This window comes from Eretmochelys imbricata, chromosome 20 (genome assembly GCF_965152235.1).
Source record: "Eretmochelys imbricata isolate rEreImb1 chromosome 20, rEreImb1.hap1, whole genome shotgun sequence".
Classification (NCBI taxonomy): domain Eukaryota; kingdom Metazoa; phylum Chordata; order Testudines; family Cheloniidae; genus Eretmochelys; species Eretmochelys imbricata.
Genome location: NC_135591.1, coordinates 8658827 through 8719256, shown reverse-complemented (window position 1 = coordinate 8719256; position 60430 = coordinate 8658827). Strand labels below are relative to the sequence as shown.

General features: G+C 45.0%; 1 protein-coding gene across 4 annotated transcripts; it reads right to left on the bottom strand.

The window, feature by feature from the left end:
* Positions 1-22299: 22299 nt before the first annotated feature.
* On the bottom strand, positions 22300-52105 carry AKAP8 (A-kinase anchoring protein 8). 4 transcript variants are annotated; one of them, XM_077838826.1, is made up of 14 exons: positions 52004-52105; positions 44428-44466; positions 43314-43346; positions 39475-39778; positions 37648-38242; positions 36295-36436; positions 35798-35842; positions 32288-32384; positions 31455-31596; positions 30556-30649; positions 28779-28909; positions 26538-26633; positions 22633-23182; positions 22300-22420 (listed from the first exon to the last, which is right to left on the bottom strand). In XM_077838826.1, exons 1-13 carry the CDS (start codon positions 52020-52022, stop codon positions 22655-22657), a joined length of 2265 nt encoding a protein of 754 aa, XP_077694952.1. In that variant the 5' UTR covers positions 52023-52105; the 3' UTR covers positions 22300-22420; positions 22633-22654. The 4 variants fall into 4 exon arrangements, 3 of the variants coding, with proteins under 3 accessions (XP_077694952.1, XP_077694951.1, XP_077694953.1); XR_013348485.1 differs by lacking the exon at positions 22300-22420 and adding an exon at positions 24849-25043 and having other exon boundaries at positions 23052-23182; XM_077838825.1 differs by having other exon boundaries at positions 22300-23182.
* Positions 52106-60430: the final 8325 nt, after the last annotated feature.

Below are 60430 nucleotides of genomic sequence, written 5' to 3'. Positions count from 1 at the left end.
TAGGAACTCCTGAAGAGGTGAGGACACCCCAGAGACCACCGCCTCATCAGGCGATAAGGAGTAGGAATGCAAAGGAGGTTGAACTGGAATCTCCTGTGCCTCCCGAGCTGGAGGCTGTGCTTCTGCAAGGCTGGTAGTGGAGGTTGAGACACTGCACCCCATGTTCTCGATAGTGATATTCGTGTGATATAATTATGATGTATTTTATGCAAGATAAGGTATGTGAGGTGTCACTGGAAAGGTTATTGCTTGCTGAATGTGATTACCCTATTTGTATGCATGTATTACTGGTGTGGACTTTATTCTGTATGCACATGTCACAGTGCATAAAATGGGTCACAGCTGAGTGCCATTCTCAGGTCAGACTGTCAGAAAATGGCAGACGGGGGGGGGGGCGGTGGGGTGGGGGCTGATGTCGGGTTTCCCCCTGCTGCTGTCTGAACTTACAAGACAGCATGCTGGCACATTGCCCCCCAAAACACACTGTCTCTCCCCACACATACACACAACACGCTCCCCACCCCCTCATTTCAAAAACAGCTGGCAATCTAGTAGGATGCCCCTGGAACAATGGGATTGGGAAACCTGCATCATGTGATGCTGTGCCTGCCCCATTAGGCATTGCAAACCCTTTCCAAAGCATGCTGCAGCCACTTCCACACTGGGATAGCTACCACAATGCACTGCTCTCTCTGGCATTGCAAGAGCTGCTAATGTGGACATGCTCCACAGTCACAAGGGGTAAGTGTGAACACACAGCAGCGCTTTCCCTGCTGCTGTCTCTGAGGGCTGGTTTAACTCCTGGCGCGCTACATCTGCAAGTGTAGCCTTCAGTGGCGGATTAATGATTTTGCTGCCCCTAGGCCCTGAAATAATTGCAGCCCCCCCCCAGCACCCCTCCTGCCCTAGCTCATCTCCGCTCTGACTCAGCCTCCTCTCCTGAGCACGCTACCGGGTGCTGCTTCTCCCCACTCCCTGCCAGCGCTTGTGCACGAAACAGCTTCATGCGGCTGGGAGGGAGAGGGGAAGAGGGGGGAACGTGGCACACTCAGGGGAGGAGACGGGGCCAGGGCGGGGATTTGGGGAAGGGGACCAATAAGAGCAGGGAGGGGGTGGAGTTGGGGTGGGGACTTTGGGGAAGGGGTGGAGTTGGGGCAGGGCCTGGGGGGGCGCGAGCACCCACTGGTGCTGGGGGAAATTGGTGCCTCTGGCTGCTCTTACAAATATGCTACCCCTGCATATTTGCTGGCCTAGGCATTAATACGCCGCTGGTAGCGATCACCTTAATGATAAAAGGTTATTAAAACCAAAAATCATCACACATTAGGTTCCTCCAGACTCAAAAGGCCAGTCACTTACTCTAGGTCAAGTATACTCCGGATCTCACCAAAGACAACACTGAAGCCAGTTTCTCTAGTAAACTAACTAAAGATTTATTAGCTAAGGAAAGGAAATTAGAGTTATTGACAGGTTTCAGAGTAGCAGCCGTGTTAGTCTGTATCCGCAAAAAGAAAAGGAGTAATTGTGGCACCTTAGAGACTAAAATAAATAAATTTGTTAGTCTCTAAGGTGCCACAAGTACTCCTTTTCTTTCTTTTAGAGTTATTGAGTAGGTAAAGCAGGCAAATCACATCACAGGTGAATCAACGTTTGTAAGGCCAATGTGACAGCAGGGGTGTAGTAATTTGCTGATTTCCATTAGTCTCTCAGAATGGCCAGAATGGCTCTAGGGATCTCGATCCAATTGCTCAGAATTCCACCCTGTCAGAATTCATCAGGCCAGAGATGCAGGATCATTCCCTTGAATCAGTATTTATAGATTCTGCTCACTTAAGGCAAGCTAACAAGCATCTTGACCCACATGGGTTTTGAGAGTAGCAGCTGTCAATTGAGCTGTGAATGTCCATTGTTGAACAAAAAACAACCTTTGCTTTGAAGTTAACATTCTACTTCCTATGCATCCACAAGTAATCCAGTTACAGTGATATACATAATGTAATTCCTGGCCATTCATTACAATAGGGATGGATGAGTGGGAACAATACAAGTATCCTTCATTAGTATTCATGAAGTTCTGCCCACTAAGTAAATTCTTATCCTTATACTAACATACCTTTTGATCTAGGATTATTTATTACAGGGCATGCATAATAGCAAATAACAGCATATAGTCCATCTTAACAATACAGTTACATTTTACAAGTGAATTAGTTTGAACACACCATGATCTTTTAACATTCCTTTGATTTCTGTTAGCATGCGAGTGGATTAACCTGCTGGCAACCTGTGAGATAGCATCACAGCACATTATAAATATGGTCAAGTTATGATCGCTTGAACCTAAGGTACCATTAATTTTTAGTTCTGTGATCATTTCCTCTTTTATCTGTTAAGACAAGAATATTGTATCATTTAACATTTATTAGCTGTATCTTTTATAATAACATAATTAGATCCTGAAATCAGAATAAGAAAAATCATACATTAAAAAACCCCCCCAACAACTCATGGATCAGAATGAAGGAGAATGTTGTACTGGGCTGAAATCTGCCTTATTTAGAGTTAATAAGAATAACATGTTTCTGTTTATGTGCACAGTCTAAGATCTATGATGTTCTCATTTCTTTAAGTCCTTAGTTTTACAGTGTTGCCAACTCTCACAATTTCATGATGAGTTTTGTGCTATTTGGTGTTTTTCTTCAAGCCCCCGCTCCAGGAGTCAATTGACTTAATGAGAATCTCTTTTATTTTTAAAGTAATTTTCTAAGCTATTGTGGCTGCAGAGAATAGCCTGAAAACATGACCCACGTGCACCTTAAAGGCTCAAAATTCAGAAGACAAAATACCCCACGTTTATTATTTTTTAAGAGATCTCATTATTCTGAATAATTATATTATCTGAATAATAATAATTATTATTATTATTCAGTCTCAGGATTTTTTTGAGGAGGGGGGTCTGACTTAGGATTTTTTTAACTCTTGGGGTTAGTAGTGGTGATGGGATAGGTGACACCATTGCTGTCACGTTAACAACCCTCACTGTTGTGGTTCTGTAGACACAGTTTATTGTGTGGGACCATAATGTATAAACTGCATAGGTATGGAGCAGATTTTCATAGGATAATGATCAAATATGTGCCATTGACATTGCAGAGCTGCCCAGTCCAGAGCTGTCTCAGACCTATTAAACCCCACTCAAGGGAACATTCCCAGCTCCGAGGCACCCTTTGTCCTGAATGTCTGCTCCAGAAGTCATGGTGAAACAACCCTTCCTCAAAGGAAAGCTGTTATATAACAGTGTATAAAAGTACTGGGACCTGCAAGTGCATGGGCAAAAAACTACAGAGACGCATTCCTAGGTCAACTGACACTAATAATAACGGGGCCAGTAGGCCCCCGCCTTCCTGATGTGAGCAGCTACCAGTTACCACCCCAAGGACCTGCTAATGGATTTTACCAGCTGTCCAGGGACTTGTGCCCAAACCACATAGTGCAGCCCCAAAGGCCTCAGAGAGCAGGGCTGACTGGGACCCAGGAATATGGAGGGTGAAATTCTTACCTCTCTGTAGAGGGGCTAGCACCAGACCTAGGCACCACTTAAGTCCTGCTTCAGACCAGAGAAGTGCCTAGGCCTAGAGGGAGAGAACTGAGGCCTCAGCCTTGTGCTGCCTCCTTTGCACAGAGATGAGTTTCACTGTGTGGGTCTGATCCTAAAAACTCTTCTGTAAGAGAGTAATTGTGGGATTAGAATCATAGAATATCAGGGTTGGAAGGGACCTCAGGAGGTCATCTAGTCCAACCCCCTGCTCAAAAGCAGGACCCATACCCAATTAAATCATCCCAGCCAGGGCTTTGTCAAGCCTGACCTTAAAAACTTCTAAGGAAGGAGATTTCACCACCACCCTAGGCAACGCATTCCAGTGTTTCACCACCCTCCTAGTGAAAAAGTTTTTCCTAATATCCAATCTAAACCTCCCCTACTGCAACTTGAGACCATTACTCCTTGTCCTGTCCTCTTCCACCACTGAGAATAGTCTTGAACCATCCTCTCTGGAACTACCTCTCAGGTAGTTGAAAGCAGCTATCAAATCCCCCCTCATTCTTCTCTTCTGCAGACTAAACAATCCCAGTTCCCTCAGCCTCTCCTCATAAGTCATGTGTTCCAGACCCCTAGTCATTTTTGTTGCCATTCGCTGGACTCTCTCCAATTTATCCACATCCTTCTTGTTCCAGGTAACTCAGTTGCTTTACTCGCATGAGCAAAGTTAATCCTTGCTTTAAGTATTTGCAGAATTGGGGCCCTAAAGACTAATTTAATAAGGAAATTAGCATAAATAGCAGTGTTGCCAATTCTTTGTATTTTATCATAAGTCTTGGGAGAGTTGATGTTTTTACTTAAAGCCCATGTGATGTGGGTAATCTGAAACCTCAGGGATTTCCCTGAACTCCCCCATCTCCCCACCCGTGGTTAACCACCACTGACCGGGCCATTAAAAGTCCAGTCAGTGATGCAGCAGGGCTGGCAGTTTCCCTGCCTGGCACTGCACGGCTTCCTGATGTGGCCAGTATGTTCCTGCAGCCCCTAGGTGCACCGGCGGCCAGGGAGGCTCCACATGCTGCCCCCGCCCCGAGCGCCAGCTCCGCAGCTCCCATTGGCCAGGAACTGCATCCAATGGGAGCTGCGGTGGTAATGCCCGTGGATGGGGGCAGTGTGCAGAGCTGCCTGGCCCCGTCTCCACCTAGGAATCACAGGGATATACAGGCTGCTTGCAGGGAGCTGCCTGACATAAGCGCCACCCAGAGCCTGCACCCCACAACCCCCTGTACCAGCCCTGAGCCCTCTCCTGCACCCAAACTCCCTCCCAGAGCCTGCACTCCCTCCCACACTCTAACGCCCTGCCTCAGCCTGGAGCCCCCTCCCGCACCCCAGAGCCCACACCCCCAGCTGGAGCATGCACCCCCTCCCGGCCCCCAACCCCCTCCCCTGGAAAATGAGCGAATGAGCCAGGGGAGGGGGGAATGGAGTGAGCAGGGGGCAGGGCCCCTGAGAAGGGGTAGGGCAGAGGGTGTTGGATTTTCTGCAATCGGAAAGTTGGCAACCCTAATTATGGGGCACTGACAGCTTGGAGCCCTGCCACCCGGGGTTGACAGCCAGCGCTGCACTGCCTGGGGCTCCCCAGGTGGAGGGGCTCTGGCTGTCTGCCCTGAATGGCAGGACTCGGTCTGTCGGTTGCCAGGGGTAACAGCTGGAACAGTCATTACAATGTCAACACTGCATCAACCCAACTACTTTGACCTAAGCGCTGGGCCTCTTGTGGAGGTCGAGTTGTTAGGTCAGTGTAGTGGGTGACTTACATCAGCAGGAGAAACATTATAGTGTAGATGCTTACAGAGTTAGGTCGACGTAAGGCAGCGACATTACTCTGTCGTGTAGTCCAGGCCTAAGTCTTGCAGATTCTTTCTGCAGAACATATCAAAGATACGGCCTTTCCTATCCATCCCCACCCCTAAAACCCATGCAGGCTCCTATCATCTTACATCTTGATTACCGCAACACCCCTCTCTCAAGCCTTGACAAATGCAGTCTTTCCCTGCTCATATTCCATTCTCAATGCTGTAAAGATCATTTTCCTGACCTGTCACTTTGACCATGTCACCCCCCCTCTCTGCATCCCTCCATGGGCTCTCCCTTCTCTATTGCATCAAACATAATGTGACAAAGTTCTTCCTCTACTTTGGTGGGTCTTGCGCTTATTGGCGGATTTGCTCGCCTTAGAGCTTCACAGCAGCCCTCAGTTTGGAATCTCCTTCCTTAGAGGTTTTTAAGGTCAGGCTTGACAAAGCCCTAGCTGGGATGATTTAGTTGGGGATTGGTCCTGCTTTGAGCAGGGGGTTGGACTAGATGACCTCCTGAAGTCCCTTCCAACCCTGATATTCTATGATTCATAGGATCTTGAATTCTATCATGGTCAGCTGGTTTCCACCACAACCTCTAGGTCTGTTTCAGAGTCACAGCTTTCCACGATACAGTTCCCCATCCCATAAGAATGACCTATAGTTTTTGTTCCTAGATGTATGACCTTGCATGTAGGTGTATTTAAATGTATACTGTTTGTACTTAAGCTTACTCACTCTATACTAATGACTTGTTCTTATTTGCCTAATTCACCAGTTTGGCACATGCAAATTTTACCAGCAATTACTTTATGCTTTCTTTCAGTTCACTGATGATTGATCAAGAGAGTGACTTTGATGAAGATTAACAACAGCTACAGTTTGAGATTCATTTTGACACAATGAAAGTAGTCCTCTTCATTTCCTCTCTTGAACTTGTGATGATGTACAATAGCTGCTCTGCTCTACTCCGGGGGTGGTTGCATTGGTCCCTGTGTATATACCAGCTTCTTAGATTTGTAAAACCCCCAGGACGATGATCGATTGTTGTACATGTCCAAATAAGTCAAGAAGTAATCGGCTTAGTTTGCAACAAGGGAGGTTTAGGTTAGATATTAGGAAAAACTTCTAACGGTGAGCATAGTTAAGTATTGGAACGGGTTACCTTGGGACACTGGGGGATCCCATCTTTGGTTTTTAAAAAACATGTTAGACAAACATCTGTCTGGGATGGATAAGGGACACTTAATCCTTTCTTAGGTCGGGGGTGGGGGAAATGGACTAGATAAGTTTTTGAATTCCCTTCCAACCCTACATTTCTATGATTTTATGCCACATTTAAAATACAAGTATACTTCAGTTACATGCAGTAGCCAATAATTTATTCTTATTGGGGGCAAGGATATGGAGAGAGAAGTGGACATGAAGAAGATGCTACTGCATTAGATATGCACAATGACATTTTCCACTGTGACTAACTTTGCTCCATGTGATCTTGTGCAGCCATCAGTGTTAAAGAAGGTGGCCAAATGAGAGATCTAGACACTGCATTGCAAAAAGCCAAAGCTCCTGAAACCAAGCAACTACTAATCTGTTCTACAAATATACATGTTCAAGGACACAGCACCCTCATCAACCCAACTAAGCAGGCCCCCCCTTTTAGAGATAACAGCAAGAAACAACATCTGAAGATAAATAAAATATTGCCCTGCAATATTCAAAGCCTAGTGTTTCTTCTTGCTATGTTTAGTGTGGAAGAAAGAGCAGAGTTGAAAAAGCATTCACCTACTCATATCATCAGGCTGGCCGGTTGTGACAATCCAAATCCAGACACTGCAAAGGGAGAACAGGGCTCTAAATCTGAAGGAATAAGTAATTGAAGCAACTGGTTGTATACAATATTATTGTGTATAAAAATACATCACATAAGGTCTTTTATGAAAGCTTGTCATGTTCTGAACTTGGTCATTATGAGCTGTGTAAAAGAAGTTACTCACCTTGTGCAATAACAATGGTTCTTTTAGTAGTGCACCCATAGGGGAACACATCTCAAGGTGTGTGCGCACACTCGTGCTGCTGAGTGGAGAATTTCAATAGCAGTCCATCCTGCCGGCACATGCATGATTCCCGCCTGCCATGAGGCAAGCTGGTGTGTATGGGGACTTCCTTCTCTGTTCCTTCTCTATCGTAGAGTCAACCAATGAAGCTCCGAAGTAGAGGGAAGGAGGGTGGATCGTGGAGCACCCATAGGGAGACATCTCGAAGAACCATCATTACTGCACAAGGTGAGTAACTTCGAGTAATGTCCCTATGGGTGCTCCACTGTAGGTGACTCCTGAGCGGTACCCACTGCTGGAGGCTGGGACTTCGGAGTCAAGGTCTGATAGAGATGACAGTACTGTGGCACCAAATTGAGCGCTTGTAGTCAAATTCCCCAGGATGGCATAATATTCTGCAAAGGTATGCACAGATGCCCAGGTAGCACTCTGCAGATCTCTGATATAGGGATACCCTTGGGAAAGATGAGGAGATTGACCTTGTGGAATGTGTGCGTATTGAAGATGGGGGTACTACCCCATGCAATTGGTAGCAGATTTAATACAGCCAGCAACTCATGTGGAAAGCCACTGAGCTGAGCTGGCTGCACCTTTTGATCTATCCAGAATGAAGACGAAGAGTCTCGGAGATTTTCTATAGGTCTTTGTTCTGTCCAAATAGAAGGCCAAGGCTCTTCTCACATCGAGCATATGAAGGATGGCTTACCTGTTGTCCTCATGTGGTTTGGGATAAAATGTTGAAGCTGAATAAGTTGATTCATGTGAAATGCAGAAGTCACTTTAGGGCTGAACTTTGGATGTGGTCTGCATGTGACCTTGTCAGGGAAGAACACAGTAAAAGGGGGATGCACCATCGAAGCTGCTCTCTCCCCTATCCTTCTGGCCAAAGTGATGACGGAAAAGGTGAGTTAGTGAACAAGAGGCCATGGGTTCAAATGGTGGTCTAGTCTGTCCTTTTATCACTAGATTGAGATCCCATTGGAGAGTGAGGGGCCTGGGTTGTGGTTTGCTGTGCCTTTAAGAAACCTCTTTGTAATTGGGTGGTTGAAGATTGGGTAGCCTTCTACCTGCTGGTGGGAGGTTGCAACTGCTGCTAAATGAACCTTCAGCGAGCTAATAGAGCGACTCAATTTCTTTAAGGTAGTTTAGGACCACCTGTGGCTGAATTAGAGTGACATCCTTGGTTTGGCACCAGATCTGGAACCTCTTCTATTTTTGAAGGTAGATATGATGAGTAGTGCCCTTTCTATTGTGTAATAGCACCTCCTCAGAACAAGATGTTTCTATGTGCTGGAACCATGAAGGAGCCATGCTTTGAGTTGAAGGACTTGCAGATTGGTGTGGAGGGTGACACCCTTGTTCTGCGACAGGAGGTAAGGAGTGATTGGTAGAGTTATCGGTGGACATGCCAATTGTGACAGGTAAGGGTACCACATCTGCCTGGGCCAGGTGGAGGTGATCAGAATGATGTTTGCTTTTTCCCTTTTCATCTTCAACAGGACTTTCAGCAATAGAGGGAAGGGGGAGGAGGCATAAAGAAGGCCCTTATCCCAAGGAAGGGGAAGAGCAGCTCCCATGGAACATCATCCAATATCCGCCCTGGAGCAGTACTGTGGACACTTCTTGTTCTAATGAATAGCAAACAAGTCAATTGCCAGCGTACCACATTGTCAGAATATGTCGTGTAGAATCGCAGACTATTTCCCATTCATGGTCTTGCAGGAATTTGTGGCTGAGACTATCAGCTGTCGGGTTGTGTATTCCCGGTAAGTGGGCTGCTAATATTAGGATATTGTGGGAGAGGCACCAGTTCCATAGCTTCAGTGCTTAGATGCACAGAGAATGAGATCTGGTGCCTCCCTGTCAGTTTATGTAGTACGTGCAGGCCATGTTGTCCGTCGTGACCTTCGGATGCATGATCAGGGGGAGGAAGTGAGCGCACACGTTTCCACTGCTCTGAGCTTAAGCAAGTGTATGTGGAGGTACGTCTCTCCTGGATACCATTTGCCCTGTATCGTGTGACCCTTGAGACGCACTCCCCATCCTATGAGGGATGCAGTGGTGGTCAGAAGGGATGGGGAAGACTGAGCAAACAGGATTCCCATACAGATGTTTACTGGATCCTTCCACAAATTCTTCTGCTTTCTTTATTAACGTTACACAAGCGCTTAAAGGCTGCAATTGGGATTGGGGCCCTGTTGCTTGACGCTGGTGGGCATTGATAAAAGCTTGCCCATATTGTCTTTATTCGGCCTGTAAACTGAACCAAACCGTGCTTGGAGGCATCTCATGTGTAATCTGGCATGAGCAATAACCGATGTGCCCACGGCCATGTGCCCCAGAAGCTGAAGGCAATGTCTGGGCGAGATTTGGGAACTGGATTGTATTGTCTCCATCAACGAGGAGAAACTGAAAAATCTGTGATATAGGAGGAGTGCCCTCGCCTGAATGGAGTCGAGGTCAGCTCCAATGAATTCTAGTCTTTGAGCCTGCGTTAAGGTCAATTTTTGTTCATTGATCTGTGGGCCCAAATTCAGAAACATGTCCTGTATGGTCTGAGTGACTTGTTGGGCCTCTGTGCAGGACTATGCCCTGAGAAGGCAATCATCTAGGTAGTGATAAATCATTATGACCTGAGAGTATAAGTGGGCCGCTACTACGAGAGGACCTTGGAGAACACTCTGGGAGCCAAAGAGAGGCCGAAAGAGAACACTCTGTACTGGTAGTGGTCCTGGCCCAGCATGAATCTGAGCTTACGCCTGTGATCTGGTATGATAGAAAATGTGGAGGTAGGAGTCTTGAAGGTCAAGAGCCGAAAACAAATTGGGATGATCACTGATGGGGTGACCATCTTGAATTTCTGTCCTCCCTTTTTCTTTGGTATCAGGAAGTAACAAGAGTCAAAGCCTTTGGCTCTGAGATGTACGGGCACAGGTTCTATATCCCCTACGCTGAGGAGACTGTTTACCTCTTGACATAGTAGACTCATGAGGTGGATCCCTGAAGAGGGACAGAGAAGGGTGATTGGGAGAGGGAAGGGAGGAGGTGAATAGCATATCCATTCTGGATGATTTCCAACACCTACTTGTCGGAGGTTCTCTCTTCCTAGGTGCTGCGGAATGGTGTAAGGCGGTCTCCAAAAGGAGGGGCGGGGTTTCCCACCATAAGGTGGCAAGGACAGTGTACTACAAGCACCTCAACAAACCCATAAAAACTTCTGCTTCAAGGTTGAGGGCTGAGATGAAGTCAGTTGTGTTCCTGATTGCTTTTGCTTGGGGAACCTTGATTTCTTACTCTGTGGCTCCCAAGAGCTCTGCGACAAGTACTGAGGCATGTACTGTGATGACTGGGGCGTAAACGGCAGCCAAAGACTGCATTTTCTCTTATAGGCCAGCATCCCAATGAGTCGAAAGAATAGTAAATATGGCAGGCGACCAGCTTGGCTTAATGGTGAAATCCTAGCGGATCTTAAACATAAAAAAGAAGCTTACAAGAAGTGTAAGGTTGGACATATGACCAGGGAAGAGTATAAAAATATTGCTCGGGCATGTAGGAATCATATCAGGAGGGCCAAATCGCACCTGGAGCTGCAGCTAGCAAGAGATGTCAAAAGTAACAAGAAGGGTTTCTTCAGGTATGTTGGCAACAAGAAGAAAGCCAAGAAAAGTGTGGGCCCCTTACTGAATGAGGGAGGCAACCTAGTGACAAAGGATGTGGAAAAAGCTAATGTACTCAATGCTTTTTTTGCCTCTGTCTTCACTAACAAGGTCAGCTCCCAGACTGCTGCGCTGGGCATCACAAAATGGGGAAGAGATGGCCAGCCCTCTGTGGAGATAGAGGTGGTTAGGGACTATTTAGAAAAGCTGGACGTGCACAAGTCCATGGGGCCGGACGAGTTGCATCCGAGAGTGCTGAAGGAATTGGCGGCTGTGATTGCAGAGCCATTGGCCATTATCTTTGAAAACTCGTGGCGAACCGGGGAAGTCCCGGATGACTGGAAAAAGGCTAATGTAGTGCCAATCTTTAAAAAAGGGAAGAAGGAGGATCCTGGGAACTACAGGCCAGTCAGCCTCACCTCAGTCCCTGGAAAAATCATGGAGCAGGTCCTCAAAGAATCAATCCTGATGCACTTGCATGAGAGGAAAGTGATCAGGAACAGCCAGCATGGATTCACCAAGGGAAGGTCATGCCTGACTAATCTAATCGCCTTTTATGATGAGATTACTGGTTCTGTGGATGAAGGGAAAGCAGTGGATGTATTGTATCTTGACTTTAGCAAAGCTTTTGACACGGTCTCCCACAGTATTCTTGTCAGCAAGTTAAGGAAGTATGGGCTGGATGAATGCACTATAAGGTGGGTAGAAAGCTGGCTAGATTGTCGGGCTCAACGGGTAGTGATCAATGGCTCCATGTCTAGTTGGCAGCCGGTATCAAGTGGAGTGCCCCAAGGGTCGGTCCTGGGGCCGGTTTTGTTCAATATCTTCATAAACGATCTGGAGGATGGTGTGGATTGCATTCTCAGCAAATTTGCGGATGATACTAAACTGGGAGGAGTGGTAGATACGCTGGAGGGGGGGGATAGGATACAGAAGGACCTAGAGAAATTGGAGGATTGGGCCAAAAGAAATCTGATGAGGTTCAATAAGGATAAGTGCAGGGTCCTGCACTTAGGATGGAAGAATCCAATGCACCGCTACAGACTAGGGACCGAATGGCTAGGCAGCAGTTCTGCGGAAAAGGACCTAGGGGTGACAGTGGACGAGAAGCTGGATATGAGTCAGCAGTGTGCCCTTGTTGCCAAGAAGGCCAATGGCATTTTGGGATGTATAAGTAGGGGCATAGCGAGCAGATCGAGGGACGTGATCGTTCCCCTCTATTCGACATTGGTGAGGCCTCATCTGGAGTACTGTGTCCAGTTTTGGGCCCCACACTACAAGACGGATGTGGATAAATTGGAGAGAGTCCAACGAAGAGCAACAAAAATGATTAGGGGTCTAGAACACATGACTTATGAGGAGAGGCTGAGGGAGCTGGGATTGTTTAGCCTGCAGAAGAGAAGAATGAGGGGGGATTTGATAGTTGCTTTCAACTACCTGAAAGGGGGTTCCAAAGAGGATGGCTCTAGACTGTTCTCAATGGTAGCAGATGACAGAACGAGGAGTAATGGTCTCAAGTTGCAGTGGGGGAGGTTTAGATTGGATATTAGGAAAAACTTTTTCACTAAGAGGGTGGTGAACACTGGAATGCGTTACCTAGGGAGGTGGTAGAATCTCCTTCCTTAGAGGTTTTTAAGGTCAGGCTTGACAAAGCCCTGGCTGGGATGATTTAACTGGGAATTGGTCCTGCTTCGAGCAGGGGGTTGGACTAGATGACCTTCAGGGGTCCCTTCCAACCCTGATATTCTATGATTCTATGTATATCCCTAGGGAACAAAGGGTCACCCGAGAATCCTTCAACATGTGAAGAGACACATCTGTCTTTTCGGCAAACAGATTAGTTCCCTCAAAGGGAAGGTCCTCCACCATGGTTTGGAACTCTTTAGGGAGCAGAACAACTAGCCACAAAGCCCTTCTCATAACCGTGGCCATAGAAATAGACATGGCAGACACGGTGACACGTTCAAATGCAGACTGGACAGATTTTTTGCCACCGGCTGGCCCTTGTTAATTATTGCCATAAATTGGTCTTTGTGGGAGTTCAGGAGCTGATCAATAAAGGAACCTAGTTCCACATAGTTCTGGTAGTCATATTTGGCCAACACGACCTTGTAATTAGACACCTGGAACTGAAGAGTGGCTGATGAATATGCTTTTCTGCCAAACAGGTCCAAGTGGTTCCTGTCTTGGTCATACAGGGTGGATTTAAACTGGTAAACTAGAATTGAGCACATCCACAGTGATGGAATTTGGAGGTGGGGTAGGAAAATAAAAATTCCATGCATAATACTTTTTGCTCGCCCGCTTACATGTTGGTGGATGGATGCAGGGATCTGCCATATAACTCTGGCAGGATCCAGGAGCACCTCATTAACTGGAAGGGCCACTCTGGCAGAGGTGGAAGAGTGCAGAATGTCCACCAGTTTGTGGTGAGGCTCAGTAACTTGGTGCAACTGTATTTGCGGGGCTTCTGCCACCTTCTGAGCTAAGTCCTATAATAATTTCATAGAATATCAGGGTTGGAAGGGACCCTAGAAGGTCATCTAGTCCAACCCCCTGCTCGAAGCAGGACCAATTCCCAGTTAAATCATCCCAGCCAGGGCTTTGTCAAGCCTGACCTTAAAAACCTCTAAGGAAGGAGATTCTACCACCTCCCTAGGTAACGCATTCCAGTGTTTCACCACCCTCATAGTGAAAAAGTTTTTCCTAATATCCAATCTAAACCTCCCCCACTGCAACTTGAGACCATTACTCCTCGTTCTGTCATCTGCTACCATTGAGAACAGTCTAGAGCCATCCTCTTTGGAACCCCCTTTCAGGTAGTTGAAAGCAACTATCAAATCCCCCCTCATTCTTCTCTTCTGCAGGCTAAACAATCCCAGCTCCCTCAGCCTCTCCTCATAAGTCATGTGTTCTAGACCCCTAATCATTTTTGTTGCTCTTCGCTGGACTCTTTCCAATTTATCCACATCCTTCTTGTAGTGTGGGGCCCAAAACTGGACACAGTACTCCAGATGAGGCCTCACCAATGTCGAATAGAGGGGAACGATCACGTCCCTCGATCTGCTCGCTATGCCCCTACTTATACATCCCAAAATGCCATTGGCCTTCTTGGCAACAAGGGCACACTGCTGACTCATATCCAGCTTCTCATCCACTGTCACCCCTAGGTCCTTTTCCGCAGAACTGCTGCCTAGCCATTCGGCCCCTAGTCTGTAGCTGTGCATTGGATTCTTCCGTCCTAAGTGCAGGACCCTGCACTTATCCTTATTGAACCTCATCAGATTTCTTTTGGCCCAATCCTCCAATTTCTCTAGGTCCTTCTGTATCCTATCCCTCCCCTCCAGCGTATCTACCACTCCTCCCAGTTTAGTATCATCCGCAAATTTGCTGAGAGTGCAATCTACACCATCCTCCAGATCATTTATGAAGATATTGAACAAAACCGGCCCCAGGACCGACCCCTGGGGCACTCCACTTGACACCGGCTGCCAACTAGACATGGAGCCATTGATCACTACCCGTTGAGCCCGACAATCTAGCCAGCTTTCTACCCACCTTATAGTGCATTCATCCAGCCCATTCTTCCTTAACTTGCTGACAAGAATACTGTGGGAGACCGTGTCAAAAGCTTTGCTAAAGTCAAGAAACAATACATCCACTGCTTTCCCTTCATCCACAAAACCAGTAATCTCATCATAAAAGGCGATTAGATTAGTCAGGCATGACCTTCCCTTGGTGAATCCATGCTGGCTGTTCCTGATCACTTTCCTCTCATGCAAGTGCATCAGGATTGATTCTTTGAGGACCTGCTCCATGATTTTTCCAGGGACTGAGGTGAGGCTGACTGGCCTGTAGTTCCCAGGATCCTCCTTCTTCCCTTTTTTAAAGATTGGCACTACATTAGCCTTTTTCCAGTCATCCGGGACTTCCCCGGTTCGCCACGAGTTTTCAAAGATAATGGCCAATGGCTCTGCAATCACAGCCGCCAATTCCTTCAGCACTCTCGGATGCAACTCGTCCGGCCCCCTGGACTTGTGCACGTCCAGCTTTTCTAAATAGTCCCTAACCACCTCTATCTCCACAGAGGGCTGGCCATCTCTTCCCCATTTTGTGATGCCCAGCGCAGCAGTCTGGGAGCTGACCTTGTTAGTGAAGACAGAGGCAAAAAAAGCATTGAGTACATTAGCTTTTTCCACATCCTCTGTCACTAGGTTGCCTCCCTCATTCATTAAGGGGCCCACACTTTCCTTGGCTTTCTTCTTGTTGCCAACATACCTGAAGAAACCCTTCTTGTTACTCTTGACATCTCTTGCTAGCTGCAGCTCCAGGTGCGATTTGGCCCTCCTGATATCATTCCTACATCCCCGAGCAATATTTTTATACTCTTCCCTGGTCATATGTCCAACCTTACACTTCTTGTAAGCTTCTTTTTTATGTTTAAGATGCGCTAGGATTTTTTAAAATCATCTACCATGGATGGCAGGGGGGCATCACTGCCTCATCAGGTGAGGACAAGAAACGAGCTTGAAGAGTGTCTTCCCTTTCTGCCTCAGCTTCAGCTTCCTCCCCCAGTTGCTCACGAGGTTCTGACCCCTCTGACGCCACATCTGAAGGAGGTACCTCCTTGCCTGTTGGTATATCGCACTAAGGGCCTGGAAAGCTTGTTGCCTCAGCCTGCCAAGGGTCCCAGTATGGCTATTGAGGGCAGGGGGCTGGTACCATGGCAGCTGAGGTTGGGTGGGCAGTACGCCACGTGTTCATGAAAAAATTGAGACCCGTATGGTGGGTAGGATGAGCGGTAGGAACCCAAGTCCTCTTGCTCACTATCTAATTCTGATGAGGAGAAAAACTATGTGCAGCCTGGAGAGGTCATTGAGTCCAATGCTCTGGGAGAGCCTGGCACTGGAGCCCCAGTACTGAATAGGGGCGAGTCCGGTGCATCAGACACCAAGAGATCTGTTGCACACCAGAAATCTGCCAGTGTGGATGTCGGTGCGAGTGGTTGTCAGTGCAGAGAAGCTTGTACCAACAGAAGTGAAGATGCAGCCCTAGTCATATGGTCAGTTGGTGCCACGCGCACTGGGGTCAGTGCTGATGACCATGCCAATGTAGCCTTCCCTGGGGCAGATCTTTCATGCTTTTCATGCCCCTGTGGTGCTGGTACTATTTTTCCATTGGGTCTTTGGGCAGACAGACTTGCTCTGTTTGGTACCAACATGCCCTTGTACCAGCTCTAGATGGCTTCACTGCCCTCGGTATCAGTGGAGCCGGAGACAGTTTCTGGCTTGATCAGGGCTTGCTATGGGGACTCAGATCTTTTCTTAGTGGTCTTGAGGCTCGTCTCCTTGGGATCACCTGCCTTCGACGTAGAAGGTTGCAGAGATAACTCTCGCTGGGACTCCGCCAGTTGAAGGGCTGACACAATGGGCAAGAGTTTAAGCCATAACTCTGTCCTTCCTGGACCTGGATTTAACTGCTGGCACCAACCACACTTTTGTGGATTGTGCTTTTCCCTGAGGCAGCGAATGCACTGTGAATGTCTATCCATCACTGGGATGGATTCTTTGCAGAGAAGGTACTTTTTGAAGCATGGCGAGCCAAGCATACCCTTGCCGAGGGGTGTCATCTCCCCCTTACCCCCATCCGTGGTTGGCAGAAAGCAAACCCTTTCTTCCTTTTTCTTTGGCACAGTGAACTAAAAACAAACAAGGTACTAAAAGAAAAACACTTCAAAGGAAGCTAAAATTTGCAAAACTATAGGGGGTGAACTGTCAGGCTGGAGGGAGGTTACCAGTTGAGTTCCTCAAGGATCGGTTTTGGGACCAATCTTATTTAATCTTTTTATTACTGACCTCGGCACAAAAAGTGGGAGTGTGCTAATAAAGTTTGCGGATGATACAAAGCTGGGAGGTATTGCCAATTTGGAGAGGGACCGGGATATTATACAGGAGGATCTGGATGACCTTGTAAACTGGAGTAATCGTAATAGAATGAAATTTAATAGTGAGAAGTGTAAGGTTATGCATTTAGGGATTAATAACAAGAATTCTAGTTATAAGCTGGGGACGCATCAATTAGAAGTAACGGAGGAGGAAAAGGACCTTGGAGTATTGGTTGATCATAGGATGACTATGAGCTGCCCATGTGATATGGCCGTGAAAAAAGCTAATGCGGTCTTGGGATGCATCAGGCAAGGTATTTCCAGTAGAGATAAGGAGGTTTTAGTACCATTATACAAGGCACTGGTGAGACCTCACCTGGAATACTGTGTGCAGTTCTGGTCTCCCATGTTTAAGAGGGATGAATTCAAATTGGAACAGGTACAGAGAAGGGCTACTAGGATGATCCGAGGAATGGAAAACCTGTCTTATGAAAGGAGACTTAAGGAGCTTGGCTTGTTTAGCCTACCCAAAAGAAGGTTGAGGGGAGATATAATTGTTCTCTATAAATATATCAGAGGGATAAATACCAGAGAGGGAGAAGAATTATTTAAGCTCAATACCAACATGGACACAAGAACAAATGGATATAAACTGGTCATTGGGAAGTTTAGACTTGAAATTAGACGAAGGTTTCTAACCATCAGAGGAGTGAAGTTTTGGAATAGCCTTCCAAGGGAAGCAGTGGGGGCAAAAGATCTATCTGGCTTTAAGATTAAACTCGATAAGTTTATGGAGGAGATAGTATGATGGGATAACATGATTTTGGTAATTGATCTTTAAATATTCATGGTAAATAGGCCTAATGGCCTGTGATGGGATGTTAGATGGGGTGGGATCTGAGTTACCCAGGAAAGAATTTTCTGTAGTATCTGGCTGGTGAATCTTGCCCATATGCTCAGGGTTTAGCTGATGGCCATATTTGGGGTCGGGAAGGAATTTTCCTCCAGGGCAGATTGGAAGAGGCCCTGGAGGTTTTTCGCCTTCCTCTGTAGCATGGGGCATGGGTCACCTACTGGAGGATTCTCTGCACTTGAAGTCTTTAAACCACGATTTGAGGACTTGAATAGCTCAGACATAGGTGAGAGGTTTTTCGCAGGAGTGGGTGGGTGAGATTCTGTGGCCTGCGTTGTGCAGGAGGTCGGACTAGATGATTATAATGGTCCCTTCTGACCTTAGTATCTATGACTCTATGAACAGAAAGCTCTTACCTCCATCTCTAGCCGGGGTCAGATGTGCGTGCACTGGCGGGATGGACTGCTATTGAAATTCTCCAATCTGCAGCACAGTGGAGCACCCATAGGGACTGTACTCGAAGAAACTATGGTTATGAATATACATATTTATGTATATACAAAAAAGTGCTCATAACCTGTATTACAATTTCAACTACACCTCACAGCAGGGAGGGGGCACCTCCCATCCCAGGTGTTTATACAAAACCAGATACAAGTAACAATCCATTGTACAACCCTGGAAAAGGCAACAATGAACCATTAAAGGTAATGGAACAACATTGAGACAACTGGTTTCAGAGTAGCAGCCATGTTAGTCTGTATTTGCAAAAAGAAAAGGAGTACTTGTGGCACCTTAGAGACTAACCAATTTATTTGAGCATAAGCTACAGCTCACTTTGAATATCTGTAGTGACTGAAGAAAAAAACTCTTTTAAAATGGAAGGAGTTTGAAATGAAAGCATGTAGAAATTGAGGGACAGTCTACAAGCAGGAAGCGGTCTCTGAAACACTGAAACCCCCTACAGTCAGGGGATACACTGGGAAATTGTTCAAAGACCACAGGTAACTTGTATTAGAAAAGGGATTTTATCACCTACAAAAGCATAAAGCCTGAGGCTGCAACTTTGTTTGATTCCCTTACTACTTCATCTTTGAATCTGTGGTTTTTCTATTAAATAAACCTTTGTTTTTTTTACCCCAAGCAAATCTCCAGAGTGCAAACTGCATGAAGTGTATATGCCAAACTAAGCTCGGGGGGAGGACTGGTTTCATGCCTTCAGCAGTGACAAACCAGAGGGGAATGGTCCAACAGCTGGGCAATTATGAACTCAGGAACAATAGATTTGAGGAGACCGAGTCCTGGAAGGGCTGTTGGTGTCACCCTGAAAGGAGTAACTAGGCTTGTAAAAGCCAGGGTGAGACATTGACAGGCTACCAGCATCAGATTCTGAGCCATAGCAACACAGCATAAATGCACCCCAAGATTACAGAGCAGGTGGTTTCAGAATCCCTTATTGGTCTGCATGATCCCCAAGACATCACACCAGTACTGGAAGAGATGTCTATACCACACTCCCACAGATGTGTACAGAAAATTTGCACTCACTTGAAGCACTACTTGTATGTACATTATTATACACTCATTTGATACTCAAAAATGGCTTCCCAAATAAAATTCTCTATCAGAAATAAGAGCAATCGACGTATTAGCATCTACTAGCCAGCAAGTAAATGAAATTCAACCAATCCCCATTCCTCTAAAGCACGGGTGGGCAAACTTTTTGGCCCAAGGGCCACATCTGGGTATAGAAATTGTATGGCAGGCCATTAATGCTCACGAAATTGGGGTTGGGGAGTGGGAGGGGGCTCCGGAGTGGGGCTAGAAAGGAGAAGTTGAGGGTGCAAGAGGGGGCTTGAGGCTGGGGCAGGGAGTGTGGAGTGGGTGAGGGCTCCAGCTGGGGGTGCGGGCTCTGGGGTGGGGCGGGGGAGTTTGGTGTGTAGAAGGGGGCTCTGGGCTAGGACTGAGGGGTTCAGAGGGTGGAAGGGGGATCAGGGCTGGGGCAGGAGTAGGGGTGTGTGGCTCAGGGGTGCAGGCTCTGGGTGGCACTTACATCAAGTGGCTCCTGGAAGCAGCAGCATGTCCCGTCCCCACCCCCCGTCCGCAGGCACCACCCCTGCAGCTCCCATTGGCCACAGTTCACAGTCACTGGGAGCTGTGCTTGGGGCAGGGGCAGCATGCAGAGCCCCCCGGCTGCCCCTATGTGTCGGAGCCGGAAGGGGGATATGTTGCTGCTTCCAGAAGTAGTGCGAAGCAGCCCCTGACCCTGCTCCCTGGCTGGAGCAGGGCAAGCTCCAGACACCACTCCCCAACAGGAGCTCAAGGGCCGGATTAAAATGGCTGTTGGGCTGGATCTGGCCCATGGGCAGTAGTTTGCCCACCCCTGCTCTAAAGTCTCTCATCTAATCCAGTGTTTTGTGCCCTTCTCTTCCCCAGGAGCTCTCTTGCATTCAGCACACTGTCGGTAAATGAAATTTACTGACTATGCATGGGCACTGTTCAGTTATTAGGAAAGCAGAGGGAGAGGCCCAGGCTGCAGCTTTATAGGACCCACAAGGCAATCTCCTTGCTGCTCCCAGTTCTACAGGGGCCTTAGCATTCCTGGAAATGTAGTGATTACTGAAGATCAGATCTTAGCAACAAAGAAATCAACACTTCCTGAGATAATATCATGCAGTTTATGGAAGCCTCCCATATTTACAGCTATTACACCAGAAGCATTACTGGCTTTGAAAATAATTCAAAGTTACATTTTAATTTAGCTTAGCAACTAAAATGCTTCCCTTCCTGCGTTGCAAGAACAAAGAGAAAGCAAACCTTCTCACCCAGCCACAACACAGAGCTAAGAGAGAGGAGGTGGTGCAAAAATTATTGCATCTGGGGAGATCAGGCTACCTTGCTACTTATGCCTACCTGACTTGGATTTCCCTGAAAAGCCTCTTTAGTTTAGGTGTACCAACCAATTGCACTAGTGTTCAAGCTCTTATGTTCCTTTCTCTCCGTAATGTAGTCTCACTGCCTCCCTCCCACCTCCATAGCATCCTGATACAATCACACACAGCCGGCAGAAGTTTATGGACAAGTAGAAAGGGAATCTGCAAGCAAGGATGTTCACACTTCCCCATTTCAACCTCCAAGTTCTCCTTTGTTCACATTGGAGTTGTTCCATAAGAAATCAGGTGGGTTTGGGTGTGCACATGATCAGCACTAACCTACTGAATTTCAACTGGAAGACCTGCACCATTTGCTACTTTGAACTATAAATGTAGGGCTCAGCCAACCCAACAAGAGATTGGAAAACCCAAGTGCTATGTGGACATGTAGACAGTGGCAATGACTATCAGGAAAAGGCTTGCCAATGATCTGTGTATGCAACATCTTTAACCTCTTGATGCCCTGAGAATCAGACCAATGTATTGTTACCAAGATCTTTGGTGCCAGGGATTTTAGCAGTTACGAAGTGCTATTTATAGCAAAACTTAGCTGCCGCTCCAGGCAAATGTCTCAGCTACTCTCAGCCAGCCAGCCAGGCAGACAATCAATCATGTTTGATACCTCGGTTTTCCCTTTGCATGTACAAATGTATCAAAGTATATTGGTACAAGGGATCGGAGGCAAAAATGGATGTGATTCTTACTGCAGTCTCCCAACCCTCCACTCGCTGTGGAAGAGAGAATCTTTAAAAAAGCACCACCCGCATTTGGTGGTGAGAATTTGGTAAGAAGCGTGTGATATCTTCCCAGAACCTGAGACCCAGAGATGGAGCTGGTGGTTCTCATTTTACAAATCTTTAACGATTGCTCAATATGCAGACATTTCATGGACAGCTCAATTACAATTAGAGGTGATTGTTGTTTTTTTTCCAGATTCAGAAGTTTATTTAGACTTTAAGACCAAGAACTCTGGGTTTATTCAAAATGATAGCGGGTCTATATCAGACTTAAACATTTTATATCACAAGCATAGATAATAACACTTAAGTCAGCAGTTCCTATCATTTGCTGATCTTGGTATTGTTCGAATAACCCTGTGACAGCATTTGGCAATCAGTTTTATACTGTGAATGAGACTATTGTGACCTTATTAAAATTTAAGAGGAAGGAAAAATGGTTTTCAATGGAGGTGTAATTTCCCCCCCTCAAAGTAGGTCTCTAAATCAGTGCACTATACAAAGAGTGGCCTGATTTCTAGACAAACTGACTTGGTGCTTAAAAACTGTAAAACTACGTACCCTAATTCTCATGCAGTACTGGAGTTTTGACAGATGAAGCCAGTGGATTTCACAACAAAAAATCCTCTCCTTTCTAGGGAGTATTTAAAATGGTAAGTACTCCCTACAGGTAGGGATAAAAAATGTTGAAGATATTTATTGGCTCCCAATTAGTAAAAGGACCAAGTCTCTGTTGCAAAAGAAACCACACTGCTTTAGTGCTGCACTTAAAAACCAAACAGCTGTCAGAATCTAATCATCATGTTTTTATTTTGCAAATCCTGCTTTTCATTCTAAAAATTCAAAAAGATGATGATGCACCTCAAGTGTTTCTTGGGGAATGTACAGCTTTCTGCAGTCTTCAACCTAAAAAATTATGTAGAAAGCAGAACTAAGCAAATCTACAGAACAAGACAGTTAAGCACAAGACTGCTCCCATAACAGAACAGTTGGGTCCCTCCCCTTGAACAAAAACAAAGCCAGCTGAATTTCTGGCAATGCGCATTCAGGTACTGCATTCGAATAAGACAGGAAAAAAATCAAAATCATGGATTATACAATTGTGCAGGACAAGTCACCTTCACACAAACATTCACAGAGTTATTCTTGCTGCAGCTCCACTTCTACAGGGGGTGCCTCCTCTTCCACCTTTGCATCACTGGTTCCAGCCTCTGTTACCCCACTCGGTTTCTCCTCTTCCTTTTCAACCTGCTGTACCTCAGCTTCACCTCCTGCAGAAGCCACTGTCTCAGCTGTATTTTCTTGAGGAGGGGATGGTTCCTCTGTTACAACCACTGCTGCCTCCGCTGCTTCTTCCATTCCAGCCTCTGCCCCAACCTCAGCTTCTTCCTGTGGTGGCTGCTGCTGCTCTGCCTCATTTTTAGGCAACTCCTCACTTTCAGGCAATTCCTCAGAGGCTTTTTCTATTTCTTCTCCTTCTGCTTTAGTGGTTTCAGGGGCTTCTGTAGCTTCCGTGGCTTCACCTGCATCCCCAGTACCTTCCTCTTTTGTCTCTGCAGTAGCACTTTCATTCGCCCCTTCACCACCACCACCACCACCACCTCCTTCCAAGGCTTCAGTTTCATCAACATCCTGGTCAACAATTTCATCTGTAAATGGATCATCGCCCTGACAAAGAGATGGGGAAAGAACAGCAGTCATTTGCCTGTAATATGGTTTACGTTTCTCCTAGAGGAAACCTCAGACATGAAATTCAGAGGTTTGCAACAGAGATCAATTGGAAACGACAGATGCTCAGTTTCAGGAAAGAACTGTGAAAATTGATCAGGTCCAGCCCCAAAGCTCCTATAAAAATTGTGCACTCTAAACTTTTATCATGAAAAGCACCCCAGGAAAGTGTTTGTCAAAGCCCCACATCAATAGGCAATGTTACTTATTGCTGGGAAAGCCTCTACCTTGCAGGAATGGAAATTGTATGCGACTCTCCTGTACTGCAACCTGCTCAGGGTGCAGTCACCCACGGGCTGGGGGAGGGAGGGTATACTCTTACAAACTGTGTGTGCTGCAACAGCTAGGCAAACCAGGGGTGTCCAATCTCAAGTGGGAGGAACTCCTCTTCTAGAAAGCAGTTATATCAATTTTTTCACCTTCTGTCCAGTCCCACTTGAGCATACAACCCAGTGGTAGAGAAATCTCTCCCACTGGGAGAGGTCCAGGCAGATCAACAACTGAAGTAACAGTTTTCATACTACCCTATCTTTGGGAGCCAAGAAATCCAGGTATTTTTTGAAGTGTTCGTATAACTAATGGTTTCAAGTGAAAACCGTCTTGGTAGTCTCAGGAATTGGTTCCTGCTCTCTCCATCCCACACTAAGTGATAACTAATTAGGTTTTGTTATTTCAGTAGGAGTTATTCACTTTTTTCATAGGAGGTCAAGGCCCTAAGGGTTTTGGCCTCTTTCAGCCTGAATAAGGCTGAGATATCAGAGCTCACTTCTACTCCTGTTGGGACAGGGAACCTATTTTTTATTATTTGGCTTAGATTGGGTTTCAGAGTTATCTGAAGGAGAATATTGTACAGCCAGCAGATGGACCCCCTGCATGGTTTGTTCTGGATTATGGAATGGTGGCTCCTAAACTTTCCTTCCCTTCCTCACAGATCACCTTGGTATGCAGGCAGCCTGCAACAGATGAAGTGTGAATGAGGAAGATAACATGCCAGTGGCTGAAATCTTGCCCGGAATCTAATCAAGAGCTTTTGAACTCTTATGTCATGGTTGTGATGGAGGTGAGGAGAGAGTTCTCCTGCTCCACCAGTATCTGTAAAATCCTGCCCAGTGGAACTGTGCTGGGTGACAGACAGCCTAGTAAAATTGGGCCATCTTTGCCTAGCAACAGCCAAGTGTTTCTTTTGAGGAGTTTTCTACTTCACGGACCAGAATGATCAGATTCAGACCAGTCTGGCTGCCTCCACAAGAGCAGATCCATGCAGGTGGAGGACAAACATAATGTCGTCTTCTCTGGCTGGATTTCAGCCAGCCAAACTTATCTATTGAGATTCTGGAGGAACTCCAGGCTATACCCTGCGATCTGGACCCATGTCCACAATCGCCAGTAAAATCTACAGGGAAATATGGAGTCCACTATTGGTGGAGACTGCCTCGGCCTCTCTTTGTAAGGGCAAGGTGCCAGCATCCCTCAGAGGAGGAATCATTAGGCCCACGTTCAAGAAACCATCTCTTGACGCTGACAGTCTTGGCAATTATCACCCTGTCTCCAGCCTTCCTTGGGGAAGGTTGCTGAGAAGGTTTTGGCGAGGCAGCTCTGGCATTACCTGGAATCCTCAGATTTCCTTCACCCCTTTCAGTCTGGTTTTGCACCTGGGTATGGTACGGAGACCGTGCTGGGATCGGTCGAAGATCTCCTCCTGCTGATGGACAAAGGTCAGGTGCCCATGCTGATTCTTTTAGATCTGCCGGCAGCCTTTGATACCGTTGATCATGAGGTGTTGTTGATGTGCCTGCGGACCCTGGCAGGGGTAGACGGAGTTGCACTTGAGTGGTTCCGTTCTTTCCTCTGAGAGATCCCAGAGGGTAGCACTGGGCAATTGCTCATCTGCCCCGAGGGCTCTCTCGTGTGGGGTACCGCAGGGTTTATTGTCACCCCTCCTGTTCAACGTGTATGAGAGGCCGCTAGGGGAGACAGCCTCGCTATCTGGGCTGCAGTGCCATCAATGTGCTGATAACTCTCAGCTCAAAGTCTCTTTCACTGGACCCAGAGGGTGGAGTCTCAGTTTTGCTAGTGTCTAGCAGAGACTGGGGCTTGGATGAGAGCTAGTTGGCAGAGGCTCAATCCAGATAAGACCAAAGTGATGCCGGTGGAACAGGGGAAACAGTTGCTCCCCCCATTTGAGGGGGTTTGCCTGCCCTGTTAGCCAAGTTTGCAAATCAGGGGTCCTGTTGGATCCTTGGCTGCTCCTGGATTCCCAGGTAGCAGCAGTAGCCAAAAGTGCTTCTTTTCATCTTCGCATGGCAAGGAGGTTGCGACCTTTCCTCTCAGATGTGGACCTCGCCAGTTACCCATGCCCATGTCACCGCCAGATTGCATTACTGCAATGTGCTCTAAATGGGCATACCCTTGAAGGCAACTTGGAAATGTCAGCGCAGGACGCAACTGCCTGCTTACTCAGCGGTGCTTCCGCATGGAGCATATTACACCCATACTCTGAAGACTGCACTGGCTTCCAGCTTCTTTCTGGATGCAATTCAAAGTGCTGATTTGACCTAAGAATTCTACCTGTTGTGGCCCTGACTTTGTCCTCACACTCCATCCTGACAGCGAGGATCGGCTAGGGTGCTCTCACTGATACTCCCCTGCTTTGACCTCGAGGGACATGGATAGGGCCTAGAGGGAATGTGTTTCGACTCTGGCATTTGGTGCCCCTGTTGGTCTGTCAGAGTTTGTTGACCTGCTGGGAAAGTTTCAGAGCCTAACTGTTCATGCAGGGTGAAATTCACCCCAGGCAGGTAGCCAGGATGAGGCCTAAGCACCACTTCAGTCCAATTTACGCCCTATGGGACTTAGATGGTGCCTATGCCTTGTGCCTCCTTTTGGCACCAGGGTGAATGCCGGAGGGCTGACTTCAGGGCACTGAAGTGTCTTTTGATATTTTGTTCCTTTAATATGTTTTGGTTTGGGTGATGTCATAACTAATCTACATGTGCCTGGGGGTTGCAATAGGTACAATATGTAAGTTTTTAAAAAATACATGAAAAGTGATAAACTGCCTAAAAAGAAAATAAAGACACCAGACCCAAGGCTCAGCCTATGCATAAGAAAGCGGAGTGGTATCTATGCTTCTCCCCATTGTATATAGAAGCGAGTTTTGTGACCAACATGCAGCACACACAGTGATACTCAACTCTGTGCTCTGTACCAGTTCACTGTTCAGGACCAAGTCGGCGTGTATCCCCACTGCTCTGTGGAAAAGCAAGACTAGCTGGCAACTTTCTTACTCACTCACCTTGAGATACTTTTCCAGCATTTTTACAATGTGCTTGTTATTTAGGACACTCTTGGCAACATGGAGACTAGTCTTCTTGAACTGCTCGGCTGCCATCTGAAAAGGAAACCGGACACTGGGGTTACTCTGTGGGTCAAGTCAAGGAAGAGCTTAACAGAGACCAGTCACAAGATCTTAGTTTCCTGCTCAGCTATGCTGTCAAGGGGAAATTCCAGATTCCAGCCATGTTCTGCAGTGGCTGCTCTGCATAGGGTGCATGTTTTGGCCTTGGGGAAGGGCATGCCCAATCGGGCAATACAAGCCCTGAAGGAAACTCCATTTAAGGACCCTAACTGCAGTTTTCAGAGTAGCAGCCGTGTTAGTCTGTATTCGCAAAAAGAAAAGAAAAATTTGTTAGTCTCTAAGGTGCCACAAGTACTCCTTTTCTTTTTCCTAACTTTGCAGTGGTCACCAAAATGCAAGACTGCTGGGCGAGGAAGGAGAAATGTAGCAATCCCTGCTTAAAGAAGCAGATTCTTAGGTCTTTTCACTACCAAAGTAAGTTTATTTCGGGAAACAAGACAGCTAAACAATTTCTGCTATGCTGTGCATGCATTTACATCCGAATACCATCAAGTAGTGGGTGACTTTATGCCTTGACTTTTAAATTCTGATTGAAACTGCTCCCAAATTGAGGTGATCCCAAATCAGACATGAGCATATCCCTCAAATGCCTTAAAGTAAAATCAGATGCAATGAAGTTTTAGGACTTCAAAATGAATACTATTCGGCAACAGATAAAGCTGTCTGCACAAATATCAGTGTGCGATCTCTAGCAGACTGGCTAGCACCAAATGAGCAGGTGCACCATACTTAGGCTTGGTAGGATTTGATTTTAAACTGACAGATGTCAGTAAACACTGATTTCAGCTGACACAAGGAAACTGATGAAAACAACAGTCAGTGGGACTGCATCCACCCCGCCCCTTGCCCTGTAGAGACTGTCACCAGCCCTGCAGCAGCGCATAGTCCCCTCTGCAGCCCTGTTCCTTCACGCCTGTAGCAGCAGGGCTGCAGAGGGCTCCCTGCATGGCCGCAGGGACAGTGACCCCTCGTCCCTGCAGGCGCAACATACAGGGAAAGCTGTGATCCTGGTGGAATGAGTGGAGACCTCCCCACAGCTAGGGCTGCGAGAACAACAACAACAAACCCCGACACAGGGAAGGCCACCCGCTGCTGAATGGCTCCTGCCAGGAATGGAAAGTCACAGAATACATGATTGCCATGACTATATTGTAGTTTTACTCATCATGTATTGCTCCATTTTGAACTGAGATGAAGGCCTGTGGGAAGATATAGTGTAAAGCTCCACTGTGGCTAAAGCTGGTTTAGATGCTCAATATTATGACTTATGTTAAAATTATTATTGTGCCTGCCTCAAGTGTTCTGACAAGGGAGGTTTTTGAATTTTTAATTAAGCAGCACTATAAAATAGTGCAACCTCAAAGAGAACACTTGGTGTGTAATTTATACAGCACTCCTGAGTCAGAGCAGTTTAAATCCCAAGAGAACAGCCAGAGCCACACAGAAATTACAGGGTGGGGGGGGAAATGATGTCCTCTAAACTGTGTTATGCAGGTCAGACTAGATGATCACAGTCCTGCCTTCTGGCCTTAAAATGTAGGAATCCCATCCAAAATCTAATTCTTGGCCCAATAAAAGATCTGCCCTTAAGGGTCTGTCTCCCTATGTATCCCAGTCAGCATATGGAAACTTCAGCTCCTAACAATGATTACATGGTTCTCGAATTCATTGACATACTGTGGGATGGCAGATTACAAAAGGCAAGACCAGATCTCACTTTCTTTGTAACCACTTCTATTCATCTCTCTCTCACTCCCAACATGTACTACAACCCCTTGCAGCTCAGCTGCTAATACCTACCTACCAGCCAATACCTGCAGGAGAACAAAATCCACATGGCCAGTTCCTTCGTCTTCCCACAACCACTAGTGACCACAAAGTTACTGGTTGGTTTTGCATTCCATCAGGTTGGGAACAATAAGCCAGAAGATAAGAAGGGTTTCTAGCAGGTGGAAAGCAAGTTAGCATTCCTCCATGCAAGAGCCCTCAGCAGTCAGGAGCCTTCAGCAGTCAGAAACCCTCAGCCCCTTGTCCATTCAGCCAGTTCTCAGAGTTAAAGATGAAGTTACTTTAAATTATCTAATGAGTAGTTGGCCAGAAATGAGTATGCTTGCTTACCCTGCGGTTCCTGTTGTGGTCTGCTGACCTCAGGTGTCTTTGGAGGAGGTGGTTCTGTGCAGGAATTAACATGTCACAAGCCATACAGTGAGCTGCCTCGATCTTCTTGAAAAAGTGTTCCTGGCCGATACCTGGGGTGATACAGACAGGTTAGCCAACATTCAGAGTACCTGTTACCTCGAAAAACGTTCTGCGAGTCCCATCAACACCCTCTCACCACTCCCATAAATAAAGATCACAAAACTCCCTCTGGGATGTAACTGGCAGTAATTTGACACCGGTATCTCATCTCCTTTCAATTCTGCCTTGCTTTCTGAGAACCATCCATGTGTGTCATTCTAAGGATTCGAGACGCCACTTGTCTCACCAGTCTAGATTCTTACACATGCCCCACTCCTGTTGTGTCAGAGCACATCACAAATATCACCACTTATCCTAATGCCAGACAAGCACAAAAATCATTGACTTTCACTAAGCAGAGCAGGGAATGGAACCTAGATTTCCTGAGTCCCAGGTAAGTGCCTTCGCCACAAGGCCAGCCTACCTCAAAGTGGCTTCAATGAGACTCTTGCAAAGTCTCAAAGGCAGGACAGCACAAATGATTTCCTACATTTTGGAATATTTCACTCCTCCTTTACCCATTTTCAGAGGCCAACAGCAAAAACCTGTTAGCTGGTTTACTGTCGGCCAAAGCACAACTTAATTCAAGTGTAACCACCTATCACAGGACCCAAGCTCACAACATTAGTACAAATGCCTTTTCACTAACTGGCTGCGTCTGAGGAGACCCTGCACTGCAGGAAAACATGCTGGGAATTGTGTGCTAAGCAAGACCTTGTAGGTGCTGTGGCAATGTGCTATTGTAGAAATGGGGGCAAGAACAAATCAGGAAAAAAACAGCCCTACAGTTTTTAATGAAGTTAAATAGTAAAATGAACACGGGATCTGCTGTGTTCAACTGAATATTTACAAAGCCAATAAAACCCTTTGCTTTTGAACATTTTCCCATCTCCCACTGCCACACATCTTCACTGGCCACAGAATTCAGCATCAGTAATACTGCAGTGGATTCTCATTAAACCATGCAGAGAATCTGCAGTCTCTCCCCACCTGATAGTGTGGCCTCTTATTTTTGTAAAATCTGCCGTGGCACCCATGTGTTCTGTGACATAGCATCTAGAAGCAAGGCTAAGCCACAACTGCCTACAAAAATGAACAGAGCACAGAGTGACTCAGCCGTTTAAAAATGGCACTTGTTCACTTTCTTTCTAACGTTCAAGGTGCAGCCATCTTTAGCAGGCCTCCCAGTCACTGGGGTAAAATGGTAAGATTAAACTGGATACTGAAGCTGAGGGTGGGTGGCAAGTTTAAATTTCTGCCTTATCCCAGCCCTCTCAGATAAGAAGTTTGGCCCGAGAAAGGAAAAGCAAATGTGGCTCCTTTTTCCATCCCTCATCCAGCAGCATCCACACTGTTGGCCTTTTCCTTCAGCACTTGCCATTCCAGGGCTACTGGATTTCCAGTGACCATCTAAGCCACACCATTTCAGAGTAATACAACTGTTTTCTGCTTAGGGAGTCGGATAGTTTGTGGCATCTTGGGCCTAATTAAGAGCTGACTGAGCAGGCAATACTTAATTGTAAAATCCGTAGAGCAGGGACTGTCTTTTTGTTCTGTGTTTGTACAGCACCTAGCACAAAGTGGTCCTGGTCCATTCCTGGTGCTCCTACGTGCCACAGCAAAACGAAGCCTCCACGCATACACAGACATCACTTACCCTTGAAAGGGTCTGGTTTCTGCTTTGTACCCTCCTTCTCAGTCAGCTCCTGACGACGCTTTTCAATTTTCTTATTCCTGTTCACAATATACTCCTGGGGGGGGGGGGGGGGGGGCAGGGAGGGAGAAAGAGAGAATGAAACTCTCCACCACTTGTACAAGCCAATGGCATCAATAAGCAGCACAATCTATAGCATGCCACTCAGAAGGGACATGAGAGCTCTCTAAGAAAACCCATGGGGAGGGGAAGAGAGCACAACTAAATAAGTAAGAGACTTGCCAAGCACTTCCCCCGCCCCCACCCTGCCTATACCTTCAGGAGCTCAGACAGATCTACTCAGTCAGAGCCACACTCCATACATCTCAGCATGCTACAGTAGTCAATAGTGCCATGACAGTGGCAACTGTCTCTTTAAACCATTCACGTGACATTTGTGTTCCTGAAAGATGCCTACTGACAGCCTGGAGACTTAAACACCCAGCTGCAGAAGCACAAGCTGCCTGACACCTCACCCGAAAGACATGCTTTTAGAGCTGAGGGGAGGGGAAGGTCAGTCTCTATGGCTTAATTCGTTTCTTGGCTTCTCTGCTGAGCCAGCCAACTTAAGGCTTAAACAGTGCCAACTGAGAGTTATTTGTGTGACACGCACTAGGAACTAGACAACCCTAACCCCACATTTCACATGAAGAGTTATCAATTGATGGCTCTTTACTGATTCATGAATGCTGGCATGAGCCGGAAGGGAGCCAGTGGGCTCTGTACCCCGTTACCAAGCTCTGGGCAATGCAATCAGCAGGTGTGACAGACAGTAACAGAATTCCTCAATTACCCTGTGCCTTCTCCTACGCCATTCTAGGAATTTTAAGTAAGGGTTAAAAAAGGCTGAGCCGTCCACATACCTGCAGGAATTCAACGGTTTTATCAGGGAGTTTGGTGCCAATGTATCGCAGGGTATCTTTGTGAAACTTGCTTTGCAGATGTTTCTGGATTTCTTCATCTTCAAAGCTGCGGAACTTACACACAGAGCAGGCGAACTGGATTCTGAAGAAAGTAACGTGTGGTACAATAATCTATGTCTACAGTGAAACTTTTCACAAGAGTAAGCTCCAGCATCCTGACAAAATTCCAATTTGAGGAATTTTCTGCTTACCAAACTTTCCTCTCCAGTTTCAGTTGATGCAGTACTACTACATTCCTGTCAGAAATTGTGTAATTTTGCTTTGTAGCATGTATGTGCATGTTGAAAGAATACAGGTGTATTTTATGGGTCAGAGTTAAGCCTAATGTTGGGAATAAACAAAATGAATTTTCATTTGACAATACTATTGTTAATTTGTACATAGGTACTGAACGGGTAAGTTATCTTAATTGGTCATTTAGTCTTTAGAATGCTTACTTTTTAAAATGGCAATGCTCTGTATTTAGCATAACAGTTATAAAGAATTACTTCTACAACTGTAACTATTAGACAATACCTCCATTCCCCTTTCTTTAATGTGAGTTACAAAGCACAAAGAGAAGAGTATTATAGATTGACTGGAATTGAAATGCTGATTCCACTGTACTGACTTCAAACGGGAACTTATATCTGTGTTGTGTGAACAGGAGGGAGTTCAGATCTCCTGCAGGGATCCAAAGAGAATTCTTTTGTGCCAGGTGGATTAGGGATGATGAGTCACAGCACTGCCCTTGGGAGATTGATTTATTGATTGCTTCCTCTATAGTCACTTACCTGTCCATAGCACGATCGCGCATTCTATCTCTTCTCCTCTGTTTCTCCCTCTTCTTTTTCACCTCATCATCATCATCATCACCGCCATCTCCAGACGCTACAGACAATCACATTTAAAGTTTCTATATCACACCTAATGTACACATTTTTTGTTGGCAGAAATCTAATTCTTTGGGTTTTATTAGGATGTAAGCTACTGTGCTTCCCTCCCATGCTAGGCTTCAAGAAATCCCTATCCTTCCTGATCTCTGACAGCTCCTCTGTCTGATCTGTTTTCTCAGGCCACTTTTCTATCATGTGTTTGTTTCTGGAAAGCCACTCAGCTTCCAGCCTAAATATTCTTAGAATTAAGAGTTCTCAGTCTGAGTAGTACCAATTGTAACAGACCCCATTCCTGACTCTTGGTGCCCATCACTTAACTTCAGAAGTTGCTGGGTTCAGTGAAGACACAGCAACCACCAATGGAACCAGCTCTTACTGCTGACAGTGAAGGCCCTCCCTTGGGGTAGCCGCATTGGGTGACACACATTTACCCAACTTCCCCTGCATGACTAGTGTCTGTCCCTCCCTCATAGCCTTGGTTTCCTTGGGTGGTCGAGTGCCGGTAATGCACATTCTCAGTGACTCATTTACCTGAGAACTGAAGCACAGACTCCATTTTGTATCACACTATTATATTTGGTATTTTCCTTTCACTTTTTTCACCTTCTATTTTTCAGGATGCTAGAAAAGCACCCCAGAGGGTTCAAAACACCTCGCATGCCATTCCAGAATGTCTGCCACAGATAAACATGACTGCTGTCTGGTTTCTCAGAGGGCTTTGAAGCCACTGCAGTGCTATTTCTCCAAAATCCTTAGTGAGAAAAGGAATAATATTTATAGCTAAATTTACATCATTGGGGCTTTAAGGCCTCTGGAACCACGACAACTAAGTGTAAGCCAGGGAGGGAGAAATGAACAGAACCTCAGTCCCAGTCTTCAACTGAACTAGATATCCAGGTATTTTTATCTTCACTGTACAGCCTGCTGTCTTCAAACTGCACAGTTCTAGGGCTTTTCCAATGCACAGCCATGTATTCTGCGAGGTCTCCACATGCGTGGGAGAACACAGGATTTGAAGAGAGCAACTAGCCAGAACCCAATAGAGAGAGCAACCCTACCCCACTGCCTGTACTGTGGTAACACCTAAGATAGGGGACCCTCTGTGGGTCAGGATCTGGTTATCAAAGAGGAAGGTTGGATAAACATCCGAACATCAAACTATATCCCAATGTCAGCCATGAGAATGTCCTATGTGTGGCTAGAGCAGAGCACTAATTCCCCATACAGAAAACGTGTGGTTCCCCCCTAATAATCATGTGCTGCATAGCAGCTAACATGCAAAACCATCTTGTTCCAAGTTTCTGCTTTGCTTCAGCATTTAATAAGCCACAAATACGGCTTTCTACATTCCCACAACTATGCAGATCACAATTTCAAACAAGCAGTGGCTTGTGAATCTCTAAAAGACTCATATATGTCTTGAAAGCGTAAGAGAAGGGGAGTCTAGAATTGACTAACTTAGGTCTCCAAATGTAGAATTAAGATAACAGGCCATAAGTGAAAATTGTGACAAGTATGCTATTAGCTAAAATTCTTTCCACAAATACAGACAAGGGGTGTAATTTTCAGAATTGCTCAGCACTGGCATAACTGCTTTCACTGAATTCAATGGTAAAACTCCTACTGAGTTAAGCCAACGCTGAGCACTTTTGAAAATCCCAGCCAAGAGCAATAAATGGGGCAGTCTCAATGTTTAGTCTCTGCCTTCCTATTTTTGTGGTTTTGCTATCTAAGGGTTTACCCCTCAAACTGATCGCACAGATTAGCCAGCTCTGTGTTATAAGTCCCTTCAGTGACATTACCCTCAATCTGGAATTAATAAATATGCTTTATGACTTGATGTCAGACTCAAGTCCCTCTTCGCAATCAGCAAGTGAAAAAGAGATATCTTCCCCTTAGGGTGTAGGCCCAACAGCCTGCCAGACATGCATAGCACAAATACAAGAAACACATGGATGCAAGGGGAGACGGTTCTGGCTACAAGAGACCCAATATGACACCTCCATCTATAAATTCTAAGATAAAACTCTTTACATAACAGGCCCCTTCCCCCATGATAGCAGATAGCCCAGATGTGGCTGCGCCCTTTCTGTTCTCTATTCAACTCAAAGGAATTCAGTTAAAAAGGAATGACAAGAGTGGTTGTCACACGAGATAATAAGGCTTTCAAACTAACCCTTGATCTAATATGCTTCCACCTGCTCTGGACAGAGACATATTTAATTTAGAGAGTGTCACTATTAAACCACCACCCAAGAAGTGTGTCATTATTAGAGAAAATCCTGCTTTATCCATTTACTGGACCACTGGTGTTTTGTTTTTCCATCTTAGTTTGTAAGCGTGGACAGGCACTGTGACTGGCTTTTCAGTACAGCCGTGAGCACAGTGTCAGAGCTCTGATATGTCACAGGCAAGGGGCATTATTCCACCAGGCTGCAAAAGACTACACTAAAGCAGCAGCTCAGGCACCTGGACCTGTGTGTGTTGTACTTGACATTACATAACACACTCCTAAGTTTTATAAGCCTTTGACTGAATGCTGAACTCAAGATAGCTCCAAGTGTAAAGAGGGAAAACACGCCAATTGGGTACGTTAAGTCCACAGGAATCATGTGAAGTAGAGAAATCACCCTACCTTTCTTCTCCCAATCTTCACTACAACCCTCATTCTCCTTTAAAACAAAAACAAAGAAAGCCATCAACATCAGCTACTACTTTAAAAATCCACATAAACCGTATCTGCAGTAATCTGTCAGTGACTGACAGAGTATACAGTGTACAGTCATTTTTACATCAAACCATCATATTTAACTAAAATTTGCAAAATTGTTTTGCTAAGGCTATTTCAAAATATGACAATGAGATCCTATTTTGCCAGTCTTAACATTTTATATGTTGCTAAAAAAATGAGTCATAGCCATGGACAAAATTTGGTGTTTGTACAGTGCCTAGCACAATCGGGCTCCATCCTTAGTCAGCCCTTATGCACTACTGTAATAAACGTAATTAATAAGGAGTTTAACCCCACTATCCCAATTACTAGATCATACTCCCTCCAAAATCATGGAACAATAATGGAGCATTGTGCAGGTCTAGAAAGCAGAGTTCAGAGCACCCCAACATTAGGGGCAGTCATACGTATCCCATATTGCAGTAGGAGGGAACTTTTGGGTACTCAGCATTTTTGAGAAAAAGATGTCTAAGTAAATTTAGAAGCCAACCTTTAGGCTATTTTTGAAAATTCTGGCCCTGGTGTATGGGAGCGAAGTAAAGGACACTAGCTACAATAGTCTCAAATCTTCACTCCCAGGTGAGGCTAATCTAATAAAGGTAGCTCAGAAAGAATCTAGCAGACACGTTCAGAAAATTCACATTCATTCTATAGAGGCTCTAGAAAGTTACTTACACCTTTGTCTCCTTCATCTCCAGATTTGTCCTCTCCTTCACCATCATCTGCCAGATACACAAGACAGGTCATTTAACTAGGGTGGGGAAAGCCTGTCCTCCCGCTCTTACTGCAAGTTACAAGACACCAGCGCTATATAGTTGCCTATTTACTCACAGAGCACTGGTTCATAACCACCAATACAAAACTCAACTTGCTGACTATTCTCTCTCCTATCTGGTAGTCCCTGCTACAAGTTCTGTCCCTACTTTAATGATGAATTTAGAGCACCAACTTCTCTGATGAGTCCGCAGATCACTGAGGAAAGCCTGAATGCTAGGAGGCACCTAACAGTGTACCACAGTAACAGTGACAGACTATAGCCTCAGATTAAGGACCACTGAGTTTTAAGATCTAACAGACAATATCTATAGTGCTGGTTGCCAGCCAGTGAAGAGAGGAAGCACTTAATCAGTGATGTTAGCTGCGAGCCTTTCTAGTCAAAAAAACAGGACTGTACCATTCTCGGTGTCGTCTCCTTCGCTGTCAGTCTTTGCCTGTTTGCTGTCTGGTTCATCTCCGCTTTGGGACTGTTTCCGCTTGCGCCCTCCTTCACTATCTGATCGACCCCCTGAGCGGTTGCGGAAACTCCTCCTCTTGGGCTAGAAACACAAACTAGGTGAAGTATCTTATGGACCATCTTTTCAGCATTAACCAAGAAGCTCCAGCTCTTCTAACCCTTCTGCAGCTTAAATGAAATGAGCTCCTAAAAGCAGGTGTGACCCTGTAACCTTCTGTCCAGATCAGCGGTTCTCAAACTTTACCAACCCGTGGACCCCCATTTTGACTTAAAAATTTTCAGGGACCTCCAAGCCCCACCCCCCAACTCAGCCCTTGCCCCGCCCCCACTCTCACTCACTCCATTCCCCCTCCCTCTGTCACTTGCTCTCCCTCACCCTCACTCACTTTCACCAGGCTGGGGCAGGGGGTTGGGTTGTAAGAGAAGGTGAGGGCTCTGTGAGGGAGTTTGGGTGCAGAGCCCAACCCTCTGCCCCAGCCCAGAGCCTGTAAAGTGGGAGGGGGTGACCAGTGTGGGTTCTGGCCGGGCAGTGCTTACCTCAGTCGGCTCCAGAAAGCAACTGTCACATCCTTCTGGCAGCAGCTCCTATGCCGGGGGTGGGATGGGTGTGTGTGTCAAGGGGTTTCCACGCACTGCCCCTGCCCACAGGCACCACCCCCTCAACTCCCATTGGCCACAGTTCCCAGCCAGTGGGAGCAGCAAAGTCAGCGCTCAGTGCGGAGGCAGCACACGGAGACCCCCTGCTTCCCAGGGGCCACTGGGACGTGCCAGCCGCTTCCGGGAGTGGCGTGGAGCCAAGGAAGGTAGGTAGGAAGCCTGCCTTAGCTCCGCTGCACCACCGGACTTTTAGCGCGCAGGAGGCACTGGGAGGGAGGGGGAGGAGTTGATCAGCGGGGCCTGTGGACCCCCATTTGAGAAACGCTGATTTAGATTAGCTGTACTTAATGCAGTAAATCCTTTTATAAACTGAGCAGATGAGCTGTGCCAAGGTTATCCAAAATACTGTACATGGTTCCCGGCCTCCCAAATAGTTAAATTTTTCTAAAGAAAAACTCTGCTCAGAACTATATTTTTTGTACAGAGAAACAGCACACCAGCCTGTTGACTCTTTGAAAAGTGACTGTGAAATCTGGCAATTATCAAAGGAAAACATATCCTTTTAACAGGAAGAGCGTACTTCACAGCTAATCCCATTGCCCCTGAATTAACAATGCACTGCCTGTCTTTTAAGGGTAACTACATGAGTAAAAGCAAAGGGTTTATATCAAGAACAAGTGGTTTGACGGCTCTTACCATAAAAACGTTCAGATGCCACGGCACTGTACTCACTCTGTTTCGTTGCCTGCCGACTCCATATGGCATGTTACCATACCTTCCCATTCCTGGCATTCCCATCATGCCATAGTCATAGTCACCATAGTCTCCGTAGTCACCATAGTCACCATAGTCGCCATAATCTCCATAATCTCCATAATCCCCGTAATCACCATAATCCCCGTAATCGCAATAGTCAGGGACAAGGGCTTGAGAGAAGAGGGAAGGAAGCCTGTTGGGGCAGGGACCACCCATGCTCCGCCCACCCATATAGTTCAACTCATTCCAGCGTGCAGACAGTCGCTCAGTACTTGAAGATGGCATGAAGCGGTCGCTGCGGTTGAAAGCATTTAGACGCCCCCGATTTTGAATCCGATTCTGGCCCCTCCCTCTAATGAGACCATAGCTGTTTCCTCTGTTGCTGGACTGATTCCTGCGGCTGTCAAATTGGCTTCCAAAGGAATCATTCCGATCAGTTCCAACTTCGCCATAATCGTAGCCAGCTCTGTACAGATCACGGTCGTTCATTGAAGACCTTGAGTCATAAGACTCAAAAGACTCAAACCTGAAAGAACTGCAGAGCAAGCAAGGAATCAAATAAGTAGCTAATAAAGCACAGAGCCATGCTCTGCCAAACATAAAAGCCACCGAGAAATTTACATCCAGATTTAATTTGGGTTAAAACTAGAATCAGGACACAAAGAATTAAGGTGTAAAGAATGAAAATAATACTGTGGTCCCTGCTGAGTGACATCTTTGCACAGGAACTCACTCACCTTGTCCTTAGTCTTAGGGTGACTTGAGAATTGAACCAAAAATTGTAAGTCTGCTGCACAAATATGTCTAATCAGAAATATGACTGAAAAAAGAGTCTCACTTTTAATTTTTATCCTCTCTGAGTGGGTACCTGCTGATCTGTCAATCAAAAAAGCTGATGGGTTTATCCACCTTAATCCCACACTGATGTACAGCCAAGAGATCCCCTTCCCCACTGCCAGCTAGCTCCCTGGCTGGCACATTAGGAGAACTACAAGCATACATGAAGCGTGGCACAGTACACAGCTGCAGAAATAGGAAATAACTGGAGAATTAATTAGATACAGAGGGACAAAAGAGCAAAAATCCCTGCCTGAAGTAGAAGCCCTGAGGAGAAATGAGAAATACCTCTGCTTTGCAGGGTAGAGGGAGTACACAGGGGTTCCAACGTACTTGCAATATTCCTAACATAGCAGCAGGGGCAATAATAAGGAATCCAAGAGAGAAAACTTTTGGTTTTACCTCTGGGTGTGGAATTAAAGCAGATAAATCCATCAGCATGTTGGCTGACAAAGTAGCAGGTACCAATGCCACAGAAAGGTTATGTATTTCATTTCTGCCTTCCTACAGCTGATGTCAGGATGCATATTACTGTCTGAATAACAGAGCAAGCATCTGGTACTTTTCTTCATACTGACTGGTCTAGCAATACAAACTATTTAGATTACAAGGCATTATTAGAAAAGGTAAGAAAAATACAGTTGCAGATTAAACATCTCACTTCAGCATCTCATCATTAATAAAAGTAAGTTTTGGTACAACTAAGGATGAACAGAGAAACCAGCTTTGAAAATACATTGTTATGCTGAATAGGGGTTGATAACATAATTTGGGACTCAGAGATCAAGGCTGCATTTTGTACTAATGTGTCTGTTTAAGAGGAATTAATATTGGACCATTCCCTCTGCTGTAAAATGTTTCAAATTTAATTTGAAGTTACAGTGATTTAAGATTTAAAATCTCTGTGAAAAGAAAGAAGTGATAAGTCACCTTTCCTGGTCTTCCATTCCTTCCCCGCCTCCACCACTGCCTTCCTTTGACAGCATATCCAGACGCTGGTTTATTTTGGCTATGATGGAGTCAGAGTTCTCATTTGCCACAGTTTCCGTACTATAAGTTGCAACTGGCATACTGGTGTTGACATCAGCAGTCATGGTCATGTCTGTAGTTTTGGGAGTCTCCCAGGTATTAGTGGTTGCAGCTGCAGCTGCAGCTGCTGCTGCAGCATAATTGTACGAGGCAGCTGTAGTAGAGCCGGTGGTTTGGGTGCCATAATAGTCATAGCCTTCGTAGCCTTGCAGAAAAGGAAAGTAAAATTGAATACACTGTCAAAGAAATGTAGGCTCATCGAAGGAGTTTAGATTCTAATGAACTCACTCTACTAGTCAAGGTTGCATCTGATCTTTACTATTTGATGAAAACTTTTAAACTAGAACAACTATGGTCAGGTTTTCCATGAAGGAAAATTCAGATTTCCTAAAGCTACAGAAATCAGAGATAGAAAAATATCTGTTGCAACCAGCCAATTATCATGAACCAGTGTAGGATTATTCCAGTGCTTGGTCCAGCTTGGTTTTAACTGATATGAGAGAGATCCTGTACTACCATAAAGATGTGTTGTTATAATAATGTTCACTATCTACAGCACAATACATTGTCAGCATGCACTACCCATGTAGTATGGCTCCATGAAGCTATGCTAAAATTTGAGAGACCTGTGTTGCTGGGCTTGTAACCATGTATGCAAGAATAAATACGATATTAACATACATTTAATAGACTAACCAGAAAATCTGAAGTGATGAGTCATATTCTAGCTCTGACAACAACATAAGCTGCCTTATGGCAAGATCATATAATGGTGAGGGGGAAAAGCACTGCACTACATCTATGTTCATGCCACTATTGGATACTGCTTATGCAAATCCAGAGATTTGGAAAGTGCATGACAGTACAGTAACTCCTCGCTTAACGTTGTAGTTACATTCCTGACAAAAATGCAACTTTAAGCTGAATGTTAAGCGAATCCAATTTCCCCGTAAGAATTAATGTAAATAGGGGGGATTAGGTTCCAGTGAAATTTTTTTCACCAGACAAAAAAACCTATAGTGACAAAGTTCCTCCTCTGCCTTGGTGGGTCCTGCACTTATAGACAGATTTGCTTGCCTCAGAGATTCATGGAAACCCTCAGTTTGGCCACTTTTGCTAGTGGCTCAGACCTGCCATCCACTCAGCTAACCTCATCACTGACCAGCATGGGAGAAACAGAACAATCCCCACAGTCTCTGTGTCCCACCTAGTGGGTCAGGGACAGGCCAGATCCCTTTCCAATTTAGACCTTCCCTTCTGGTGTTTCTCACAGACCAGGTCAACTCCTCCCGTGTCCGATCAGGAGTTGGGGGGATAGGTGGAACCTGGGCCCACTCTCTACACCGGGTTCCAGCCCAGGGCCCTGTGGATAGCAGCTGTCTACAGTGTCCCCTGTATCAGCTGCATGACAGCTAAAACCCCCTGGGCTACTTCCCCATGGCCTTCCCCTAGCACCTTCTTTATCCTCACAGCAGGATCTTCCTCCCAAAGCCTGATCACGCTTGAACTCTTCACTCCTCCAGCAGCACACCTTCTCACTCCCTGCTCCTGACACGCCCCGTTACTATCTGTTTGGAGGTCCTTTTTAAACCAGGTCTCCTGATTAGCTTGCCTGCCATAATTGAGTCTAGAAAGTTCTTAATTGGCTCCAGGTGTCTTGATTAGCTTGCCTGTTTTAATTGGTTCTAGCAGGTTCCTGATTGCTCTAGGGCAGCCCCTGCTCTGGTCACCCAGGGAACAGAAAACTGTTCATCCAGTAGCCAGTATATTTGTCTTCTACCAGACTCCTGTACCCCACTGGTCTGGGTCTGTCACAATATCACATATATATATATATATATATATATATATATATACATACATACACACACACACACACACACACATATACACACACGCACTATAAGTTTTAAACAAACAATTTAATACTGTACACAGCAATGATGATTATGAAGCTTGGTTGAGGTGGTGTATTCAGAGGGTGGGATATTTCTTAGGGAATGCCTTACTGTTAAATGATGAAGTAGCATTCGGCTGAGCCCTCAAGGGTTAACACATTGTTGTTAATGTAGCCTCACACTCTAGAAGGCAGCACAAATGGAGGGAGGGGAGACAGCACGGCAGACAGAGACAGACACACACACACCCTGTCTGTGTGAGAGAAAGATGTGCATTGCCCCTTTAAGTACGCTGACCCCACTCTAAGTACACTGCCTTTTTAAGTATATCAGCAAGTTGAGTCAGCAGCTGCAGCCAGCAAGCTCTCTCGGTTCTGAGCCCTGTCGTGTCCCCACCCTGCTCTATATGGAGAAGTGGTAAGCAGAGGGCAGGAGCAGGGGGGAGGGAGACACCCTGACATTAGCCCCCTTCTTCCCCCGTCCCCAGCAAGCAGGAGGCTCCCAGGAGCAGCTCCAAGGCAGAGGGCAGAAGCAGCACATGACAGTGGGGGGAGGGACAGCCGAACTGCCTGGCAATTGATAGCCTGCTGGGTGGCTGCCGCACAGGGAACTTAGGGGGGCGGGGAGCTGATAGGGGAGTTGCTGGTCCACCCTGGTTCCAAGCCCCCACCAGCTAGCTGCAATGGGCTGCTCTTCCTGAAAGCAGTGGACAAAGCAGGTGGCTGCCAAACAACGTTAGCATTGCGCAACTTTAAACAAGCATGTTCCCTAATTGATCAGCAATGTAACAACATTAACCAGGACGACTTTAAGTGAGGAGTTACTGTACAGAGAATTCTTGTAACAGCACTACACATACACAACCTGCCAGTGTGCTACAAGCAGTGCACTGACTCATCAAGCCAGGGCTGTACTGGTTCTGAAGAGAAAATGCATTTCTGAGCCATGTACTAAAAGGCAAGCTTCCTCTCAGAGCTCTTCCACTGCTACTTCTAACCTCCAATACCCTCTGCTATGCCAATCCTAGGGCTCTAGTTAAGTGGCTGCCAAATCATGGTCAAGAACCCTCCTCAAAACTCTCTCCATTCTATTAAGCCTACAATAAACTTGACAACTTTAGGCCACTGGTGCACTGACGCTATTGCCTATCCTGAGGACCAATACTGTCTCATTTCCTTGTACTTCCCCACCTGTCTTATCCATCTGTTGTCTTATCTTAGACTGTAAACTCTTTGGGGCAGACACCATCTTTCTGTTCTACACTTTTTCAGCACCTAGCATAATAGTCTATAACTAGGGCTCCTAGGAACCGTGATAACACAAATAAGAGAAACTCATTTTTCCCTATTGACTTGACCAGAGGTCTATTGTCCTCTGTGCTACACAATACCCAATTTTTTAAAGTGAAGACTAGAGAAAAAAGACTAAAAGTACTAATAATTAGTTCTTCCCAAATTAAGGCACAAAACCCAGCTTTAAAAATACTTCAAACCAAGGCAAATTACACGCCAGAGTGAAAAGCTAAATTCTAAACCCAATGCAAGGATTTATTATGGAAACACAGACAAACCCTTTAGCAGTACCAGCAGTCAGGTACAGCTCTGTATACTGCACACAATCAAGGTGTCATTTAATGTCAAGAGCATAATCCTAGCTTTTGAGGGGAAAGGTTTGGTACCCAGGCTCATCATTATTCTGGCTTGAAGCCCAGCATAGTGCAGAATGACGAAGCAAGGTACAAATAAGGGAGCTGGAGAATAAACCTAGGTATTGCAGTCAACTTAATAAGTTGAACAGAGTATAGAGGACTTAACACAAAAATAATATATTTATAACACATACCTTGCCAATTTGCTGCATTTGCTGCATATGTACCTATGGGGATAAAAAGACAAATGCATTATTTCAACATTAGAAGAATCACCCAATGGTATTCAGTTTATAAAAGGCTACGTGAATATCACTCAATTTCATGCCAGCAAAAAATATTATCCTTTCACATAAGCAGAAAAGAAAAGGCTCGCAGAAGTACTGTCTTATGAAAATGTAACAAGTAATGAAGAATTAAATGGAAAACTGTATTATGTGGGAAATATTTCTGATTTATTTCAAGAGAAAGCCAGAGATACAGAAATACTGTACCAGAACCTCAGGGTCCAATACACGCAGACTATCCAGTCACAAAACAAATATTATATTCTTCCCAGTTTATGTTGTATTTCTACAAATATTGAAATATTATTTAGCGCTATTATCTTTAGCCCATGTTCACCATCAGCAGACCCAAGATTATTAGCTGACTCCAGTTCTATTAACACTAGCTCAAGATAGGAAAACCCACAAAGAGGAACTGAAAAGTGTAGGATTGCTTCACAACCACAAATCAGTTCTCAAGTTTCTCAGCAGAGGTCACAGGGCATAAGCAACTGCAGAAATTAGATTCCAGTTTCATTCAACAAACGCTTATTGGCAAAACCATAGTGAAAAAGCTTCCAAGTCAATGTTTAATAAGATCGAAACACTCCTGGAAACATAGAGGAGGGGTATAAAGAGATCAAGTAGTAGGACCTGATCCAGCAAACACTTGGGCACATGTTTAACTTTACTACCGTAAGTTGCCCACTGAATAAAGTTAAACATGTGCCCCAAGTGTTTGCTGAATCAGTGCCTAGATCTGGAAAGCAACCTTCCAATATAAGAGCCCAGGAAAATGATGGGGAGATGGAAGGACAGACAAACACCACCACAGCACAGAAGTGAGTATTCCTTGAAAAGCTGGACTAAACATTTACAAAAACTTACCCAGTGTGATTATATAGGGTAAAAGCTATCAGCCAAAAAATGAGGAATGTTACACTTTCTGTTATAGAACATTAGAAAGGAAAAGGCATAAAACAAGTTATTTTTAAAAAATGCAATTCCCTATGTCAGCTTGAAATATAACTGTGAAACTTACCTTGAGCATTGGTGGCAGCAGTGCTCCAAGTGCCATAACCTGTAGAAATAAACAAACATATTAAGCTACTTTAAGGACATGCTACTCTTTCCCCAGCGTCTTGTGGAATGAAGGCTACCCTAGGAACTAGCATTAGTGGCTAGCATGGTTTTTGTTTCCTTCTTTACTGGTTTGAGGGATGGAGCTGAGTTTATTTTTGTTTGCATGAGTATTTTTACCATTTGGCATCTGGAGCCCTGGGTCCCCGCTTTTAAAAGACAAATTGCTAAACACAAAGATAAATAATCTCCAAGTGAAAGCAGAAACATTGAGAAATTTAAGAGAATCCACATTTTATAGGAAAATTATTTTCAAAATAAGCACCTTTTTTGCAGTTATAAACCTACCTAAGCCAAGACAGTGAACCTGCAACTATTCTGATTTTCAAGTCAGTCAAGTAAGTCTCTTATGAAAAACTGAATGACTGGACTACTACGCAAATTCAAGAACTGTTAGCCAGAATACTCCAAATGCACTGGAGCGATCTTGTGTATTACCTGAGTGCACATGTTGTTACCCTGGTGGAGAAGAGATAGGAAGTGAAGGACTGGTTTTATTTCTCAATTTCTTTTTGGCTACCAATCCCATTATTAATTGAAAAGAAGCCAATGTAATTTTCACCCTGGTAACCAAATAATTCATTTCTCTCTTTCCTCAGTTCTGGACTCCACCCCTTTTCCAAAACATCTAGGGTGGGATTTTAAGGCCCAGTATGCTGCTTCAGAGCCATAAACACCACAGAGCTGACTGGATGAGGATTCCCTTTGCCCTCTTTCCCTCTGGGCTATAAATTCTGCTTCACCTTGTAGAGACTCTTGCCCCTAATTTAGTTTCACCTCTAAGTGAGGAGAATTTAGTCTTGAAATTTAATTTATATATTTTTTAAAAAAAGGATTCTGTACATTTACTTACTGAATTCTCTATTTCAAAATTCCATTTAGAACAGGAATCCTGAGAATTTAGAGGAGAGCATGCTGGATATTTCCCCACTATAATAAAAGTTAACTTGGCAACTTAATCTGCATTTTCATAAGAACAAATCAAAGCCGATATTACTGAACAAAAAAGAAACCCTCAGAGAGTCTAAAATGTATCCCCCAAGAGGAGCTCAGCAAGGATTACTCTCATACAACACTTACAATAGGAGCATGTAAGAAAGTACATCGCTAAAGGCTACTGTAGCGCTCATGACAGCAAATGGTTAAAAGTCATAGATAAAAAATGTTTTAAACATGGTCCTCGCTTTACAAAGTCTACAAGTTTTGATGTTTACTTTTCAATATTTAGGCTGTTCACATTCTGCATTTCTCTCAGGATGAACATTTATTACTTTCACTTCTGTTCAGCAATTTCACTTTCCAGTTTTTACATATTAGAATTAGGCTGCTCTGTTTGGGCTACACAGGGGACGCTACACGGAAGGTTTAAACCGGGGTCAGCAACCTTTCAGAAGTGGTGTGCCGAGTCTTCATTTATTCACTCTAATTTAAGGTTTCACGTGCCAGTAATACATTTTAACATTTTTAGGTCTCTTTCTATATGTCTATAATATATAAACTAAACTATCATTATATGTAAAGTAAATAAGGTTTTTAAAATGTTAAGAAGCTTCATTTAAAATTAAATTAAAATACCCCCCAGACCGGTGGCCAGGACCCAGGCAGCGAGAGTGCCACTGAAAATCAGCTCGCGTGCGGCCTTTGGCGCACATGCCAGACGTTGCCCACCCCTGATTTAAACCCAGTCAAAACATACAAGTGCATTTTTTTAAGTTAATGATAAAGCCTCAAACCTATAAACGTCATGTGTACACAGACACCTACAACCTCAGAGCCCTAATTTTGAAGTCCATCACTTGAGTGAACAGAAAATAATCCTTTTATAAATATGAAAAAAAATAAAAGGGGAAGCAGAGAAGAGCAAATATTTGTATTACAATGAAACTTGAGAGCCCAAATCAGATCAGTGTCCCACTGTTCTAAGCACTGTCCCTATCCAGACTGTAAGACAAAGAGTGGGAGGGGAAACAGAGCCAGAGGAGAAAGTGACTTGCCCTTGCTCACAGCAGGTCAACAGCAGAGCCAAGAAAAGACCTCAAGTCTGGAGTCCCATTGCCCTAGTCACTGGATCACAATAACCGTAACACACAGAATAAGCCCATTTGTGAAAAATCCCCAGCATAGGTTTTTTAAATACAAATTATGTCAAACTAGAGCTTACTTAGCAGTATATACAAAACGTGGAAGACCACAAAAGGCCTAAGTAGCTCTACAATATACCTTACAGCCATCCTCAGTTTTGATACAGAGTTAGTCTGCACATGCTACTTGGCCTAGTATGACATCTATTTTGGTCCATGGCCAGACTGCTCTGTATGCTGGAACCTGGAGTATTCACAGACTGCACCTCAATGTCTTGACAAGTTGTTAATGCAAACCCCAGCCAGGCATTCCTTATAGACATATTATCATTAATCTAGTGTTCTTGTTACATGACTGGAAAAATCTGGATTAGATAAAGCCATTATAAAAATGGATTTTCTAACCTGTTTTAAACCCAAGTTAAGAGGGCAAGGATTAATAGTTCGGCATCAGCTTTGTTTGGAAGCATTTGTCTAGGGGAGTCAGGAGATCAAGCACTAACACATTTATTAATGACTTAGTAAGAAGGAGCAGAGAACAAATTGGTAAAAGCTGTGATAAATACAAAACAGAGACTAACCACTCCAGAGAGGAGAGCAGAAATTCAACACAAGATGGAAAATTCAGAGAGACAGGCTAAGTTTAACAAAACAAATGCAAACTTCATTTCGGAAGCGAGAACCAAAAGACACAAATATAGAATGCAAACACACCTGCTCAAGAATGGTGCTGCAAAAAGAGCTTGGGGCGAAGTCAAGGCTCAAAAATGCCCTTGTTGGCGGCGAGTCAAATTGGTGCAGTGACAGGAGCCTTGCCATATGGATTTACGCTTTTGGTACTCTTCTCCCTGAAGCAGGGTGCTGAGTGCCTGTCACAGGAGTGTCTCCCCACTCCACTCCAATATTAAATCACAAAATGTAATGAAAATCTGTTTTTCTAAGTGGGGATGAAAAACAGGTCTAATGGAACACTAGTCATAGCCGCAGCTGTGGAAAAATACTCTCTCCCCATAGTAAAAATAATGAATAAAACCTGCATTTACCTATCTTACTAAAAGATAAATATGCCTATTTTACAGAAGGACAAACAACTTTCCAAGGGTCAGAAGTCAGAAATAAGTCACCAGGTGTTGAGGCTCCCACTGGAACACGGCTGCTACTCCGAAACCTTTATTTAGCTTGTTATTTATCTTAAAGAGAAGATTAGGGGGTGACTTGATTACATTGTGTAAGCATCCACATGGGGAAGAAATATTGAATAATGGACTCTAGCAGACAAAGGTATAACACGATCCAATGGCTAGAAGTTGAAATTAGACAAATTCAGATTACTCCTTATTTCCAAATTTTTGACAGTGAGGGTGATTAAACATTGGAACAATTTACAAAGGGTTCTGGTGGATTCTCCATCACTGACTATTTCTAAATCCATTCTGAATGTTTCTCTAAAAGATCTGCTCTAGGAATAATTTTGAGGAAGTTCTGTGGCCTGTGTTATGCAAGAGGAAATGGTACCTTCTTAGAATCTACGAATCTGTGACAAAGCAACTTCTAACATTCAGCCTCCTGGGTCCACACAAGACAGATATGCTGGAACTGTAAATCACATTCATCACTGGCTTTGGTTTTATGATTGAAACAATCTGCTAATTGAACTGCAATCAGCTTTTGTTGCATTATTTGCCATCTACCAGGGGAAATGGTTTCCACCAAGGACTTTGGAGACATTAAAAGAAAGCAATACATGTTCTGTCAGAGCAGCATTCTGAACTGTCCCATAGTCAGCAGCATTTCAATTCAGGTACAGTAGACAATTGTACTGAAAATTATCTTTTGATTAATCCTTCTATGTACAAATTATTTTCCTCACCAGAAAGGCACACTGATGATTAAGAGAAACCAAAGGATGACAACACACACAAGGATTAGAAAATAGTTATGTGAAGTTCAAGGACCTTAATATGTACAGTTGTAATCCTTTGTTCAAAGTTTGTGACAGAATATAACTGCACAAAAATATTTAGAAGATAATTCAAGATGGGGGAGTTACATGCATGGCTTAAAAAGAAACAATTTAGAATTAAAATAAGAAATGCCTAGGTTAGTGGGCAAGAAAAACTTAAGTGGCCAACCAGGGATTCAAATGGGCAGGGGTGGGTTTTGTTTTAGTTTTTTTACAATATCATCTAAGAACATATACACCACCTACCATCATGACAACAAGTGACAATGCTTAGCATCTACATTTTGGGACCAATCTTATTTAATCTTTTTATTACTGACCTCGGCACAAAAAGTGGGAGTATGCTAATAAAGTTTGCGGATGATACAAAGCTGGGAGGTATTGCCAATTTAGAGAAGGACCGGGATATCATACAGGAGGATCTGGATGACCTTGTAATCTGGGGTAATAGTAATAGGATGCAATTTAATTGTGAAAAGTGTCAGGTCATGCATTTAGGGCTTAATAACAAGAATTTTAGTTATAAGCTGGGGATGCATCAATTAGAAGTAATGGAGGAGGAAAAGGACCTTGGAGTATTGATTGACCACAGGATGACTATGAGCCGCCAATGTGATATGGCTGTGAAAAAAAGCTAAATGTGGTCTTGGGATGCATCAGGCAAGGTATTTCCAGTAGAGATAAGGAGGTGTTAGTACCGTTAACAAGACACTGGTGAGACCTCATCTGGAATACTGTGTGCAATTCTGGTCTCCTATGTTTAAGGAGGATGAACTCAAACTGGAACAGGTACAGAGAAGGGCTACTAGGATGATCCAAGGAACGGAAAACCTGTCTTATGAAAGGAGACTCAAGGAGCTTGGCTTGTTTAACCTAACCAAAAGAAGGTTGACGGGAGATATAATTGTTCTCTATAAATATATCAGAGGGATAAATACCGGAGAGGGAGAAGAATTATTTAAGCTCAATACCAATGTGGACACAAGAACAAATGGATATAAACTGGCCATTGGGAAGTTTATTAGACTTGAAATTAGACAAAGGTTTCTAACCATCAGAGGAGTGAAGTTCTGGAATAGCCTTCCAAGAGAAGCAGTGGGGGCAAAAGACCTATGTAGCTTCAAGATTAAACTCGATAAATTTATGGAGATGGTATGATGGAACAACATGATTTTGGCAATTAATTGATCTTTAACTATTCATGGTAAATAGGCCCAATGGCCTGTGATGGGATGTTAGATGGGGTGGGATCTGAGTTACTACAGAGAATTCTTTCCTGGGTATCTGGCTGGTGAATCTTGCCCACATCCTCAGGGTTCAGCTGATTGCCATATTTGGGGTCGGGAAGGAATTTTCCTCCGGGGCAGATTGGAAGACGCCTTGGGGGTTTTTCGCCTTCCTCTGTAGCATGGGGCACGGGTCACTTGCTGGAGGATTCTCTGCACCTGAAGTCTTTAAACCATGATTTGAGGACTTCAATAGCTCAGACATAGGTGAGAGATTCATTGCGCGGGGCGGGGGGGGGGATTTAGATTCTGTGGCCTGCATTGTGCAGCAGGTCAGACTAGATGATCATAATGTTCCCTTCTGACCTTAATATCTATGAGTCTAATATCTATATATAACTGTCCTAACATCAAAGTGGACACACAGCAAGACAGCCTAATATCAATAAACTGGTATTCTTTGGAATAAAACGAAAAAGGATTTTCTCATAGTTTTAACAATCTTCATGTTACTACAATCTTTTGGTAGTCAAATCAGCTGTCTTCATAAATTCCACCCATTACTCTCTAATGCATACACACACAGATTTGTTATTGTACTCATGAGTAAAGTGTTTTAGCTTATAAATATACTCAAATAAATATACATTAAAATGTGTTATCTAAAGAACCTGGCAGTGAAATTAAAGAAAATGTGCTAGAGTTCCATTAGGCATATGTGTAGCTTTCATACAAGATCTCAGAACATACAAATGTTGACACAGGTAAGAACCAAAACCATCAAAAACCTAAATAATTCCCTTTTCCAGGCCACATCTGGCATTGTTTTTGTTCCTTTCAATCACATCCTTGTTTTCACAGTTGACAGTGGGTAGCTCTGTCATGATAAACACCAAGTTTGAAACATATAAACTGCCAACTTCAAATACTAGCAGGTTCATGGACTATGCTGTTACTGAGCTGCTTTAACGTGGCAGCAGTGTTAGAGGAGAGCACTGAAACTATGTTAATATGGCATATAGGGGATAACAGGATTGCGCTGGACTACTCTGCTTTGTAGTAGTGGAACCATGGGTGAGGACTAGAGCTGTTCCGGTCTGAACAGAAAATGTGTGTATACTGAGGGTTTAAGAGGTTTGCACCAGCACTGGTCTGCTCTGGAAAATAGGAATTGCCAGACTGGTTACTGGACTAGACGAACCACTAGTGTGATCTAATTTCTGACAATGAATGACAAGTTCCAGCTACTATCCCCAACACAGGGAAAGTTCCCTCCCGCCAGTCAGCTTGTAACTTAAAGTTTAAGGATTTCTCAGTGTATTTTTTTAATATTTACTTTTACAACTCCACATATTCTTTTCCATATAACAGAAAAGAGATCTGGGGTTGCATTACAGGGCTGCCCAGGGGGGAAGGGGGGGCGCTGAGGGGAGGCAGACGGGGACAGGTCACAGGGCTACACTGTGGGGTGAGGCAGAGGACTGCACGGGAAGGGGAGAAGCTGTAGCAGTGGAGACAGACGGGGAGAGAGCCAGAGAACTGCACAGGGTTACGGCGGTAGGGGGTGGCCAGAAATCTGGGCTGCTGAAAGAGATGGGCTCTTGGTCCAGGCCTGAGCTACGGGGCTGTGCGGGGGAGGCTTCCCTAGGCAGCCCTGGGAGTGTTGGGCCCAGTCCTCCGCGGCAGCGCAGCGCAGCACGTAGGGCGCCACTGGAGCAAAAGGCGACAGCAGCTTCCCACGGCGCATAGGGGGGCCGCGCACGGGACCGCAGAGGCCGCGGGGCCGCGCACACGCGGCGAGGGGCAGCCGCCATTTTGTGTCGTCTTCAGAAATGAGACCCGCTCCATTTCCAATCGCGGGAGAGGGAAGGGTGGTCCCTCCCCCATTCCCCTCCCCCTCATGGGGGTCCTGTTCCCCACCACGCCACTCATCACGGTGAGGGGGGGGGGGGGGAGGTGGGCAAACTCCCTCACAACGCCATCCCAGGCTGCACCAATCGGCAGGGGTACCTCGCTAAGAGGCGGGTCCGACAGCCAATCAGCACCGCCGTCTGCACACGGTAGGCGGGGTTAAATATGCCAGGGGGTACGTTGCCCCCCCCCCCAAATAAACGGGGTCCGCGGCGGCGGGTGGGGGCCCACCGCGATGTCCCAGCGCTCTCCGTACGGCTCAGGCCTCATTCCGCCCCGCTTGCTCGCTTTACTTACTGCCGTATCCCTGATCCATGTCTCCCTCCGCCTTCAGCCAAGTCCAACGGCTCCTCCGCACTAACTGCACGCCCTTCCGCTCACTACGCAAGCGCCACACGCCCGTCGCCCATTGGCCATTGCAGCGATCGGGTACCGCCCCCAAAACACCCTATTGGGCGTATTCCCGAGTTCCGCCCCACGTCGCACCCATTCGTCAGGTCTCCCACAAAGCTCTGCCCCCCTCCCAATTTCCATTGGTTAGTGTTTCTTCTCCTCCCGGACGTTCGAGAAATCCCATTGGACTAGACGACTTCTTCTTCGGTGACCTTGAGCGTTCTCCTTGGCCCGTTTCTGTGCTTTTAGCCGTCAATCAAAGCTAGTGGCTGGCAAAGGGAAGGCTGCCATGTTGGAACGCCCAGGGGAGGTTCGTGGAGCGGTGGGTTGGGGGCCTGGTGCGCCCCCCCACCCCCCACTTCTCCAAGGTGGTGGCAGCTCCTTCTGCCTGGAGGGTGGGTGAGGCATGGGAGCAGGAAGGGCTCCTCCTACACTGGGTATCGCCCCAGGGGGAGGCTGGAAGTGGCTGGGGGTTCCCTAGGGCGGCCCACGGGCACATGGATGGGCGAGGGGGAGGAGAGACTGGGCTGTGTTCGGGTATGAGCAGCCACTTGTGGCTCTCGCAGGCTGGGGTGGGGGCCATAGTGCTCAGGGAGTCCGGCTGGGCCTGTGGCTCAGGGCTTACACCTGCACCCCTAAGGCAAATGTGCGGCTTGTTGCCTCGTGGTGATTTCATCACAAGGTATTAATGATAATAATAATTAATAATACGCCCTGGGGACCTCACCTGGACAAGGTGAGAAGGCTTACACGTGACCCTGAGAGCTCTACTGCCAGGGGTTTTAACTCCTGGTAGGGCCACCCAAGACAAGTCAAAGGGTAGGGGCCAGGTAAAAAGCAATTAACTGATTCTGGAGGGTGGGGGTTGACAACAGGCCAACAACCTATTGTGACCTTAAGCAAATTCCAATGCCAGAGGGCAAGGGGCTCACTGAACATAGCATAAGAATAGCCATACTGGGTCGGACCAAAGGTCCTTCCAGCCCAGTATCCTGTCTACCGACAGTGGCCAATGCCAGGTGCCCCAGAGAGAGTGAACCTAACAGGTAATGATCAAGTGATCTCTCTCCTGCCATCCATCTCCACCCTCTAACAAACAGAGGCTAGGGACACTGGTATTAAGTAGCGAGTTTCAACTGGCCTGAGTAGTGTATCCCAATTCATTTATAGCATAGTCTGTATCTAATAACAGCCATGTAGGGCAAAGTGCAAACTCAGTGGGTGCTCCAAGGCTGGAGCAACCCTGGAAAAAAATAGTGGGTGCTCAGCACCCACCAGCCAATCGGCTGTTTGGTGGCAGGAAGGACGTGCTGGTGGGAGGGTGCGGAGCGAGGATGGGATCTTAGGGGAAGGAACGGAGTCGGGGCAGGGCCTCTGGGTGGAGCACCCACCCAGAAAAATGAAAGTTGGCACCTGTGATATAGGGTATCATTGAAAAAAACAATAATATACTGATCATTAGTATTTTTGTGTGGTGTATGTACAGTAAATGCCCAGAGGACTGTACAAATGTGAAGGAAATACAAAGGTCTAAAATGTATCTGATCCAGACAAGTCTGGGGAGTGGGTAAACAGGTTTTTTTCCAGACAAAGGAAAGGCTGATGCCTCCATCCAGATGTAATCACAGGTAATTGGCAATCACAATCAAGTGGCCATTCACTAGCATATCAGAGGCTGCAGAGACAGACAGATTTTTATTGTAAAAACACTAGGGGAGAAGGAACCAGCATGAACCTTTTCCATCAGACTCCATGGCACCTTTCCTCGCAGCAGGGTAGTGAACTTTGTACATTTCAAAAAGTTGCTGGCTTATAAAAGAGAGGAGCAAAGGACCCCAAGTGATCTTTCACCTAAGACAAAGGAGCTGAGCACATTGAACTTTGTGGGAGATCCTGACCCTGGGGTTGCCCGCCATCTTGCAGGAAGGAGGTGTGGGAAGAATCTTACCTTGAACCAAGACTAGTTTTGTTAAGTCTCGGTCACTAGATAACATTTTTCACTTTTGTTTGTAACCATTTCTGACTTTGTCCCTTAAACTTGATACGCCTGAGGGAATTCTGTGCCAAAAAATTTTAAATTATGCGCCTAAAAATTATGCGCACAATATGTTAAAATTTTGCAAATTTTATTTGTCAATAAATAAATGTGGCTCCACCATGGCAGTGGGGAGCACAGGCCACTGGCTGCATTGAGGTGGGAGATCACCCTGAAGCCCCCACCTCACCTGGTACAGGGACTTGGCAGTGAGGCTGCATCTGACCTTGACACAGTGAAAAGGTTGGGCCTGCCCCAGAAACACCCCGGAGCCCTGCCCTTCTGTGCCAAGTGCATCAGGTGTGGGTGGGCAGGCTCAGCCCAGCAGGAACCAAGTGTGCAAGGGCATACTATGTGGGGATCCACTTAGAAAGGAGCATAGAATCATAGAATATCAGGGTGGAAGGGACCTCAGGAGGTCATCTAGTCCAACCTCCTGCTCAAAGCATAAACCCTGCCAAATTAAGTGTAAAAATATAATTAGAAAAGCCAAAAAGGAGTTTGAAGAACAGCTAGCCAAAAAGCTCAAAAGGTAATAACAAAATGTTTTTAAGTACATCAGAAGCAGGAAGCCTGCTAAACAGTCAGTGAGGCCCCTGGACGATCGAGATACAAAAGGAGCACTTAAAGACAATAAAGTCATTGCGGAGAAACTAAATCAATTCTTTGTTTGAGTCCTCACAGATGAGGATGTTAGGGAGATTCCCAAACCTGAACTGTCCTTTGTAGGTGAAACAAATCTGAGGAATTGTCACAGATTGAAGTGTCACTGGAGGAGGAGGTTTTGGAATTAATTGATAAACTTAACAGCAACAAGTCACCGGGACCAGATGGCATTCACCCAAGAGTTCTGAAAGAACTCAAATGTGAAATTGCGGAACTATTAGCTATGGTTTGTAACCTGTCCTTTAAATCAGCTTCTGTACCCAGTGACTGGAAGATAGCTAATGTAATGCCAATATTTAAAAAGGGCTCTAGAGGTGATCACATCAATTACAGACCAATAAGTCTAACGTCAGTACCAGGCAAATTAGTTGAAACAATAGTAAAGAATAAAATTGTCAGACACATAGAAGAACATAAATTATTGAGCAGAAGTCAACATGGCTTCTGTAAAGGAAGATCATGTCTTACTAATCTATTAGAATTCTTTGAAGGGGTCAACAAACATGTGGACAAGGGGGATCCAGTGGACATAATGTACTTAGATTTCCAGAAAGCCTTTGACAAGGTCCTTCATCAAAGGCTCTTACGTAAATTAAGTTGTTATGGGATAAGAGGGAAGATCCTTTTATGGCTTGAGAACTGGTTAAAAGACAGGGAACAAAGGGTAGGAATAAACGGTAAATTTTCAGAATGGAGAGGGGTAAATAGTGGTGTTCCCCAAGGGTCAGTCCTTGGACCAATCCTATTCAACTTAGTCATAAATGAGCTGGAGGAAGGGGTAAACAGTGAGGTGGCAAAGTTTGCAGACGATACTAAACTGCTCAAGATAGTTAAGACCAAAGCAGACTGTGAAGAACTTCAAAAAGATCTCATAAAAATTAGTGATTGGGCAACAAAATGGCAAATGAAATTTAATGTGAATAAATGTAAAGAAATGCACATTGGGAAAAATAACCCTAACCATACATACAATATGATGGGGGCTAATTTAGCTACAACTAATCAGGAAAGAGATCTTGGAGTCATTGTGGATAGTTCTCTGAAGATGTCCACGTAGTGTGCAGCGGCAGTCAAAAAAGCAAACAGGATGTTAGGAATCATTTAAAAAGGGATAGAGAATAAGATGGAGAATATCTTATTGCCCTTATATAAATCCATGGTATGCCCACATCTTGAATACTGTGTACAGATGTGGTCTCCTCATCTCAAAAAAGATATACTGGCATTAGAAAAGGTTCATCGAAGGGCAACTAAAATGATTAGGGGTTTGGAACGGGTCCCATGTGAGGAGAGATTAAAGAGGCTAGGACTTTTCAGCTTGGAAAAGAGGAGACTAAAGGGGGATATGATAGAGGTCTATAAAATCATTAGTGGTGTGGAGAAAGTGAATAAGGAAAAGTTATTTACTTGTTCCCATAATATAAGAACTAGGGGCCACCAAATGAAATTAATGGGCAGCAGGTTTAAAACAAATAAAAGGAAGTTCTTCACTCAGCACACAGTCAACCTGTGGAACTCCTTGCCTGAGGAGGTTGTGAAGGCTAGGACTATAACAGGGTTTAAAAGAGAACTGGATAAATTCATGGAGGTTAAGTCCATTAATCGCTGTTAGCCAGGATGGGTAAGGAATGATATCCCTAGCCTCTGTTTGTCAGAGGGTGGAGCTGGATGGCAGGAGAGAGCTCACTTGATCATGACCTGTTAGGTTCGCTCCCTCTGGGCCACCTGGTGTTGGCCGCTGTCGGCAGACAGGTTACTGGGCTGGATGGACTTTCAGTCTGATCCAGTGTGGCCGTTCTTGTGTTCCGATCCAGGTGTGCAGTGAGAGGTTTCTGTGCAGGGCAGTCTGGGTGCGAGTGGCTCAGTGAGAGACCTGGAAGCACGGTGGCTCACTGGAGGGTGCAGGGGCAATGGGACTCTGCAGGGGATCCAGGTGAATGTGGTGGGGAGCTCACTTAAAACCTCTCTCTGTTTGATTAAATAAAACTTGTTTTACTTGTATTCTAAATCAACCCACTGCTGTGTTTGGCATGACGTGATTATGAACTCCAGTTAAAGCAACTAGCTCAGGGGTGGGCAAACTTTTTGGCCTGAGGGCCACATCAGGGTTCTGAAACTGTGTGGAGGGTCAGTGTAGTGTATTGAATTGCTCCCCCTAGGAATGTGCTACATAACTGTGTACTACTTATGGCTGCCAGTCCCGGTGCTCTGAGCAGCATGGTAAGGGGACGGGGAGCAGGGCGGGGGTTGGATAAGGGGCAGGAGGTTCTGGGGGGCAGTCGGGACAGGGAGCAGGGGGTGGTTGGATGGGGTGGAGGTTCTGGGGGAGGGGGTCAGATCGGCGTGGGAGTCCCGGGAGGCCTCTCAGGGGGTGGGGGTGTGAATAGGGATCGGGGCAGACAGGGAGCAGGGGGCGTTGGATGGGGTGGGGTTCCAGGGTGTGGTTAGGAGCACGGTGTCCCAGGAGGGGGCGGTCAGGGGATAAGATGCAGGGGGGGTTGGATGGGTGGGGGATTCTGAGGGGGGCAGTCAGGGGGCAGGAAGTGATGGGGGCAGGGGCCAGGCTGTTTGGGGAGGCACAGCCTTCCCTACCCGGGTGTATTGTATTAAATTGCTCCCTGTAAGAATGTGCTACTTATGGCTGACAGTCCTGGTGCTCTGTAAATAGCATATTCCTACGGGGAGCAATTTAACACACTACACCCGGCAGCTCTTGCAGCCATGCTGCCCAGAGTGCTGGGAGCATGGTGAGCTGAGGCTGCAGAGGAGGGGCCGGGGTAGCCTCCCTGGCCGGGAGCTCAAGGGCTGGGCAGGATAGTCCAGCGGGCCAGATGTGGCCCGCGGGCCGTAGTTTGCCCAACTCTGAGCTAGCTGCTGTGCTTTTGACTCTTTAAAGAAGCAATGGACCTTATTACTCCTCGGAATGTTCCAAGAGAGGCTTGGACATTTCAGGGCACACAGTTTTGGGGAAATTTAGGTCTAGGGTTGTGTTGGGATTGTAGTAGGAAGAGAGCTTGAGACATAAGCCCTTGTATTAGAGGCCTGGTGTACGGCAGGACCTGCTCACAGAATCTGGCAAGAACAGGGCTAATAATGCAAAAATACACATTCCTAGGAAGTGCTAAGCCCAGAGTACTTACACAAACACATCCCGATATCAAGTGGTACCACAACATCCCAGTATTAAGGATGGTACAAAAACATTCCACAAGATAACAGGAACACACTGACCCCTTCTAAAAGATAAGGTCAGGATGACAGAACATAATAGAGATGTTTTGTTTGAACCAACATGTACCAGGTGATGGGTAATAACTAGCCATGTAAGGGGGCAGTAACTAACTATGTCAGAGGCAGTACTAACTTGTTTGTCTCAGGATATAAAGATGTATCTCAGAGGGAGTATCTTTGTCCAGCTGAGGGGGTAATGGAAAGTCCCACCATTCACTGAGCTGCATCCATTGTCATGGGTATACATGTCTTAGTATCCTAGTAGAGTTTGCCAGGTGCTATTACCATGCCTTGTCAACAATAAACCTGGCCGCGTGCCTTCGTCCCTTAACGGATCTTGTATTGGGCAGTTCACTCAAGCACGGCTGTACTGGCTGTTTGTACAGAGCTGGGGCAGCACACAGGGAGAACAAACATGCAGATGAACATCTAACCACATTGGTGACCCCCAAATACTTTTTTATTATTTTTATTTTGTTCAAACAAAAGTAAATTTTATAACTTTTTTTCAAATACAAGTGGTACCACACTATTTTAATAATATCGTTGAGGTATAACCATCATAATATTAATACCATTTTTTAAAGTTCAAAAAGGTCTTAGTTATAAATATATATACATATATTTCTGCCTCAACCAGTAATGCAAATAAAAACAAAAAAGAATGATCTTTTATTAATCACATATTTTTATTTTTATTCAAAGAAAAAAATGTAAGGGGAAACCTCAACATTAAGGTAAAGGTAATATTAACAAAATGTCAATTTCTTGTTTGAGTTTTCATGAACTTGTTTGCACTTTTAAATATAGTATAAAAGTGTCATAGCAAAAATGTTTTAAAATAATATTTTATGCATAAAGCTAACCAAACAATTACAACATTTTTCCACCTTTTCAGCAGGTTTCCACCTTTGGCTCCCAAACACAACAAAGTATCATAAACATTTAATACCCTCAAAGTGTTTGCATGAACTTGCATTTAACATGTATTTTACTTTAATTGTTATACACTTTTATGTTATGTTAAAGGGAAGTAGTGGTTGTTGAAGTTTGTGCTTCTAAATATATAAAAGTGGAATTGGTATCACAAGTAAATTAACTCTAAAAAGCTTGGTAAAAATTATGTTACTAACTCTTTTGCTAAAACAAAGTGCTCAACAGGGGAAAGCAATACACCGCAAAAACTGTAAGCATCTATTCTAGCAATTAAGCATTACATTTAGTATGAAATATTAGTAATGCACCTCAAGTAAAAATGGATGTCTATACAACAATTGCAAAAGTATAGTTTGTTATAAAACCCTTAATCCCCATTACATTATAAACAAACTAAATTATTAAATTTAAGTTTCTGAAAACAAAACAAAAAATGTAAAACAAACAAAAACCTTTAGTATGTTAACTAACTAGCTGTTTAAGGCTGCATCCCACAAACCAAAGACACCAAAATATATCACACCACAAAAACACCAGAAAATATCAGGATACAGTGAAGAAACCCCCAAGTGTAAAAAAAAAAACAACCAAAAAAACTGGTCAACTACACCTCTGTCTACCATATATAAAAAATGAAGTTGGCAATCAGCTACAACCCACTAGCTGGACCAGGTTAAACCGTCCTTTAATTTAAATGTGGTTACTATGTAAAAACAACTGTATTATTGCTATATTGTATTATTTTTGTGCACCATTTATAATGTGCATAACATTGCTAACCGGTTCAACCAACACACAAATAAAAATCAAAAAGTAAATGGCAGCAAACAGCATAAAAGCAACAACAACAAAAAAATTTTGGTAAAAAAGTTACACAGTAACTACAAATTGGGTAAACAAATTACCTGGTAGTACCAGTCACACTTTGAAGTCAGTAACACTGCATCCTAAGTAAAACAACCTTGTTCAGTGTCTGGGTACTAAATGCTGATACAGGAATATTTAATAAATTAATTACTGTCCATTCAGTAAATTATCTAGAAAACAGCATCCGTAACAAACAACTGAATCTACATCAGCTACTAATGTATCACAAAGCAATGCAACCAATAAAACAAAAAAGGTTAGCAGTTCCTGTTTCGTGCCCAGCAAAGCTTACCCAAGGATAGATAACAACAAGCAGTAATCAGAGTAGCGGCCATGTTAGTCTGTATCCGCAAAAAGAAAAGGAGGACTTGTGGTGTTAGTCCCTAGGTGCCACAAGTACGCCTTTTATTTTAACCAGCAGTAAGGGTAACCTATAACATAAATAAACAGTACTGTGTACTAACTAAACACACACAAACGTATATATAAAAGCCTCATTTGTACTGTCACTACTCCAAATTTCTGTTTTACTTCTCATATACATAGCACTGTGGAACACACTATAAAAATGCCTATCCCAGTATTTCAAAGTACTC

Coding starts and splice junctions, on each gene's coding strand:
- AKAP8 (XM_077838825.1), bottom strand. Junction 36,437..37,647: donor GGCATCTGAACGTTTTTATG/GTAAGAGCCGTC, acceptor TTGTGTTTCTAG/CCCAAGAGGAGGAGTTTCCG. Junction 26,634..28,778: donor ACCACAACAGGAACCGCAGG/GTAAGCAAGCAT, acceptor TTTCCTTTTCAG/ATGGCAGCCGAGCAGTTCAA.